We start from the raw sequence: 72,089 nt of genomic DNA, 5'->3' as shown, positions 1-72,089 counted from the left end.
AATAAATAAGTTTGATGTTTGCTGGAAATGCTTGGGAAGATGAATATGTAAGAAATCTGCAGTTTCTAAATCTTAATGTGACCCGATTAAAGCATTAAAGCGTTAAAAGCATTAAAGCATTAAAGCATTAAAGCAGTTTCTAATCTAAAGTATTAGATCTTAAGCGTTGAATTGGTATATGATGGACGTACCAGCTTAGAGTTAAATAATATATAAAGGATTGGGTCCTCTCTCTCCCACACACAAGAGTTGCATTCTTCTCCATCAAGAAGCACATAAAGGAAATGAGGGCAAGAGGAGAGAAACCGAATTCTGAGAAGAAGACAGAAGACAGAAGACAGAAGATGGCAGCCATTACATCTTCCGCTGTTAGTCAAGGTATGTCATCTTAAACAACATATTAAGTTCTGAATGTGAAATATTTGGTATTGATAATCTTGGGCTGTTAATGGAAATTTTACATTTGGTATCAGAGCCACCAATCAATAACTGAATATTTCCTATGACTGTTCTGTGCTTTACTCATGATGTTAATCAAATCCAATCAAGATTCGTTTCGCCCATCGTGGCTTATTGGTACTGCATGTAGGAAATTGAGTTCTTGCTTAAGTCGAAGTCATTGGGATCTGTTCCGTCTCCCTTCTGTACTGTGTATTAATCAAGTGCCAGCCTGGATTTCTCTTTCTGTAAGCGGGAAATCATGAGCAAAGCATCATCGATTGAGTTGGCCGACGCATTTCTCTCGGCTTGAAGTTCAGAAGAAATATCCTCTAATGCCTGGTGCTGGGCACGCAGTGCTGTCGGCATGTTAACGTTGTGCTAGGGACTCTGTTGCGTTTTGATGTAACCTTGTTTCCAATGTCGTTACGAGGTTGTGCCATTAATCATGATCCCGCCTATTATTGCCCCATGTCCATGTTCCATTGCCTCATGTCTCGTTCTTATGTCTCACCTGCAAGCCTACTGGCCATGTCGCATTGGAGGCAGCTTTTTTAAAGGACAGCTGGAAGGTATCTCCAAATTACCAGAGTCGGGGATGGGATGGAAAAAATATCTCCGCTTACGAAAACGTACTAATCCCTTTAGCATGCATTGCAAAGATAATATGTCAATTACCGATTTTTTTTTTTTTTTTTCCATAGTTTTGAGATTGGGATTTGAGTTTTCGGAGGGGTCTGTTGCTTTTGAGTTCCAGTTGTAAAACAACTATTTCATTGCCCTCATTAACTGCACCCTGGATTTCTGTTAATTAAGATTCGTGATCCGACCGTCGGAAAACAACTATTTCATTACCCTCATTAACTGCACCCTGGATTTCTGTTAATTAAGATTCGTGATCCGACCGTCGGATACAGAGTCATCATGAATTCTCTTTTGTTTAAACGCTGTGGCGCTTGTATAGTTATGATTATGACATTGCTGCCTGCAATGTGTTATAGTAGCTGTGAATATCCAGCCGTTTTTAACTTTGGGGACTCCACCTCTGATACGGGCACAATACATTACATTTTCCCTTACAATATGCTCGCGGAGAATCCTCTTTATGGCCGAACTTTGTTTGGAAGACCTGTAATTTGGGTATTAGTTTCCAAGGGTCACATTTGCTAGTTGGAAATATGGACCCTAATTACTTATATTCAATATAATTTGGATTGAAGTTTAGAAGGGTCTTTTCGTGCATCATTTACTGTTTTGGCTTTGCACGATTAAAGTTTACTGGTACAAAATAATTGTTTGAAATTTGGGCATAAAAGTAATTGCTCTATGACTGATTGTTTTGCATAAGGTATGTGTTACAAATTATTTATGCACATGAGATTTATGATTTTGTTAATCACCAAAGTGGTCAAAATCAGAATAATCATTTAGTGCATAAGTGACATAATGATTATTGATAGAAATTGCCAGTTATAATAATACCAATTAAGAACTGGCGTCACTAATGATAGAACCTGAGAACTTACCCAAAGGAAAGTCTTGTTCTATAACTAGTTGACATGATGAGGTTTGATAGATATTTTGATTAAATAAATATTGATCATCCAAAGATGTCAGTTCTATTTAATTGAATATATTTATTACCTACTTATGTTTTGGTATTTAATTATGTTAAGTATAAGATAGTATCTACCCAAAGGAGTGCTATATTATACTATTATGTCTACATCTGAATCGCGTTAGTTATGAGCTTATAGTTATTTCATTTTGATTTGCAGGTTATCTATCTTTCGTATGTTTTGAATCAAATTTAGTTGAAGTTCCTATTAATACTTGGTGGCTTGATACTGGTGCTACAACTCATGTTTCCAACAATATGCAGGGATTTCTTACGATCCGAACCATAAATCCAAATGAAGATCGTTTTCTCTTTATGGGAAACGGAATGAAATCTTCAATTGAAGGCATTGGGACTTATCGTCTAATTCTAGAAAGTGAATATGTATTAGACTTATACAGTACCCTTTATGTACCTTCATTATCTAGAAACCTTATTTCCGCAAGTAAATTGGATATTTCTGGTTTTAGATGTGTGATTGGATCTGGTTGTTTTGATTTATATAAGAATACTGATAATGTTGGTTCTGGTATTCTAATTGATGGTTTATATAAATTGAAACTAAATGTGAATTCCTTGTTGAATGTAGTAAATAATGTTGGATGTAAACGTAGCAGGTTGAATGAAAATTCTGCTTTCTTGTGGCATAAACGACTAGGTCATATATCCAAAGAAAGAATGATGAGATTAGTAAGTAATGAAATTTTGTCAAATTTGGACTTTAGTGATCTAGAATTATGTGTGGATTGTATTAAAGGTAAACAAACCAAACATAATAAGAAAGGAGCCACCACTTTTATTGACGATTTTTCCTGTTATGGTTATGTCTATTTGCTTCATGAAAAATCTCAATCTGTGAATGTCCTTGAGACGTTTGTAAAGGAAGTTGAGAGGCAATTAGATAAAAAGGTGAAAATCATAAGGTCTGATAGAGGTGGTGAATATTATGGTAAATATAATGAGTCAGGTCAGTGTCCAGGTCCATTTGCAAAATTCCTCGAAAGTCATGGCATATGTGCGCAATACACAATGCCAGGTACACCACAGCAAAATGGTGTAGCAGAAAGGCGCAATAGGACGTTAATGGATATGATTAGGAGTATGATGTCAGATTCTACACTACCTAAGAATTTGTGGTCATATGCTCTCAAAACCGCTAATTATTTGTTGAATAGGGTTCCTAGTAAAGCTGTTCAAAAGACTCCTTTTGAGTTATGGACTAACAGGAAACCTAGCTTAAGACACCTGCATGTTTGGCGTTGTCCAGCGGAAGCGAGAATTTATAATCCACATGAAAAGAAATTAGATTCTCGAACGATCAGTGGGTATTTTTTAGGATACCCTGAGAAATCTAAAGGGTACGTGTTTTACTGTCCTAATCATAGTCCAAGAATTATAGAAACTGGTAATGCAAGATTCATTGAGAATGGTGAAGTCAGTGGGAGTACTAGAAGAGAAATAGTAGAAATAAAGGAAACAAGGGTAAATGTTACATTGCCTAGAATAGTTCCTCCATCTACTATTACTCCAAATGTTGTTCCAGCTGTTGTAGAACAGCATGATGATAATGAACAACATATAAATGAAGAAGTACTTCCTGAAGGAAATGACTTACATAATGCTGATATGCATGAACCACAACAAGTAGCATTAAGAAGACCTCAAAGAAATCGTAGGTCAGCTATTTCTAATGATTATGTGGTTTATATGCAAGAATCAGATTATGATATTGGAATTGTTGATTACAAGGAGTTTCTGAATGGAGATCTTGATGAGGATGTTTATATGGATCAACCTGAGGGTTTTTCTGTAGAAGGTAAAGAACAATTGGTGTGTAAACTTAAGAAGTCCATATATGGGCTTAAACAAGCATCCCGGCAATGGTATATTAAGTTCAATACCATTATTACATCTTTTGGTTTTAAGGAAAATACGGTTGATCATTGTATATACCAAAAGATCAGTGGGAGCAAGTTTATTTTTCTGGTCCTTTATGTTGATGACATCTTGCTTGCTGCAAATAATTTAAGTATATTGCATGAGACTAAGGAATTTCTCTCGACGAACTTTGAAATGAAAGATATGGGAAAGGCATCCTATGTGATTGGATATAGCGATTCAGATTTTGCTGGATGCATCGATACTAGAAAATCGACCTTTGGTTACCTGTTTATGTTTGCTCAAGGTGCCATATCATGGAAAAGTGCGAAACAGACTATCGTTGCTTCATCCACTATGAAGGCAGAATTTGTGGCATGTTATGAAGCCACAATTCATGCATTATGGTTGCGGAACTTTATTTCAGGACTTGCGGTTGTCGACACCATTAGCAAGCCGCTGAAAATTTATTGTGATAACTCTGCAGCAGTATTTTTCTCAAAGAACGACAAGTACTCTAAAGGTGCCAAACATATAGAACTGAAGTATCTTGTTGTGAAAGATGAGGTTCAGAAACAAAGAGTGTCAATCATGCACATCAGGACAGAACTTATGATTGCAGACCCTTTGACGAAAGGGTTACAACCAAGACAATTTAAGGAACATGTTCAAAGAATGGGTCTTGGTTGTATTAATAATAATTGATGTGTGACATTCTGAGCTCTTTTATGTGTTTCTGATATACAATTATGTGTCTCTTGTTTTAATGTAGTAGTACGTATTTCATGTAATTTTAAACAAGAAAGAGTCTTATAAAGATATTATGTTTAGTCATTATGATATAAGACATTATGTGGACCATTATGCTGTTTTATATAAATTATGATTATGAATTGATGGATTGCTGGTATTGTAGTATATGGAAGGGAATGCATTGACTTAATAGTGCACAACCGCCATAACTCTCAGCAATTTATCATAGTATGATGTTCAACACTTAATATTATGAATAATCGGGTCAAGTGGGAGAATGTAAGAAATCTGCAGTTTCTAAATCTTAATGTGACCCGATTAAAGCATTAAAGCGTTAAAAGCATTAAAGCATTAAAGCATTAACGCAGTTTCTAATCTAAAGTATTAGATCTTAAGCGTTGAATTGGTATATGATGGACGTACCATATTAGAGTTAAATAATATATAAAGGATTGGGTTCTCTCTCTCCCACACACAAGAGTTGCATTCTTCTCCATCAAGAAGCACATAAAGGAAATGAGGGCAAGAGGAGAGAAACCGAATTCTGAGAAGAAGACAGAAGACAGAAGATGGCAGCCATTAAATCTTCCGCTGTTAGTCAAGGTATGTCATCTTAAACAACATATTAAGTTCTGAATGTGAAATATTTGGTATTGATAATCTTGGGCTGTTAATGGAAATTTTACAGAATAGCCTCACATCCCGCGAAGCAATTGCAGCGATCCACCATGCGAAAGCACAATTGGGCTTCTGGGTGTCGATGCAAACTGTAAAAAGTATTTGTCCCAGCTGGTTGCCCTCTCATTCTGTGAAGAGATTTTAATTGTCCAATATGAGGTCAATTGTTTGACAAAATGTCCCAACCAGATTTTCGCAATGTCTAGCCTGTAAGAGGACTGACTTGAATATACTGACCCAGTTTTAAGTCTTGCTAGAATGTCAGGGCTTGGGTTATGCTGATATATCTATACACTTTGAAGCACATGTCTGCAACTGGCCTGCCTGGATAAATATAACCTGTAATGCGCGGGTGATGCAAGTTTTTTCCATTTTATTTTTTTTCTCTTGTTTTGTCAATGATTCACTGCGCATTTACACAGTCAGGGTTTCTATTAAGCTCTTATATGCAACGCCGTTAAGGTGATCTAACGTCAAAAACTTGGGAACTGCAGACAGGGATTGCTGCCTTTGCAGCCTCCCTTGCTCTCGTTGTGCCATATTATTATGTCCTTACTGGTGTCTTCTCCAGTGATAAAAGATTCAATATGTAAGATTCAAACTGAAAGGAGTATTTGTCCCAGCTGTAAGCTCTGAAGTTGCCCTCTCAGAGATTTAAATTGTCTAATATGAAGTCAATTGTTTGACAAAATAACTCAACCAGATTTTCGCATTGTCAGGACTAGATTGAATTGGCTTCTCAAGACAAGTGATTTTTAAGCTAAAGACGTGAAGAAAAAGACATTATGGTTGAATTGGTTTCTGAAGACATTATGGTTGAATTGGTTTCTGAAGACAAGTGATTTTTAAGCTAAAGACATGAAAATGACATTATGGATTCTCAGAGCAAGGGTATCTTTGGAGATCCCCTTCAGTGAATGCCTTCTAAACAAGAAGTGTCACTGACAACGTTAAATTTCTTTCACCTCAATGTTTCCCTAAATGGAAATGCAACATTGAAAAGAGAGAAAGAATGATTCAACAAATGATGATCTACTCTTCTTTTGAAGAATGATAATCGGAGATCTTGTACTTGTGTGTGAGTCGATTCCTGTATCTTGCTGCAGCAAAGAAATTTCCATCTACATACTTGATTTATAAGTAAAACAGTCGATTCCTGTGTCTTGCTGCAGCAAAGAAACTTCCATCTACATACTTGATTTATAAGCAAAACAGTCGATTCCTGTGTCTTGCTACAGCAAGGAAATTTCCACCCACATACTTGATTTATTAGTAAAACAACGCATACGCTTAGTAGAGATAGAGGGGAACTAGGGACCATAATTTTAGATATTGTACTTTTAAGCTTTCTTGTTTTCCCATTTCATTCTTATTATGTTGCGGTGATTAGATATATGATTTTTTTGTATTGCTCTTATTAGTTTACCATCCATTGCACTACTAAATTATAATTGAAAACCATTGAATTTCACGCAACAATATGTGGTTTTGAAAATAGACAAATTATAAGTTCGTTATTTGTAGATATGATCCTGAATATATAGTTGACTCTAAGATTTGCTTCTATGTCTGGATGCATAAACAGCTAATAAATTTTCAGGTTTGAGAAGTTGGAGATGAAGAAACAAATGTCCTGAATTAATGGTTGTAGCGTTTTTGTCTTGGCATGTGAAGTTGGTATCATTCTGATGATGTATGCCAGAATTTGAGAATTTTTTTTAAGATGACCATGTTCTTTTTGATGGCCATGATGATTTATTATGTTAAGGAAAAAATAATATATATGATTTATTACCAGACTGGAATTTGCAAAAAATAATATATATGATTTATTACCAGACTGGAATTTGCAATTCTTTGGCATGAATGCCTCACTGTGAGTGGGTCAATGCATTTACTAAACGTTAACCTATAAAGAAGCCTATGAACTTTCCTCAATGCATTATCGGCTTTACTCTTATGTTATAGTACATCACATCTCAACTCTGTTATTATGTCAAGGAAGAAATAACATTTATTATTATTTATTTAGACAATTCAAGTGGGATTTCTCATTAGACTAGAATTTGCAATTCTTTGGCATGAAGGTCTTTCACTATAAAGTTAATGTATGAAGTAGCCCATTCTTTTTCTATATTGGAGTTTCATAAATGCATTATTGGCTTCACCCTTATGTTACAATATATCTTAATTATGTTAACATTTTTTTTTCATAGTTTAAGCATTCAAAGAACAAAAAGCATTGAATTTGAGGCTCTTTGTAAGATTAGGATTATGGATTTATTGTTTATTGAAACAAATTTTAAAATAACTTAAAATGTTAAAACAAATTTTAAAATAGTTGAGACAAAAATGATATGAAGAATTAAGTCTCTCTTTCCATCAAAAGAAGATAGATTTATCGCTGGTTAGAACAAACTTTAAAATAGCTAAGGCAAAAATGATATAAAGAATAAGTAACACTGAAATTTTTGTTTCACATTTCATCTTTTTAAAGTTTGAAAAAGAAAATATGTATTGCTCATTAGAACAAAACTTTAAAATCGCTTAAGGCAAAAATGTTATAAAGAATAAGTCACATTGAAATTTTTGCTTCACATTTCATCTCTTTAAAGTTTAAAAGATGGATCTATATTATGGAATTTTTTTATTTTATTGTAATTTGTACTTGAAGATTTTGAGTTCCTTGTAATTTAAATTTTGAAGATAATTTGTACCAAGTTTATTTAACTACAATTTTGTTGATTTGAGTAGAAAAAAAGTGTTTTGCTTGCCTAGGTGCTAAGGCTAGTAAATAAACCCATGAGACAACCACTTTCACTGCCCCTATCCAATTCTCATGTAACACTACCCTCTGTGTTGCTAGGTATTCCTGCAAAAACTAGATTGTCTACCACTACCTTTCTATCTCATGTTACATTGCAAAGAAGTTCCATTGCAAAGAATCGCTCCGCCACTACCCATCTAATTCCCGAGCTCTTGCCTTTTTTCATTGAATACAACATCAAGTCTTTCAACTACCGCCTCCACAAATACTTAAATAAGAGTTTTAACAACATATTCAGTTTGTTAAGGTATTCCCAGTCAACCAAAGCGAGATATAGGCTTCATCTGTGAGACATGGTAGATTTTCATTATCATATAGTTGAGATGGGAATTGAATCTTAGTCATCGGAGGTCAAAACAGAGATGGAAATTAATGAGTAACTGGGACTAAATGATTCTTGGTCCAAATATGATCTTGGAATTGGATATGAATGGTCAATCTACACAAGAGGTGTAGGACTTGGATGAAATTTCGAATGCGTTAGAAGAAACTAAATTACATAACAATTGTGGCAACAAGGTGATTTTGACATTCCAATGCAAAACATACAATAAGGAAAGGTGGTAAAACTATAGAGTGCAACAAAGAAGGATAACAATTTTTTTTTCGAAAAAGCACCAAATGTTGCAGAAATAACTCATTGTCATGGCAGCCTCTCTATATTATTTGCTAGTCAAACTAAATTTCTTATTTTGTTTCTTACTACTTTTCTTCTAGTCAAATACCTACTTATAGACTAAAATTGTTTCTTTTGTTGCCTCTACTTATCTTTTGGTCACATGTCTACTTATATGTTAAAATTCTTTCTTTTGTTTCCTTCACCTTTAAGGTTTGTACATAGATTTTGTTTATGGGGTGAAAGGTCTACATGTAGAATTTTGCTTCTATGGTTTTGTCACAGTCTCCCCTACTAAATATTAAGGTATACACCATACAGTCCTAATGTCGGTGACTTGACAATGTCCAATTAATTTTAAAAGGCTTCTATGTTAAATGTTGAGTCATTGCAAATTTGAAAAGAATCCAAGAACGCTAGTGCAAAATAGGAGGTTATTATAAGGTAAGAAGTTCAAAGTAGTATTTTGGTCAAGTTCAAACATTTTTGTAGGGGGGCTAGTCCTCCAAAGAAGCTACAAGTTGTTAAGTACTAAATCACTAATGACATCTAACTAATATAGTTGGCAAGTGGTGCCTCAATAATGATCTGACTAGCCATCAAATGGATGCCACATGAAGCCACTGCAACCACACATTTTGGCCACCTGCTGGTTTCCACGTTGTTTCTAGTGGGCTAATTGATTTGGTCATCAGATGGTTGAAATGTAGCACCCTATATAGCAATTGCTCTACCCATTTGATGGCTAACACATGTCACAATGAATAGTCGGATTTGGTTGTCCTGTGGCTACTAGGTGGCACTTCCACAACCACCCTATCTAGATGTTGAACATATGACACATAGCACCATTGCAACCACTGGACCTATTTTTCATATGGTTATCATGTGGCTCCCTACAAACCAATTGGTCTAGCCATGACATGGCAAGCATATGGTGTTTCAATAATTGTTGAATGTAGCCATCCAATGAACGTCATGTAGTGTCTCAACATTTGCCGGATCTACCCATTGGATGGCTACCACATGGTGATTTAATTCCTTTTGATAGGAAAGGAAAGGAATGGAAGTTGGGGAAGGCACTATTAAAATATAAGCCACAAGAAATATGAACCATATGAAGTAAAAAACAAGGGGGATTGAGATTTCTATGTGCAGACAAGGAGTAGAAATATGAAACATAACTATAAAAGAAGGGGTTGTAAGAGTTTGCGTCCTTAGGCAACAATTAAAACCATAAATGGTGTGACATAGTATTATGCAAAACTTAAGAGATAGCGAGAACATATCAAAAGAGTAGTTGTTCGATGTCCAAGAAGATTTGGATCTTTTTGACATGGCTACATAAATCTTTAATCAAATCATCAGCCTCCCATCCCTAATATGAATAAGTTTCTCGAAAAAAAAAAAAAAAAAACAAAACAAAAACAAAAACAAAAACAAAAACAAAAACAAAAAAAAACAAAAACAAAAAACAAAAACAAAAACAAAAACAAAAACAAAAAACAAAAACAAAAAAAAAAAAAAAACAAAAAAAAACAAAAAAACAAAAACAAAAAAACAAAAACAAAAACAAAAACACAAAAAAAAAAACAAAAAACAAACAAACAAAACAAAAAAAAAAAAAACAAACAAACAAAAAAAACGAAAACAAAAAAACAAAATACAAAAAAAAAAACAAAACAAAACAAAAAAACAAAACAAAAAAAAAAAACAAAACCAAAAAATAAAAACAAAACAAAACAAATTGTGAATGCCTATGAAGTATAACTATGAAAAAAGGGATTGTAAGAGTTTGCATACTTATGTAGTAGTCGAAGTCACAAATGGAGTAAAATAATTTGATAATATTAAACAAAACTTGAGACGCAATGAGAACATATTGGAAGAGTAGTTGCTCAATGTTTGAGAAGCATTAGATCTTTCTAGCATAGCTAGATAAATGTATAATCAAATCACCAACCTCACATCTCTAATTTAAATAGGCTTCTCTACACCAAGGTGAAAAGTTCATAAATTTTTAACACCCTTGCTATATATATATTGAAAAAGTAAATTGAAATCATATAAATAAACCATGCTTTGAGGTATGTTATCTATATATATTATTATTAAATTTAATTCATTTTAATAAATTAATTTTACTTTCATTTTAAGTGATCAAAAAATCGAAGATAACAATTTCTTTTAAATCCTAATCAATAAACCATGCTTTGAGGTATGTTATCTATATGTATTATTATTAAATTTAATTCATTTTAATAAATTAATTTTACTTGCATTTTAAGCGATAAAAAAATCAAAGATAACAACTTCATTTAAATTCTAATTGATTAGCATAATAATTTCAAGGAATAAAATGCATTGAATTCTACCAACAAGGGATGGATATAATGCATTGAATTCATACCAAGAAGGGATGGATATATTGTTTTTGTATGTCTTGTTTTATCGAACAATGCTTTCTCCTAATAAATTAATTTTACTTGCATTTTAAGTGATTAAAAAATCAAAGATAACAATTTCATTTAAATCTTAATCCATTAGGATAATAATTTTAGGGAATAAAATGCATTGATTTTGTACCAAGAAGGGATGGATATAATGCATTGAATTTGTACCAAGAAGGGATAGATATATTGCTTTTGTATGTCTTGCTTTATCGAACAATGCTTTCTCCTAATTGTCCTTTTGATAGTTTTTGTATGTCTTGCTTTATCGAACAATGCTTTCTCCTAATTGTCCTTTCGATAAACCTATAAACAAATGAATGTTTGTCCATGTGTTTGGACTGAATGAAAGATGGTTGTAAGAGTAATGTCCAAGTAGTGAACAAGGAAATCACTAGTTCAAAGAGTCCAAAGATGGACAAATTATATCGATCAAGCAATTCAACAAGAGGAATACACTAGCAATTGCAATAACCAAAGGTGGTAAAACTATGAGTGCAACAAAGGACAACATTTTTTTTAAAGCACCAAATGTTGCATAAATGTCAACTGTCAAATGTCAACATATATGCTAAATTTCTTATTTTGTTTCCTACAACTTATCTTCTAGTCTAATATCTACTTATAGGTTAAAATTGTTTCTTTTGTTGTCTCTACTTATCTTTTGGTCACATGTCTACTTACATGCTATTTCTCTTGTTTCCTACACCTTTTTGTTGTCTCTACTTATCTTCTGGTCACATGTCTACTTACATGCTATTTCTCTTGTTTCCTACACCTTTAAGTTTTCTACATAGATTTATGTCTACTTACATGTTATTTCTCTTGTTTCCTACACCTTTAAGTTTTCTACATAGATTTGGTTTATGGGGGTATAAAACGTCTACATATCTAAAAAAAATCTATGGTTTTGCCATAGTCCCCCCTACACCATACATCAAATTAAATCAGCCAGAAACCCATGGACTGTTAAGCACGCATAAGGATTTGCATTTATAACTCTGTACATGCAACTGTGCATTTGGGGTCAAACATTTTATAAAAGCCATTCACTGCAATGGCAAAATGTGTTTGCATAACACCAAAGCAAACAATGATGATTTTATTGTTTTATTGTGTTATATTCATTATTTGCACTCGCGTATTTGCAATCCCTTCCTTACATGGAACTATCTTTAAATCAAGTTTTCCAATTCCTATAAGCATCTATTTTGTCTATCTTCACAACTTTTTTGCTTGATAAAATTACTAATAGCAATAGCACAACTCAACTTGCATGGATATTTTGTTTTCATGAAAAAAAAAGAAGTCCCTTTGCTTTTCCAGTCCTGAAAAATTATGAATAATATACCCATGAAATGGAAATAAATGTTAGTTAAATATGAATTGAAAGTATTGATTCATGATCATGCAAATTTAACTTTTCTCTTCCATATATTCAGAAGAATTGCATGAGCAATAAAAAAACTTATTTAACCCTATCAATAAGTAATCTACAAATTTGGCTTTTCTCTTTCATATATTCAGAAAAAATTCATGAGCAGTAAAAAAATCTTATTTAACCCTATTAATAAGTAATCAAAAATCTTATTTAACCCTATCAATAAGTAACCAACATTTCATCAGTTGATAGAAAATCTGGCCCTCTAGCATCCACTAAAAGGGGACTGAGCAATCAAAATGTCCAATAACGTGTAGATCGTATCAAAGCTTCCAGTTGAATGCTTTTAAAACTTCACTAATTTTACTGCTAAGCATATTCTAACAACAATGACCTTATCCAAAGCTTCCAGTTGAATACTTTTAAAATTTCACTAATTTCACTTCTAAGCATATTCTAACAACAATGACACCTCACAATGACCTTATCCAAAGCTTCCAAATGAATACTTTTAAAATTTCACTAATTTTACTGCTAAGCATATTCTAACAATGACACCTCACAATGACCTTATCCAAAGCTTCCAGTTGAATACTTACAAAATTTCACTAATTTGACTGCTAAGCATATGCTTCCAGTTGAATACTTCTAAAATTTCACTAATTTAACTGCTAAGCATATACTAACAACAATAACCTCATATTCTAACAACAATGACCTTATCCAAACTTTCCAATTGAATGCTTTGAAATTTTTCCAATGGAATGCTTTTAAAATTTCAAAAATTTGACTTCTAAGCATATTCTAATAACAATGACCTCATAAGCAGGACTAACTAGGATGACCTTATCCAATTGCTTCCCAGCAAAACAATAACGAAAATCTGCCAATTTACAATGGACATCCAGTCACGATTTCTCTCACAAATAGTTACAAGCGCTATAATAGTTACAAGCGCTATAAGCATGGAGTCTGGTAAATAGCATATCCAATTGCTTCCTAGCAAAACACAATAACGAAAATCTGCCAATTTACAATAAGATGTCCACTCATGAATTCTCTCGCAAATAGTTACAAGTGCTATAAGCATGCGAGTCTGCGAGTCTGGTAAATAGCATAAAACCTCTGGCAACTACCAAACGATTAAATGCAACCTCTTATTAAGATGAGATCCAAAATGCGTGACCTTGAAAATCTGCCAATCTATACTAAGATGTCTACTCCACTCGTGAATTCTCTCGCGGATAGTTGCACAAGCGCTATGGTAAATAGCATAAAACCTCTAGCAACTAGCAAACGATTAAATGCAGCCTCATACTAAGATGACATTCAAAATGCATGACCTTACCACTTTCAAAGGAAGGATCTCTTCACTCAGGCAAGTCCATCGAAAACAAAATAAAAATTCTTTACAGATCCTCAAGTCCATCGAAAACAAAATAAAAATTCTTTACAGATCCTTATAAAAATTCTTTACAGATCCTCAAGTCCATCGAAAACAAAATAACAATTCTTTATAGATCCTTTCTTTACATAAATATCTGTAACAATATGTTCAAACAATCATCAGGCAATAAAGCTCGTTTTGTCAATTGCAAAAACTCATGCATAATTAATGTTTTCTAAATTGAATTACTTCAATTTGAGCTCCAGTTAATGCCAACTCAAAAATGCTGATTCAGAACATAATATTCAACTTTAGGCAAGTCCATCGAAAACAAAATAAAAATTCTTTACAGATCCTTTCTTTACATAAATATCTGTAACAATATGTTCAAACAATGGCCATCACACAAGAAAGCTCGTTTTGTCAAAATTGCAAAAGCTCATGCATAATCAATGTTTTCTAAATTGAATTACTTCAATTTGAGCTCCAGTTAATGTCAACCCAAAAATGCTGATTCAATTTTCCCCCGAGTCTGAAAAAGCTTCGGCATAAACTAGGCTTGTCTGAATGCACATGAACATAAGAAACTCATGTGGTACAAAGAAGGGCTTAAAAATACATTTATAAACCCTCGGAAAGAACATTCATGAAATATGCTCCAATGACAGATTTTCAATTTTTACACGACCTAGAAAGAAAAAAAATATAGTCACCAAGACTGCACCTATATTGCTTAACCTCCATCTACAGTGCTGAACAATATTTGATGAAAATTACAATCTTTATAGAATGCCTCAAAAACTGAAACACAAGTGAGGCATTTCACTGCCAAGACGCGCTACCACTATTCACGGTATTCTTGTAAATAAAGAGTCGGTAGACACAAAGTAGTACAGTGTACTTCAAATTGTTCTTATGTTCCCATTGAACTACCTTGAGGATGGTTCCGAAACTTGGTTACTTAATGTTGGAATTGATCCAATAGTCCCATTATCTAGGGGAGGTCCAACACCCCATTTCCCTTCAGACTCTGAAGGCTCAATAACATGAACTCCTCCATCTGTCATTACTAGGTTCGGATGGATGTGATGCAACCACTAAAGGATAGGTGTTACTACTGCATAAATAACAAAACAACAATTTAAACCATAATATGCCTTGTCAAAAGCCAAATCTAAAAGATGTATCAACCTTGATAGAATGAAAAAGCCCATTTACTTGTTCATTTCCGATGGTAAATATGCAGAAGGTGCAATGCGGCGGTGAGGCCTCAAGCTTTCTGCATCAAACACTGTAACTGCACCATCACAGAAGTTAGCATAAACTAGGATGCTGTCACATGAGTATATGGCACTTGAAATAGGAGTAGATAGGGAATCATGAGGAGACCACTGCAATGCAAGATCGCTTACAAGTACTTACATAGCGCAAGTGCTCCAACTCGGAAGCATCATATATAGCAAGCTGGCTCTCATGTACAACCAACAAGTGAATTTGATCATTAAACTGTACTCTTGTATCCCCGACTGTTGGGCATGATCTTCCTGGTTGTACCGGTACAACCCCTGATTGGTGGGCATGATCTACCTGGTTGTACCGGTACAACTCCCGACTGGTGGCGATGATCTTCTTGGCTGTATTGGTACAACTCTTGGCTTTCGCTTGTCCCATCCATCTATACTCTAGACACATAACTGCCGAAAGAAGTGGTTGTACTACCAGTACAACTCCCGACTGGTGGCGATCTTCCTGGCTGTACCGGTACAACTCTTGGCTTTCGCTTGTCCCACCCATCTATACCCCAGAGACATAACTGCCGAAAGAAGTGGTCGTGAGTGAGTTCAGGAACATTTCTACTCGCTAACTTTGTGTAAGCTTTAAAGTGAACATCACGGAGTCGTACTATATATAATAATAAAAGACACAATATACCTGGGCATCAGCTCCAGAAGATACCAAAAGCCAGGCCTGTGATTTTCTTTTGGTGACCCTTGAGCTTTGTTTTCACCTGTAAATACAGGTCATATTTTTGGTAAAAGGGCACAATGAAGAAAAATGATAAGAATTTTAAATTCAAAGATATATTCACAGGCAACACCTCATCAACTCAAACATTGTGTATTGTGTATTTGAATTGATGAATCCTCCATGCCAATTGCAATGATGTTATTGTCTTGAGGGTGGAAAGCCAAAAAAGTGGATGCACGAGGAGGTGGCATGAATCACACTAATTAGCATGCCATGAAGCCAGTGATTCGGATAATTTGGGAGCCTTCGTAATCTTAGGATATAGTGAGGAGGAACATTACACAAGAACCTTCTGTAGTGACCCTGACCTATAGCCTGACCTATAACTAGGTAAGAAAACTTTGGAAAAGACCAACTCTAACACTACATCATTCGAAAGTAGGTTGATCAATCTTAGGATATAGTGAAGAGGAACATTACACAAGAACCTTCTAGAGTGACCCTGACCTATAGGCTGACCTCTAACTAGGTCAGAAAGCTTTGGAAAAGACCAACTCTAAGACTACATAATTTGAAAGTAGGTTGATCTTGAATTATAGCTAGAACTATAACTAGCTCCTTGGAAAAGTGATTCGGATATATTGGGAGCCTTTGAAATCTTAGGATATAGTGAGGAGGAACATTACACAAGAACCTTCTGTAGTGACCCTGACCTATAGCCTGACCTATAACTAGGTAAGAAAGCTTTGGAAAAGACCAACTCTAACACTACATAATTTGAAAGTATAATTTGAAAGTAAGTTGATCAATCTTGGGATATAGTGAAGAGGAACATTACACAAGAACCTTCTAGAGTGACCCTGACCTATAGCCTGACCTATAACTAGGTCAGAAAGCTTTGGAAAAGACCAACTCTAACACTACATAATTTGAAAGTAGGTTGATCAATCTTAGGATATAGTGAAGAGGAACATTACACAAGAACCTCCTTTTAGAGTGACCCTGACCTATAACTAGGTCAGAAAGCTTCGGAAAAGACCAACTCTAAAGCTACATAATTTGAAAGTAGGTTGATCCTGAATTATAGCTAGAACTATAACTAGCTCTTTGGAAAAGGCAGTTTTGGAAAAGACTAACTCTAATACCACTCTAACGTCACATAATTTGAAAGTTGAAATTTCAAAAGCACAACATTTATATTTACGAGTGCGACATTAGAGAATAAACCCCTAAACAGACCAATGTACCAAAACATGAAACATAATTTGAAATTTGAAATTTCAAAAGCACGACATTTATATTTACAAGTGCGACATTAGAGAATAAACCCTAAGCAGACCAATGTACCAAAATAGCAATTATACATATCATCGGAATCATTTAAATGAGAATGTTCTTTAGGTAGAAGGCTCTCTTACCTTAAATGTCATCATCATATTGAATAAGGAGACCTTGCCACCGGAAGCAGACATCACATAGGAATCATTCTTGGACAAAGCTATACAAGCAGCGGCTTCTTCTGGATCATTATTGATAACAATCCCGCTAGCTGGCTGCCACATCTGTGGTGGAATACTCACTGTAGACAGTGGAATAAAATAGTAACTCTTAGTTCCTTGTCAATCATTACTACATAAAATACAGCTGCAAATTATATATCCAAAAGTATAACAAACAAATAAATAAAACAAGCTAAAATAAAAGGAAAGCAAACAACAACTACCACAGAACCCCACCTTTCCAGATGGATTCCGGTCACTCCGTTGCCATTTCCATAGCTTATAGACAGCATTGGATATTAGTGCTAAAAGAGCAACACCATAGCTTATGGACAGCATTGGATGCCAGTGCTAAAAGAGCAACACCGAAATTGGTGTATATCAGTCTTACTACCTACAAGAAATAACACGTTACTTGTTTGGATCAATATCGACAGAATTTGTAGAACAAAAAATTGTAATGTATGTCAACCTATAGTGTTTTCTATAATAGAAGGATGATTGCACACCTTGCTTGCATGCATTGTGTCAGGCAACCTGAGAGACCTACACTGACCCGAAGCAGTGATCTCAGTCAATTTCCAGTTCTTGCTCTTGTCTGTAACATCATTTAGAAGCCTTGGTCTAATATCTGGGGTCTCAGTCAATTTCCGGTTCTTGCTCTTGTCTGTAACATCATTTAGAAGCCTTGGTCCAATATTGGGGTCTGACTGCTGCTTATACTACTCTGCACACATGTTGTCTCGAGTGTCAGATAATTGTAAGAATACACTGATCATATCATCCTATTCCTATAAAAAATATGCCAAAATAGTGGCCAATAGAGCATTTGAAAGGGAAAAACAAAATCCTATGCTATATGGAAACTTGAAAACAACAATATCTGTACTCTGGAGTGAAAGTTTAGACACTGATAAGATATATGTGACAAACTAAACTGAATATGGTTGGACAAATATTCTAGACTATAAAGAAAATAATTCTAGGAGAAAGCTCTTACAAAATTTATTGGTCATTGACACTACAGGTGGAAGTCTCTGAACGTTCTAGCACAAGGAAGGGAACCAGGAGCAGCGACTACAGGACATGGCATTCACAATTGAAGTCTGCATAATAAAAATGATCTAGTTAGAGTTTAAACTTTACCATTAATTAGCAGTGCATGTACATAGTAAATGTTCATGGAAGCAATTTACCTTTGTTGCCAAGCGAACCATCTTTAATGATAATAAAAATGATCTAGTTATAGTTTAAACTTTACCATTAATTAGCAGTGCATGTACATACTAAATGTTTATGAGCAATTTAACTTTGTTGCCAAGCGAAGGCGAGGACTAGAATGGAACTTTTTGGAAAATAACACAAGGATTATACATTGATATGTGATCAAGAAAACTATTTTTTCTCAAAATCATTATCTCTCCCTAATCTTCAAAAAGAACTTACCGAACTACCCTCAACATCAATTGATGTCAGGATATTGGTGTTATCCTTGTCGCAGAAATTTATTTGAAATTCATCGCCAGCTGCCAAGAACCTATTCCTAGTTTTATCAAATTGCACAACACTTAAGGAATGCTTCCTAAAACCAGAATATGTCCGCTTGATTCTTCTATCACTTTCATTCCACTCAACCAGGTACAAATCACCATCTTACTTGTTCCACAGGAGAGGAGCCTAATAAAAAATACAAATAATTATATACTTTAGAAAGGGCATTGTCTTGACATAGAACGTATAAAAATTGAAGAAAGTAAAACTCAGATCCACGTGAAGGCACTTAACAAACTAAACACCATTCCAAGTTTAACATTTTACCTTGTTCCATCAGCACTGTAAGCCATTGTGGTGCACCATAGGCCTGAAGCATTATAGTCCATCCTAGATCCCGCAAGATCATACAACCAGGCTTTGATGTAACCCATAGTAGTGCACCATAGGCCTGGAGCATTATGTCCATCCTAGATCCCGCAAGATCATACAACCAGGCTTTGATCTTTCCATCAATAGCTGTAGCAAAAATAAACTGCATACAAACAAAGAGTCATAATCCATCCATCTTTAGTGCAATAAAGTATTTCTCATATGGCAAAAAAATTCACAGGAAGTCAAACATCAAAGACAAATAGAACATGCAAATGTAACTTCGCACAATGTAAACCGCCTGCCACAGTATAAGAATATATGTGAACTATATGCTTGGAAAACGCAAATCTTATAACACAAATGCAGGGCTGCATAGAGGTAATAGCACACCATTGTATTGGTGCACAACCAACCAAAAGGAGACCAGAGACATTGTAGACGGCATTATTACAATCACTCACATTGTTGTATAAAGAAGGAAATGATACCAAAACATCTTATTAAAGAATACAGAGTATAGATAAAGTTACCAAGGACTGCCCATCTGAGCTCCAAATACAATGGTTCATTGATACAGCTAGATCTTTCACAAGAGCATCCTATGAAAACATAAAAAAAAACACCTATGAGAGTTTACCTAAGGCCTGTGCTAATGATCAACTCCAGTAAAGAACTCAGCCTATGAAAACATTAAAAAACAGCGATGAGAGGGAGGCTACCTAAGGCCTGTGCTAATGATCAACTCCAGTAAAGAACTCTAGAATCTTTTTAAAGAACTCAAATATTTTCAAGATCAATTCATAGATGTGCAATTTTCCCAATTTAAATTTACAGAACTAATTTATGAAAAAATCATCTCCCTGCATTCGAATCAAACAGGCCGAAATTTCCCAAACCTTAAAGGTCTGGGAAGCTAATCTTTCTCGAGATGCCACTTCCCAAATTGCTTTGTCACCAACATTTGTTCCAACAATCCAAATTTGAACCACTAGCCAGTGTGAACATACATGTTAAGATAAAAGTTACATCTTCCAAATTGACTTTAGGAATTTATTTGAATGAAGAATTGTCTTGAATGGAATTTGAAATCACCAGCAGAATTGTTCGCTGCAGAGGATGGAAATCCATACTCATAACATTTGAACCTTGATTGAAAGTTCTTGCCAGAGTCTTTAGTAGGTCATCTCATGAGTACATGTTAAGAGGATGAGTTGGGCTTGGGTAGGTCACCTACAATTAGAACGTAAGCATTCTTAGTTTGTAGAAAAGCAATTCCCTGTAGAATAACTAACAAATCCTACTCAAAATCGAACACATACAACTGTCAATGGACCTGGTAGAAATGCCAAGAAATTTGAAACAAACAAAAAGTAAAAGAGAATTTAGCATTAAGCTGTGACTCAATTAAGGGTAATGAACAAATGGACTGCAGACAGACAATTTAAACCTGTCATATAATCAAATATTGATCTTAATTAACGCTCTGTATGTACTTCCTCGGACTGACTACCCCGGATGTGCTTCATGAGGTGTTCAAAATCAGCAGATTGATAGCCTACAGCAGGACCATTTGATGGTGGAGTCCTAGGTCGTTTTTAAGAAAGCAGTGTAATCTTAGGTCGTTTTAAGGGTCACAGAATGAAAAATACTCGTGTTATAGAAAAAAAGAAAAATATTTCTGACATATATGAACAGAAAGGGCCTACTAAATCATCCCACTTCAACTATTATCCCTTATTCCACTGTTCCTACTCAATAATATTCAAGCATGCCATACAATTTTTCCAAGAGATAACATGGTGTTAGCCTACCAAAGAGCATTTTACAAAATATAGTAAATTAAACTCACCTGAATTTGGGGGTGGTGCAAGAGACACTGATCTAGCAGTGTGTGGAGCAGCAGGATTAGAAGTTGCTATCCATCCCGATAGACTGCCGGAAGAAGCACCAGCAGGCTGGAAAGGCTGAAATAGAAGATGCAATATGCAATTGTTAGATAGAAGATGCTAACAAAACATTCTAAAATGGCTCAATAAAGGATTGCCAAGAATTGTCAACTTATCAACCTTCTAATCATCAAATGATATAGGCCATATGTAGCTGATCTTTCTGATTGTATGTTAAAACAGAGTAGATCAAGTTGTGGCATCTTTCATGTTGGTATGCCTATAGAATCCATACTATAGTGTGCAATGTGAAGCCAAGTCTTTTTGTTAGGATGCAGCTGTTGTGAAGGCAATATTGCTGCATGTCAACAATTTAGATAGGTTGAGTTAAACAATGTAGTCTTGGAATAAATAGCATATATTGCGAAGGGAACAATTTCACTATCGCATTTACTGTTCATTAGTTAGCACTACAAATACTCAGCGACATTTCCATGGCAACTTCTCTGTACCTATCCCAGCGTCTATTGGTGATTTGAAATGTCTATCATAACATATTGTGTCAATACGCCAGAGAGAAATATGCACCAGTCAAACTAAATACCAAGGTGGAGGTTAACACAATCGTTGTGATTGTTATAGAGAGGCTTCAAAGATCTCAATGGAGGGAAGGTCGGGCACTTAAGATGTCTCTGCAGGAAATACCCCACAAACTGATGCTTTTCTCCTTTCTGGCAATAGTGTTTATGATTACAAAAATATGGATCTTCCATCTTTGAAGATACTTCAGACTCAAGAAAAGTTGAAAATGGTAATTTGGAGGTCATTTTGTTGAGTGTGGATGGTCATGTAATGACAACACCTATCTTATCATTTAAGCATGTAGAGAGTGGCAATTTATGTGAAACTCAAGTAAATATTGTTGATGGTCAGGATTCTTGTAAAGAATCTAGAGAGAATCAAACATGTAGGCTAGGTGGTGTATATCAACAGCAAGTTCATTGGGCACAAAGATCAGTTCAGTGGTATACAAATAACCGTAAATATATAGAGTGACTTATGCATATATTTGAAACAGATCCATGTTAGTTTACACACACTGTTTTGACTAGTGGGTACCTTGTCAACCATTTAAGGTTCAAATTTAAGGATGGAACTTATACAACAGATATAATGCTTGTTGCTACCTGTGCTTCAAAAAATGGCACGTACACACTATAGCTTTAGTCCATGCTAATTTACACACACATTGTTTTGACTAGTGGGTACCTTGTCAACCATTTAAGGTTCAAATTTAAGGATGAAACTTATACAAAAGATATAATGCTTGTTGCTAACTGTGCTTCAAAAAATGGCACGGACACACTATAGTTTTAGCTTTCAGGATGTTTTAACAGTATCTTCTATCTAGCATATTGCATATGACATGAGTTTGTTTAGTTCTAAAATGGTTCAATAAAGGATTGCCAAGATTTGTTAACTTATCAACCTTCTTTCTAATCATCAAATGATATAGGCCATATGTAGCCTCTTTCAACAAAGTCATGTAGCTGATCTTTCTGATTGTAAGTTGCAACAGAGTAGATCAAGTTGTGGCATCTTTCATGTTGGTATGTCTATACTATACTGTGCAATATGAAGCCAAGTCCTTTTGTTAGGATGCAGCTCTTCTGAAGGAAATACACTAAACTCATTGCATGTGATCAAAGGCTAAATTTTCAACTTCTCTTAGTAGTGGTGGCTGAGAAATCCACTGGTAGGGATGGAGTTGACAAAACAGAGGTTGATAAAATTTGGCTATCATGGAATATTCATTCTTTGGATAGCATTTCACATGTTAGTCAAAGCAATGGTGAAGTTTTCATTTCTTTTTTTGAGCATAGTTTGAGATTTTCACATAAGAAAATGGGGAACAAGTTGCTAAGTAGCAACTCAAAAGTTTCTCCTACTTGTCAAGATAATGATGCAAAAATAAAGCTTGAGATGGGATCTTATAACATAGTGGATTCATCTTTTTTTCCGCCAGAAAATGCCAGGAACCAACAAGACTCCTTGTATTATTCCTTTTGTAGTAAAATTAGCAAATGGAAGTGGTATACAAAACGCTTGTATTTGCTTAAGAGTCTTCAGCAATGGAGACTATTTCCAGTGCTATTGCAACACTAGATTCAACCAGTCAAACTAAATACCAATGGTTGTGATTATTATAGAGAGGATTCATTGTTTTCAATGGAGGGAAGCTCAGGCACTTAAGATGTCTCTCCACCATCCTTGACTTAGAGAGAGATTGGAAAGGAAATAGTCATTAAACTAAATACCAATGGTTGTGATTATTATAGAGAGGATTCATTGTTTTCAATGGAGGGAAGCTCAGGCACTTAAGATGTCTCTCCACCATCCTTGACTCAGAGAGAGATTGGAAAGGAAATAGTCATTTTACTGACATTTCTCCTGAAGTAACAATTCAGGGTCACCATAAGAATGATGCCGGCTCATTTTGGTGACAATTTGGTGAACATTACTGATAATAATACTCCATAGATCAATATGCAACATCCTTGACTTGGAGAGAGATTGGAAAGGAAATAGTCATTTTACTGACACTTCTTGTGAAATAAAAATTCAGGGCCACCATGAGAATGATGCGCGAGATTCCAATGACAGAACCTATTTCATGAACCTAAACTGAATATTGTAATTGATCAATATTCTTGTAAAGAATATGGAGAGAGAATAGACTTTGTAGGCCAGGTGGTGAATGGGTCCACTAAATATGAAATATATAACCATGATCTGGAATGGAGAGAAATCTCTAGTCAACAAAATGCAGATCAGAATACAGGGCTGATTCATTCCAGGGGCAATGTAGTGAATGTTACTGCTAAAAATACTCCAAAGAGGACTATGCAAAGTCGGTATGGAATTAGTATTTCTAGATTTGTCCCTCACTAGAGAGATGCAAAGGAAATAGATAATTTATTGACATGTCTCGTGAAATAACAATCCACAGTCATGGTAACAACGATGCCAAAGAATACAATGAATGTTGCCTTCAGACAGATGTGAATGCTTGTGACATGTCAAGAACTAAGAGTGAACTTGAGTTTGCATTTAATGATGAAGTCGATCCCCCCTCCTACATTGAACTTATAGAGAGTTTTGGGAAGGAGACTAGCTCTCTAAGATCATATTTTTTTTTGCTAGCTTATGGTGCAAAAAAGAATCTTGACAGTGGAGAATATCTGAAAGACGGGTAATCAAGTGCCCAGCAAATGTACTCTATGTCAATCAGAGGAATAAATTTCCCCACACCTATTTTTAGTTTGTATCTTCACCGAACATGTTTAGAACATCATTAAGGATCTCAGCATTCAAGTGGGCAAAGGATTGGAGGCCTTTCATGGAAAAATATCCTATGGCCAAAAAACTAAACAACAAACCAATGATGGTGAAAGCATGGAAGGACATCCCAAAATACATCTCATGGAAAATATGTATGGTCGAGAATCATGCTCTCTTTCAAAATAAAGCCCCCTGACCCAAGATAGTGGTAGGAAAGAGCTCTTCTAAATGAGAAAATACTCTGGTACTTGCTTGTGGACAAAGTTACAAACAAAAAATGCCTAGCATTTAGAAGTTATAAGTCACAAGTGAGAAGATAAATGATTGGTTTATGCTCTCTTTCAAAATAAATCCCCCAGACCCAAGATAGTGGCAGGAAAGAGCTCTTCTGAATGAGAAAATACTCTGGTACTTGCTTGTGGACAAAGTTACAAACAAAAAATGCCTAGCATTTAGAAATCATAAGTCACAAGTGAGAAGATAAATGATTGGTTTTGCAAAGTGTTTTGAAAATAAGGCTATTTAAGAAACTGTCTTTATCACATTTAAGTCTACAACTGCAAAGGAAAACGATCATTAACAGAAAATTTTGTTCAAAGCAGCAAATGCTTATGCCAGTAATCTTTAGTCTTAATCTGTATAGACATTTGGATAAAGAGTTAGCTCTATAAAGAAGAATTTGTAAGAGATGATGGACTTCACTCTACAGCTGTTTGCATTCTGGATAACTTGAGGTAGCTATGTGCTTAAAGATTGATAGTGCTATGTTGTCTCATGGAATGCAATTAATGCAGGATATGCACAAAATGTAGACGGAGAAAATGCCCTGAAACTATTTTCGCCAAATGCTGCTAGCTAGCATGAAATCAAGCAAATTCATTTTTCCCACTGTTGTTAGTGGATGTGCCAGCTTAGGAGCCTTAAAAGAAGGCAAGAAGGTTCATGGCCATGTCATGGGAACGAGATTCTGCTCAGATATATCTATATGGAATGCCTTCATTACTTTGTATGCAAACTGTGGGATGATAAGTAATGCTCTGCAATTGTTTGACATCATGCCTAAAAGGGATGAATCCTCATGGAATGCAATAATTGGGGGATGCTCCCATAATGGGCTTGGCAATGATCGAATTGAGCAAACTAATATACCTTCAAAGTATTTTGACTGTTGCGCTAAAACTATAGTCCCCGGCAAGAGGGAGGGACTGAAAATGTCACCATACATTTATGAAACATCATAAACTGATATTTTCCAAATTTTACAGGGAGAACCTAATTGGCCTTATTAAATATTAAATTTACTTATAACCAGCTTCATTATGAATAATTGATTTATTTGCTTGAAATATGTCACAAGTGCAAGAAGGCAAATAAATGTGGTCACTCCACGTCAAACCTTCACAATCACGCAAGGAAGGACCATGTGAGGGTTATGGATCTTAACCGGAAAGAGAAGGATCAAAATAGGTTCTTCCCCCTCTACTAATATTAATGGCTAGAAATCACATTACTATGTGGAGTGGCATAATAGAAGCATCATAGCAAGTGCATGTGGATAAGGTCTGAGAATGGAGATAAAGCAATGGCTTCAATATTGTTATGCATTTGTTGAATACTTATTTCTCCTGCTTGTCTAGTAAAAGACCATGTTCTATTTTAGTAGTTGTATTCCTAGGTTGTTCCATTTTAGTTGTTGTATTCCTAGGTTATTCTAAGGGTATTGCTTATATATACAATGTTAATGTTAACGCCTAGGGTAACGATAACATTATAAAGTAGCAAAGCTAGGAAGTATAGTCACACCTATCATGAGTACAGGAGTGCAAAAATGTGTGGGATCTCCACCTCAAACCAGCATGACATAGTAATGTGAAGAACCATGCAGCTTCATGATATGACAATGATGGATCTTAACCTAAAGAGATGGAATAGAAAATTGTTGACCCTCCGCAAGAATTAGCCACTAGAAGTCACATTATTGTGTGAAGTGGCAATATGGAAGAATAATAGGAAGTGCCAAGTAAATACGGTTTATTGTGTGAAGTGGCAATATGGAAGAATAATAGGAAGTGCCAAGTAAATACGGTGTTGAGACTAAAGAGAATGCCATGGTTTCAATCTTATAATTCGTTTGCTTCTTTTGAGGCTCACATTCATCTCCTATTTGTCTAGTTAGAGTTAGAGACCCTCTTTGGTTTTAGCTAGCCTATGTTCCTAGGCTATTGTGTGGTCTGAAGACAGGTTAGTCAAGTTAGTGTGTGGTTTCAATCTTGAGACTAAAGAGAATGCCATGGTTTCAATCTTATAATTCATTTGCTTCTTTTGAGGCTCACCTTCATCTCCTATTTGTCTAGTTAGAGTTAGAGACCCTCTTTGGTTTTAGCTAGCCTATGTTCCTAGGTTATTGTGTGGTCTGAAGACAGGTTAGTCAAGTTAGTGTGTGGACTTAAGGCCCATTGAAAGTTGATTGAAGAATGGCGAAAACATGTATGTAGGATGAGGTATGAGGCTTCATCTCAAGATAGGAGATAGGTTAGTTTGCAAATTAAGGCTCAACTAAAGTTGATTGAATAAATGGCAGAAAATCAAACCCCCTCCATAAAATCTACCAAAGTTGCTTACACTTTTTTATGTTCATTATATTGCTTGGTAAGTTCTTGTCAAACGTGCATTCCTCTATGATAGAGAGATGGAAGAATTACATGAAGCTTATGTTCATTATATTGCTTGACTGTGGTAAGTTCTTGTCAAACGTGCATTCCTCTAAGATACAAAGATGGAAGAAGTACATGATGCTTGTGGCACCTTCCAAAAAACATGAATGAGCATATAAGAAAGTTGTAGATATTATCGGAGCTGAAAAGACAAATGTGTCATGTTTTACTAAAAATGTTGAGATTGAAATACACACATAAAAAACCCACACCTTCCAATGGCACAAATTGCTTAGTACCCCTTCCCAACTTCAATGCTTAGTACCCCTTCCAATTATAGATGAAAACTAGTATGGTCATAACTTCAATTGGAACTTTAATGCTTAGTACCCCTCCCAATTATAGATGAAAACTAGTATGGTCATAACTTTGATTGAAACTTCTGTTTTGTTTCATCCATATCTACAAATACACACATAAGAAACCCACACCCTCCAATGGCACAAAGTTCTTAGTACCCCTCCCAATTATAGATGGATGAAAACTAGTATGGTCATAATGCTTAGTACCCCTCCCAATTATAGATGAAAACTATTATGGTCATAACTTCGTTTGAAACTTTTGTTTATGAAAACTATTATGGTCATAACTTCGTTTGAAACTTTTGTTTTGTTTCATCCATATTGACAAACTCTACTCAATTAGAAGCAGGTAATAAGTAGAAAAAGAGTTCAATTAAAACAAACTGGAACCACTAAATTATGTAGCAACAAATTAGTGAATTCCCTCGTACATATCTCCATCTTTGCCCCTCCCAATTATAGATGAAAACTAGTATGGTCATAACTTCGATTGAAACTTTTGTTTTGTTTCATCCATATTTACAAACTCTACTTAATTAGAAGCAAGTAACAAGTAGCAAAAGAGTTCAAATTGGAACCACTAAATTATGTAGCAAAAAACGAGTGAATTCCCTCATACATACCTCCTTCATCTTTGCCCATTACATTTGTTGAATCTTCATCGACTTTGTTAATGCTTGTCTTAATTTCCTCACTTTTAGAACTGAAGACAAAAACCATGAACAAAGGTGGGAAAAAATAAAACAAAACAAAACAAAGGAAAGCAAACATGAAAAACAAAATATCAAACTACAATTTAGCATGGCCATGCTCAAAAATGTAAAAAAAATAACAGCAATAGTTGTAAAAAAAACAAGTAACAAACAAAAAGCAATAGTAAAAGATACAAATAGCAATAAAAAAAACAAAACAAACAAAAAGAAATAGTAGACACAGACTCTTCTCTGTAATCCCAAAAATTGCCCATGGCCGATCAAGGACATCCTGCACATCAAAAAAATAGAAGAGTATTAAATAGAGACCATAAAATATTATTATAATAAATATTAAATACACACCAAATATCTTATGATAAATATAAAACAAAGACAACATGATGATTCCAAAAATTTCCCATGGTCGATCAAGGACATCAAGGAAAATTTCCCATGGCCGATCAAGGACATCAAGGAAAATTTCCCATGGCTGATCAAGGACATCCTGCACATCAAAAAAATAGAAAAGTATTAAATAGAGACCATAAAATATTATTATAAGAAATATTAAATACGCACCAAATATCTTATGATAAATATAAAACAAAGACAATATGATGATTCCAAAAATTGCCCATGGCCGATCAAGGACATCCTGCACATCAAAAAAATAGAAGATTATTAAATAGAGACCATAAAATATTCTTATAAGAAATATTAAATACACACCAAATATCTTATGATAAATATAAAACAAAGACAACATGATACAACAGATAGCATAGACTTTGCACCAAAAGAGAACCCACCTCTACCACTACCTCTTCATTGCACTATAATATAGTGTTTCTCACATAGATATTTCAATAGTTTCATCAATTATCTTCCATGTTACTTTCCCTACATAGCATTGCACTCAAAATTTAAATAAACAAGAAATAAATTAAAATGCCTCTAATTTAAAAGAACACAAATAAACCCAAAATTTGTATTGACAAAATGCTCTTGTACATCCATGTTACTAGTTTTACATGAAATTACCACGTTACTCGTTTTACCTGAAATTACCACTGATGTTAGCTTACTCTTAGTAGCTGAATTCTTCATTGTTTCAGATTTTCTTTTTTTAATCAGTTTGTAACAGACTTTGGAATTGTCGAACCTTGATTTACATGCCCAAGCAGCCTTGTCATTACATGGATTTATACTTGGTGTTTACCTGCAATATCGGCAAACTCAAGCTACTGTGAAGGAAATAGTTCTAACAAATAAATGATGGGTGTTTACTGCAATAATTGCTTTTGATATCGTCTTTTCACTCAACTAAATCTGTATAATATTACTATATGAAGACTTTAATTTATTATCCACACCTTAAGGAGAGTTGATGTCATTTGAAGTGGATGTTGACTTGGTTTGTTCATATAGATCCAACATTTGATTGCTAACTTCTGCATATAAATTAACAATTGTAGCGGGTAGATTCCTACATGTCACAAATTGACAAGTCACTTCTAATAATCAGTCCCCTACTTCCTAATATATCTTGCCTAACAACAATTCATGTGTATGAGCAATCAAAAAACATATTTGGATATATCTCGCCTAACAACAATTCATGTGTATGAGCAATCAAAAAACATATTTAGATATGATGACATTCTGTAAAATTTGAAAAATTATTATAAACCTGAACACACTCTGCAAAAACACCAAATTATATCAAAGCAAATAAGTTTTAGCTAACCCAAATTACGTGAAAATATTCCCACCAAGGCCTCTCTGCATCTAATGGCAGTTTAATCTTCAAATACTTAGCAGGAAGAAAGATAGCTCCAACATCGATATGTTAAGGCTTGCATTGGACGCAGAGGGTTGTAATCCCTGTAACACATAAAACAATTTTCTAATGTTGTTGAAAATCCAGAGATGCATGCAATCCAAAAAGCATAAAATATTGAAGAATAAGGATAAGAGACTGGAACACTCACCCACTATTCACAAAAAATCTTGATTTGCGAAAACAATGTTTGTATGGATGATGCATGATAAAAGCAAAGGCCAGTGTGGAAAGAACCTACTTAGCCATGAATGCCACCTATTCCTGTTATTCATAGCACTCTTGAAAACCAAATCAAGTTGCATATATACAAACGAAGAATGCTACACAAACATTGAATCCATAAAAAACATCCAAAATGTTAGCTCTTTAAAATTCATTAGCAAAAAATGACATAAAACATGTTACAACATGATTTCTACACCGTTCTAAACCATACCTTTTTTCCAATACCTTCAGCAGCAGTAAGGTTCCTCTTTCGTTGAATGTCCTAAACCAGCATTGTAGCATCTGAAGGAAGCACAAAAGTTTCTTCTACGTTACCACAACATAAAGGAACATGCATGGAATTGTATTTACAACATTTGGACTAATCACAATATGCATCCCCAACAATATACTAAATTGAACCAAAAAAAACTTTAAAATGTGAGCCTACAAACCAAAAATAAATTATATAGATATTAGCTAATATCTTCTTGAATGCTTTCTAATGTCATCCACTCCATCCCCTCCTAAAAATGTTGATATCAATGTGGTGAAAATAACTTGTGAATTGAAAATAAATAACAACTGAAAAAATTATACATGTGTCAACTATTTCTATTTGTTTCAAACCTGACTATTTAAAAATAATTAAATAAACCTTGAAAAGAAGTCCAACCTTACGTGTCTTGCCTTAAGGTCAAGGAATTTGATAGAATGCTCAATATTAATGTATTCACAAGAAAGAAAATTGTTTTCCCGTCAAAAATATAGTTCTACCATGTCCCAATTAAAAAATCATGCAGAAAAACATAGTTTACAAAGTTGCAAAAAGCCCAAAAATTTTGGAAAACAATTTGTGCGACAAGAACAAGAAAAAAGAACTAAACAGTTTGTCCTACTTGAAAATTTGGATAAGTGAATATATTTAGGAAAAACTGACATCTAGATGTATGCAATACGATAAACATTTCTAGGTAGAAAGGGGTATTGGTTCAGATCTTTAAATCAGATATTTAGAAATCCACGATATTCTTGAAACTTGACACTTCTTTTATGCACTGAAAAAATTAGTGGTACGTTGGATTCTTGGGCATAACAATTGATGTTCCGTAGTGTTATCCAGCTCATATCACTTATTTTAACCACCCACTAAATTCTTAGATTCAAAGGTAGATGTGCTATGGGAAATTTTAAACAGTTTGTCCTACTTGAAAAATTGGATAAGTGAGAATATAAATTGGAAAAGCTGACATCTAGATGTAGGGAATACAAGAAATATTTCTAGTTAGAAAGGGGTGTTAGGGGTGTTAGTTCATATGTTTAAATTAGATTTTTAGACATCCACGATATTGTTCAAACTTGAGACACTTTTAAGTTTTTATAAGCATTGAAATTCAGGGGTATATTGGATTCTTGGGCATGAAGTCATCCATCAATTAGAAAGAAGTAGGGCTCACCTACTACTAGAAACATGTTCTCCCTCAACCTAAAACATGCCTAACCATATTGAAAAGAGAATTCAACATATTGTTTACTTTGTTACAATGGCCAGTAACTATAATACTCATTAACTCTGTCATAAAACAATTGACTGATATTATCTGATAATAATAGAGGCAATAGAGGCATTTTCAAGGATGATGAATTGTTGAGTTGAAAGAACTTGAAAGTAAAAGGAAGGTTAAATCGTTAAGGCAAAAGGATATGGATTGAAGGATAAAAATAAAAGCCACCTAGGTTGATTTGGGGGTGGTAAAAGAACACCAAGTATTTCTATCACTTTGATAGAAAAAGAATCAATTATATTTGGAGCATAAAAAATGCAAATGGCCTTGACATAGAGGGGTTCCATGACTTGGTTGAGCTAGCCTGTGTTAGAGACTTTGGAAAACAATATTCAAGAGCTACAACAAATACCTAGATATTGTTGAAAGCATTGTCTATGTTGGGATCCTCGTGATCAATATCACCCTCTAAGCATTAAAATAATTAAGGAGTTCAACAATCAATGCCACTAACATTAAGGTACATAGAGGGGCTTGGTGCTCTTGATTAAATGCTAGTTACATACCCTTAGGGATTCTCATCCGTGCTTAGTGCTAAAATTCATGATTTAATGCCCTTGCCTCAACCACCTAATTCATGCTCTTGGGCTACTTGGTATCATCTTCAGATTCCCTTCTAAGTCTTTTCCTGGGAGCATTTCCAGGTTCGATATCGCAAGGGTCGTTTTCTTCTTGGTAAATGTCCCCAAAGGTGTCTTCGTAGGTAGAACGAGATAGAGGGGTGCTCTTGATTAAATGCTAGTTACATACCCTTGTATATGACAAAATCTTATGGAAACGTTGCAATCCCTCAATTCTAAAATTCTAAAAGTTGTTAAGTTTGCTGAATTTGGGGTGGGATCTAAAATTCTATTTTTTCCATATTAAATCCAATGAGGTTGGAACCTCTCAAACATCCTGAGTCTATTAATAGTAATGTTAACAATTTAATTAAAAGGGCTTTTACTTTAAGAATTTAAATACCCTTGTATATGACAAAATTTTATGGAAACGTTGCAATCCCTCAATTCTAAAATTCTAAAAGTTGTTAAGTCTACTGAATTTGGGGTGGGATCTAAAATTGTATTTTTTCCATATTAAATCCAATGAGGTTGGAACCTCTCAAACATCCTGAGTCCATTAATAGTAATGTTAACAATTTAATTAAAAGGGCTTTTACTTTAAGAATTTAAAGTTGCCATTGATTACATAGCATACATCTAACATTGTCATTAATTGCATAATATAAGTAGGACCCTACTATTGAATACTAGGCTACACACTCATAGATTATTGTCTTTATAAAAATAATTTGCATTCAGCCCACACATGCCACACAAACATGTCGTACTGCCCCGCATGTTTTGTATGGATGTTGAAATGCAATGTACAGACGCTGAAACGTGGGGTTTGGTGCCTAAAATGTATTTTAGCCACATTTTGTGGTTTCCATACCGAAATGCGGTTGGTACAAGAGGGGGGTTCCACATTTCCTGCAACTTAGGGTGAGAGGAATGAGCGCTTTTGGAATCCCTTCCAGATGATGCATTGGATGTAATGTGGGTTGGGAGTTTGTGCACCCATATTTGAGGGAGACTTGAGGGAGAATAAAGGAATTTGGTGGCAGGTTGAAGATTTTTTCCACCATTGAAGGACCTCTGAAGACCGGATGTTGTGTTGTGCTGAAGACCAGAAGGGGGCTTGTGTGCCTTTGCTTTGTATGTGTGGCGTGAATCCCCCTCAAATTATGTACTTTATATTAGTTAATTAAAGAAGAGGGCATTTTGCCTCACCCTCCATAGGAGGGAGTAGGAGCTTTTAGCCTAGAAAATTAATATTTTAATGCAAGGGAAGTTGAGCACCTCCTCTATAAGAAATCTTTTAGCAAAGTCTAAAATTTCTAAAATTTCCTCTTGTTTCATAATTTTGTCTATGGATGGATGACTTGAACGAATTCATGAGAAGTTGCACTTATGTGAATAGTTCATTATGGATAGATATTGGTAGAGGATATTGGTAGATCCTAATGAGAAAGGCCTTGTTGATGGGGATAGACATTTTTCATGAATGGTTATTGGTGAATTTTGATAGATTTTTCTTTACCATAATTTTGTTGGTATTTTTATCTCATTATCTTCCTTCAACAATATTTTCATAAAATTCTTTTGAGGTGACCTAAGTGAAACTCCCTCTCTTATTTATCCTTAAAAATTGTGGGTAGTCCCTGGCCTCTAGGGTATACAAGTTAGTCCTCTAGGGCCCTTGAACGTAAATTCGCTCCAAGCATCTTTGGACCTCTCATCAAGCTCTTTTGAGATTACTTAAGCTTAGCTCTCCCTTATCCCATCTTTAAATATTGAAGAACACTAAGTGAAAACTCTAGGGCACAAAAGTTAGTTTGCTTTGGTCTTTGAATCTAAATCTACTCCATTTCTCTCAAATTGTGTTGCTCCTTGATCCCGTATGCCCCCAAAATATACTGGCAAGTTAAGGCGTTAATCGTCTATCCTCCATCACCCCTTGTCCTCATAAATCATTTGAACTATTTGTTGGGCTTTTACTATGTGATTCCTTGCTTTTGTTTAATTGGGGACCTTTTCCCTTGAACTCAAACCTAGAAAATACCCAAAAGAACTCTAGCAATCCTATCCACCTTAAAACCTAATGGTTCAATCCTTTGATTGGTGATATTTGAAGGAACTATTGACATGGTTGGACCATGACATTAAATCTATGATATCTAGTAGGGAGAACCTTAGTTGATCTAGAGGGAGTCGGCCAGAAGTGAGAAAGTTGGCGAAGTGACATTGGCATCCTCTTGAGTACACAAGATCCCACACTTGAGCTTTTGGAATTTATCTCGATAAATGCACAATTTTGTTGGAATAGGACCTACTTTAACTTCCCTACTCACTAAACTAAGCCCAAAAAAAACAAACCAAAAAAAAATTAAATAGAGACCAAAATATCTTATGAAAAATCTCACAATGGAAACAAAATTTGCATTATAAATATTAAACAAATATTGAATGTAGTGTGAAAAATCACAAATTTATAAGTGATTTTATGTAAAAAATCATATTATGAAGACCAGAAATTGTATACCCTAAATAAGTGAGGAGGGAGGAGAACCATCATATTTGAAAAAAAGGAAACTCATAACAAAACTAAAAGAGGACTTACCCCTTGTCTCATGCCTTTGCGCTTTTCTAAATTGTCCCATGCCTCTCCCACACAAAGATATTTCAATAGGTTCAGCAATGTGTCTCCACATCCTTTTATCTACATTGCAATGCACTCAATAGACAATAGTTTCATTAATGCTTCGACACCTTCCCTTATCTGCAATGCAATGCATTCAATAAATGAATAAATCACAAAAAATATAAGATGCTTCTAATTTAAATAAGCACACATGGAATCATATATACCTCATAATTCTTAGCTTTCACCTTCACCTAATGACCTATGGAATCTACATTCCATCAACACTAGGACCCACCTTTATTTCACAAACTACCCAACCAAACCAAAAAATATTAAACATAAATCATAAAAATTTAAGAGAAACAACAAAAGTCTTTTGAAAAATATTAAATAATAGTATGAGAAATCTTACCATAGAGTTGATGAGTAATGGTGAACATTAAAGAAGTGAAAAAGGAGGCAAACCAATGTTCTTAAAGAGAGGACTTGATAGCAAAACAAATTAGCATGTGATGCTCACAAATGCAAAAAAATAAGAAATATCAATGGAAAAACTAAATAAAAGAACTCACCATTTATGTTAGAAGATAACTCACCCTCAAAGCCATTTTACCTTTGCTATATTGCCCCACATCTCTCACACGAAGATATTCAATGATTTCATCAATGCTCCTCCACCTTTTTTAATTTGCATTTCCTTTATATTTAAAGGAAAACATATGATATAAAATAAGAAATATCAATGGAAAAACTAAATAAAGGAACTTACCATTTATGTTAGAAGATAACTCACCCTCAAAGGCATTTTACTTTTGCTATATTGCCCCACATCTCTCACACGAAGATATTCATCGTTGCTCCTCCACCTTCTTTAATTTGCATTTCCTTTAAATTTAAAGGAAAACATATGATATAATTATGAAGCAACAAATGATTTAAATTAAAACAAGCATGGAACCTTATAATTATGTAGTAGCAAACAAGTAAATTAATCAATTACTCAATACATACGTCCATTGCTTTTGCCCACTACACTCGAAACCCATAGAATGGGTTGTAAGGACCTCTTTAATATCCTCACCCACCTAAGAAAAAAGAATGAAAAAATAAATAAAAAATGAGAGCTCATAAGAAAAACAAAATATCAAACCACAAGTTAGCATGGCCATGCTCATAAATGCAAAAAAATAAAATCCATAAAACTGGAAAAATACAACAATAGAAATGATGCAACTAACAATTGCACAAAAAACCAAAATTAACAAACAAACAAACAAAAACAAGTTGAGAGAAACAATAAATTAAGACTTCGATCTGCAACCCCCAAAATGTGTCAAGGCCAACCAAGGACACCCTGTACACCAAAAACATATGAAAAATATTAGATACGCATACAGTGTTGTGCGAAATATGACAAATATCAAAAATATTTTATGAGAAATCTTAAATAAAGCCACCAATATAATGATTAATCTTATGCATTAGAAAGTACATCTTATGTAAACACAAAAAATCACCAACCCTGAATATAGGTAAGAAGGCGATAATTGTCGTATTTCATAAAAGAATTTCATAACAAATCAAACACGAATTTAGCACCCAAAAAAAACTCTTATCTACACTTTACCTCTCTCTTAAAGATATTTCAATGGTTTCATTGATGATCCTCCATATTCCACTATCTGCGTTGTATTGCACTGAATTAAATAACATGCAAAAAGATGAAATACACATAAAACGTTGTAAAATATATTAAATATAAAATGTTGTAAGATATATGAATTAAATAACATGCAAAAATATGAAATACGCATAAAACGTTGTAAGATATATGAAATATAAAATGTTGTAAGATATATGAAATAAAGATTGAAAAATATTAAGAGTAATATCAAAGAATGACCAAAAATAATATGAGCAGTCTTATATACTAGAAAGTACATCTTATGTAAAGACTAAAAAAATAAACCCTAAATAGTTAAGGAAGAAGGATCATATATAAGTAATAGCAGATCACATATGGACATTTGCACCAAAAGAGAACTCACCTATACCTTTGCATACTATTGCGATCTCTCCCTCACAAGGACATTTTAGTTGTTTAATTAGTAATATTTTATGTTGCACTACCTACATCGCATTATGTCAATAATGAGATAAATGACAAATAATGCAAGATGCCTAAATTTCAAATTAACATAGATGGTACTATACATAAACAAAAAATCATAAATCCTAAATAAGTAAGGAGGAAGGATCATATATAGGTAAATAGGTAATAGATGACAAATAATGTAAGATGCCTAAATTCAAATTAACATAGATGGTACTATACATAAACAAAAAATCATAAATCCTAAATAAGTAAGGAGGAAGGATCATATATAGGCAAATAGGTAATAGCAAATCATATATGGACATTTGCACCAAAAAGAACTCACCTCTACCTTCGCACACCATTGCAATCTCTCCCTCACAAGGACATTTCAGTACTTTATTTAGTAACCTTTTATGTTACAACCTTTTATGTTACATTACCTGCATTACATTATGTCAATAACAAGATAAATGGCAATTGCAATCTCGACCTCACAAGGACATTTTAGTAGTTTATTTAGTAACCTTTTATGTTACATTACCTACATTACATTATGTGAATAACAAGATAAATGACAAATAACGTAAGATGCGTAAAATTTAAATAAAAATTGATGGAACTATGCATAAACAAAAATTCATAATTCCTCAATAACAAAGGAGTAAAATTTAAATAAACATAGATGGAACTATGCATAAACAAAAATTCATAATTCCTCAATAACAAAGGAGGAGGTAGAATCATTGTATTGAAACAAGAAAATATCCATGTTGGAATTAAAAAGAGAACTAACCTTGTACTTTTGCACTCTCCTACACTTCTCCAACTCTCCTGCACACAAAACTAAATTTTTCCTCCACCCTCCTTTACCTAGATTCAATTGCACTCACTATATAAATAAATCCCAAATATAGAATGCATATAATTTAAATGCAGACACACATGATACCATAGAAACATATGATACCATACCCACCTCCTCTTGCTTAGTCTTCCCCTTCACCTAATGCACTTATGCAATCTGCACCATCACTAGCACCTGCCTCTATATCTCCACGTACTAAATCCAGCAAAAGTCGAAACATAAAATATTAAATGAAGACCAAAAATTTTTAAGACAAACAACAAAAAAATTATAAGAAATATTAAAGTTTAACTAGACATTCAAAGGTATTATGAGAAATCTTAATCATAAGCCAAGACAAAAATTTATCAATAATATTATGCAAAAGTACATTTTATTGAATATTCCATCACCAAAAATCATAAACCCTCAATAAGGAAGGAGAGTAGAACAATAGTATTGAAGAGGAGAAGATATGCATACTAGAACCAAAAGAGAACTCACACTCTACCTTTGAACTCTCCTACATCGTCTCCCTTACATGAAAATATTTCAAAAGTTTCCATTGGAGAAAGATTTCAAAAGTTTCAACATTGCTTCTCCACCTTTACTCATCCATCTTTCTTTACCTGCATTTGCACTGTACACTTAATAGCTAAGAGAATGCCAAATAATATAAGATGCATCTAATTTTAATAGAAGTACATCTTATGCTACCAAAAATTATAAACCCCAAATTGGTAAGGAGGCTGGGAAACATTATATCTAAACTAAGAGGATTTTATAGTAGAACATAAATGAGTGTTGCACCAAAAGATAATTGATCCTCTACCTTTGCTTCTACTTCTGCTATAGTGCTCCACATCTTCCTGATAAAAGGATAGTCAATAGTTTCATCAGTGTTCATAATAAATAAGAGAATGCCAAATAATATAAGATGCATCTAATTTTAATAGAAGTACATCTTATGCTACCAAAAATTATAAACCCCAAATTGGTAAGGAGGCTGAGAAACATTATATCTAAACTAAGAGGATTTTATAGTAGAACATAAATGAGTCTTGCACCAAAAGATAATTGATCCGCTACCTTTGCTTCTACTTCTGCTATAGTGCTCCACATCTTCCTGATAAAAGGATAGTCAATAGTTTCATCAGTGTTCATTCACCTTTCTAGCTCTATATTGCACCTAAATTTAGAATGGGCGTGAATAGACGCAAATGATATAATGACGAAGCAAAAAATGAGTTAAATTAAAATGGGCATGAAACCATATAATTATGTAGTAAAAAACAAGTAAATTCCCCTTATACATACCTCTTTTGCCTTTTCCCATAAACAAATTATGGACCTCTTCGCCTTTGCCCACTACAATATGGACTCCACATCATCCCTAAACCCACACTATGGGTTGCTAAGGTCTTCATTGATTTCTCCACCCAAATTGGTAAAGAGGCTGGGAAACATTACATCTAAACTAAGGATTTTATAGTAGAACATAAATGAATCTTGCACCAAAAGATAACTCATCCTCTACATTTGCTTCTACTTTTGTTATAGTGCTCCAAATCTTCCTGATAAAAAGATATTCAATAGTTTCATCAGTGTTCATTCACCTTTCTAGCTCTATATTGCATCTAAATTTAAAATGGGCATGAATAGACGCATATGATATAATGATGGACCAACAAATGAAACACCCAAATTGGTAAGGAGGCTGGGAAACATTACATCTAAACTAAGGATTTTATAGTAGAACATAAATGAGTCTTGCACCAAAAGATAACTCATCTTCTACCTTTGCTTCTACTTCTGCTATATTGCTCCACATCTTCCTGATAAAAAGATATTCAATAGTTTCATCAGTGTTCATTCACCTTTCTAGCTCTATATTGCATCTAAATTTAATATTGGCATGAATAGACACATATGATATACTGATGAACCAACAAATGAGTTAAATTAAATGGGCATGAAACCATATAGTTATGTAGTAACAAACAAATAAATTCCACTTATACATACCTCTTTTGCCTTTGCCCATAAACAAGTAAATTCCCCAATTACATACCTCTTCGCCTTTGCCCGCTACAATATGGACTCCACATCATCCCTAAACCCACACTATGGGTTGTTAAGGTCTTCCTTGATTTCTCCACCCATTGAATAAAAAAAGAAAAATAAATCAAAACACAAGAAAATAAAATACTAAACCACAAATTAGCATGGCCATGCTCATAAAGTCAAAGATAGAGCCACAACAGTAGAAACAAAAACAAAAAAAACAACAACAACAGCAGCAAAAAACAATTGAAAGAAAAAACATAACAAGGTAAACAAGAGTGCAGCAAAAAATAGGACCAACAATTGAAAGAAAAGACATAACAAGATAAACAAGAGTATGCCTTACAACCGCAAACGATGATAGCAAAAAATAGGACAATTAAAACCAAAAAACAAGAAAAAAACATAACAAGACAAACAAGAGTATGCTTTACAACCCCAAAAGTGTCCATCACCAACCATGGGAACCCTGCACATCAAAAAATAGAGAGGTATTAAATAGAGACTAGAAAATATTACGAAAAGTATTAAATACACACAAAATATTGTGAAAAATATGAAACAGAGATCAAAATATCTGAAATCCGAAGCAAAGACTAAAATGTCTTATGAATAACCTTATGCACCAAAAGATACATCTTATTCAAACACCAAAAATCATAAACTTAAATAGGTGAGGGAAAAGAACTTAAGTGTTTTCAACAAGAAGATTCTATAGCAGATTATGAATGGATTTTGCACCAAAAGAAAACTCACCTTCACCTTTGTCCCTACACTACACTATAGTGTCTCTCTTATGAAGATATTTCAGTAGTTTCATTAATGATCCTCTATGTTCTTTTTACCTACATTGCATTGTATTTATAATGACCAATAGTGTAAGATGCCTTTAATATAAAGAAAGGCATGTATGGGACGATAGATACATCGCAACATTTGCAACATACACCTTTACCCAATACATTTGTGGAATCTTGGACCATTAAGACCTACATTTATCTCCCACCCACTAAACCAAACAAAAATTAAACCATAAAATAATAAATAAATATCAAAATATCTTATGAGAAATCTTAAAAGGACACCAAAAACCTCATGAAAGATTTGATGAATTTTGTTGCTAGGGTTATGTCTCTTGTTTGGTTTTCTTTATGATCCTACTACTTTATTTTTTTTACTATTGAAGATTTTCTATGTATAGTTGCAATGTAACACAAGTAATTTTGTGTCTCTTGTTTGGTTTTCTCTTTATGATCCTACTGCTTTATTTTTTTTACTGTTGAAGATTTTCTATGTATAATTGCTTAATGATGAATGTAACACAAGTTAAATTAATGAAATCATTGCAAGTACTTATCAATCTAGAAAGTCATGAAAAATCAACATGGTTTCAGAGGTATGGTGTCAGAGAAGCCACCAAAGAGACTTGAAGAAGGCCAAGAAACCAAACATTGAAGAAAAACTACCAAGTATTTTTGTCCTATGAAGGCCAAGCTCTTCCCTAGCCTAAAATCCAATTGAAAGAAGGATGATCACCTACTAATATTTTTATTCTTGTGTCTACGAGAGGATCGAAGTCCTCAAGATGCCTTAGTTTACAAACAAAAAGAAACATATATTCTGGGCAGCTGAGGTAAGGAAAAGATTTAGGCCATAGACCTGGAAAGCTTTAGTCAAAGTTGTTGAGGGTCGAAAGGCCTCAAGGTTGATAGTAACAAAGGCTGAGAAACCTCATAAGGTGACCAAAAAGAATATGAAGTTGCCTCAGACCTTGGAAAAGCCAACGAGTTTATGAATAAGGCAGTTAAATCAGTATAAGAGTTATTTCTTGAAGATTGGTTGTTAGGAAGACTGAATGTATAGACTTCAGAGGACTTGATTAGGCTTGCCTTGAAAGGAAGTATGTGAACCTTTTGATGTGCACTTGAAGAAAGTCTATCAAACACGAACATGCCTCTTTCAATCAATTTAAGCACAAACCTATTATTGATATGGAGTCAAAACTCTTGAGACAGTTTACAGTTTAAATAATTCAAGCATAGCATATGATGTGATTCAAAGTACCACCACATATCTACATTTGACAAGGCAATGGCATTTTTTTGTGTTTTCAATATCTGTAAAAGGGACCAAAAGGATATCTTAATGGCAGCAAAACACACTGAGAAGAGTCAATGTAATACCATGGTGGGTTGAAGGATTTGGATGTGTGAAGGCATCCTTCGCAGTGAAGATGACTTTGGTTTGGATGTTCGTGGTGTTCTTGTTGATGATTGCAGTGAACGTGGGAATTGAAGGGTCGGTGTACGAATACAAGGACACTTCCTTCAAGGATAGTGGAATCGCTTACCTTCTTTATGAAGAAAATGAAGGCATGACAGCCTCGATCAACTCCAATCAAAAGTCTAGATCCAGCCCTAACAATGGAAAATCTTACATCAAGTTTGAAGATATTCCTTTGCAAATAACAAGGGAAGTTACTACTCAGCATTCAATAATGGAACACAACGCGATTTGCCTCTAGAGTCCCTTAATGACATATGGATGGAGGTCAGATTAGATCTCTATATTCCCTGCACCTGTACACTGCTATACCAGAAGGGAGGAGGTCAGATTAGATCTTTGGACTCCATTCACCTGTACATTATTATGTTAAAAAGGTGGAGGTCGGATTAGATCTTTGGACTCCTTGCACTTGTACATTGCTACCCTAGAAGGGTGGAGGTCGGATTAAATCTCTGAACTCCCTGCACCTGTACACTGTTATGCTAAAAGGGTGGAGGTCGGATTAGATCTTTGGACTCCTTGCACTTGTACACTGTTATGCCAGAAGGGTGGAGGTCGGATTAGACCTCTGGACTCCATGCACCTGTACACTATTATGCTAAAATGGTGGAGGTCAGGTTAGATCTCTGGACTCCCTACACTTGTACACTGTTATGCTAAAAGGGTGGAGGTCAGATTAGATCTCTGGAATTCTTGCACCTATACATTGTTATGGTAAAAGCGTGGAGTTAGTATTAGATCTCTAGATTCCATGCACGTGTACATTGTTATGCTAAAAGTTTGGAGGGCGGATTATATCTCTGGACTCCATGCACCTGTACATTGCTATGCCAGAAGGGTGAAGGTCAGATTAGATATTTGGACTCCTTGCACCTATACATTGTTATGCTAAAAGGGTGGAGGTCGGATTCGATCTCTAGACTCCCTTCACCTATACATTGTTATGCTAAAAGCATGGAGGTCGGATTAGATCTCTGGACTCCTTGCACCTGTACATTGTTATGCCAAAAGGGAGGAGGTCAGATTAGATCTCTGGACTCCCTGCACCTGTAACATTGTTATGCTAAAATGGTGGAGGTTGGATTAGAACTCTGGACTCCCTGCACCTATACATTGTTATGCTAAAAGGGTGGAGGTCGGATTAGATCTCTGGAATCCCTCACTTATACATTGTTATGGTAAAAGCGTGGAGTTCATATTAGATCTCTAGAGTCTAGACTCCCTGCACCTGTACATTGTTATGCTAAAAGGGTGGAGGTCGGATTATATCTCTGGACTCTCTGCACCTGTAAACTGCTATGCCGGAAGGGTGGAGGTCGCATTAGATATTTGGACTACTTGCACCTGTACATTGTTATGCTAAAAGGGTGGAGGTCGGATTAGACCTGTGGACTCCTTGCACCTGTACATTGTTATGTACAAAACACGAAGGCTGGATTAGATCTTTGGACTCCTTGCACCTATACATTGTTATGCCAAAAGGGAGGAGGCCGGATTAGATCTCTTGACTCCCTGCACCTGTACATTGTTATGCTAAAAGGGTGGACGTTGGATTAGATCTCTAGACTCCTTGCACTTATACATTGTTATGCCAGAAGGGTGGAGGTCGAATTAGATCTTTGGACTCCTTGCACCTATACACTATTATGCTAAAAGGGTGGAGATCAGATTAGATCTTTGGACTCCCTGCACCTATACACTGTTACGCTGAAAGAGTGGAGGTCGGATTAGATCTCTGGACTCCCTGCACCTGTACATTGTTATGTTGAAAGCATGGAGGCCAGATTAAATCTCTAGACTCCCTGCACCTGTGCATTGTTATGCCAAAAGGGTGGAGGTCAAATTGGATCTCTAGAATCCCTGTACAACTGTTATGCTAAAAGGGTGGAGATCAAATTAGATCTCTGGAATCTTGGAATGTTTGGTCATTGGGACAATCTTCATGAGCCAAGGGGTCACAACTGCAATAACAATCTATCTATGGTTGGGAGGAGAATCGTCGACTATGTCCCAGTTCCCATCCTAAATTCCACAATACCAAGTGACATATTGACAATAATAATCAAACATGCCTGGACTGTTTGTATAAGTTCTAATTTTGAGCATGCATGGTAGGTTGATATGGACTAATAGCACAATGAGTGGTTAAATATCTGTTTGTATAAGTTCTAATTTTGAGCATGCGTGGTAGGTCGATATGGACTAATAGCACAATGAGTGGACTGTTTGTGTAAGTTCTAATTTTGAGCATGCATGGTAGGTTGATATGGACTAATACCACAATGAGTTGTTAAATATGAGTGGTTAAATATTTGTTTGTATAAGTTCTAATTTTGAGCATGCATGGTAGGTTGATATGGACTAATAGCACAATGAGTGGTTAAATATTGCCTATCATTTCAAAAGACAATACACTCTCACCAAATGAGTAAACCATATATGCTATGGCTAAATAGCACACAAACCTCGTGTTGTACTAATATGCATTTGGGATTAATCCTACACTTGCAGCTGGTCTCAAGCTTCTAGGCGTTATAATACTGAGTTGGTGTCCTACATGACATTCAAAATATATGAATACTAGCTGCTGTATCAAATCAGTCATTTGTACAGTAGGATAGCTGACTTATGGATGAGTGTTGTGTTTATTGAGAATGTTTTAATTAGTGCATCTTTTACATTTTTTTTTTCCATTGTAGTCTGCCTTATTAAGCCTATTAAGCTTAGGGTTAACTCCCTCCCATGCTCTCGATTGAGCTTATTGCTCTCAATTAAGTAAATTGTAAAATATATAAGTGACAGCGAGATGCAGAAACGCCAATTACTCTGAAATTCTACTTGGGGCAAGGTTCACCTCAGTTAGTTCTTGGGAGAAAGAACAAAAGACTATCTTTAAGAAGGAATCATTTCCATGCCCAGGAGATGCACAAACGCCAATTACTCTGAAATTCTACTTGGGGCAAGGTTCACCTCAGTTAGTTCTTGGGAGAAAGAACAAAAGACTATCTTTAAGAAGGAATCATTTCCATGCCCAGGTACTACAGTCCCTACTCTTGGAGGTAATTTTCCATGTCTGGAACCTTCCCTGTATCCCCAGATCAGGGTGCAATTCGTTCCTTCAGTTTGTCCCATAATGAAGCATGTCTATTCATGAGTCGATGACAAAAATTACAAGAGGCAGTAATGCAGTCATGCAAGCCATTATACCACCCCTTGATGATTCAACCATTGCAATGACTGCTGAAATGGGATTCTCAAAGGGGAAAGGTAGAAGAAACCCTAAGGAATGTACATGCCAATCGGGTTGAGTCAGCAATGGAATGGCTAATTACTCGTGCAAAAAGAGTCCTCGTAGGAAGATGATGAACCTTCTAGGGCACGGACTTCGTCATTGGAAATACCAAACCTTTAGCTAAGGAAGAGATGGTGACAAGCGAAAAAGGATATTGACCAAGAAGAGAAGCGGGTACAAGCTTCTTCTACTGCTGAGAAGTCCTCCACTTGCATTAAGTTGCTCCACGTGCCTTGAAGGATTTGCTTGCTAGCTAGGAAAGAGCTAAATTATATCATTTCTTGTAGAGCATTTGAGACAGTGTTCCTTGGACCCTAGTTAGGATAAAAGAATCTCACGCTTTGGCTTTAATTTTACCGGAAGCCTGCAAAGTTGCTTCTGACAATAGTCTTGTTAGTGCTTCACTTCAGACAAAAAGAAAAAAAAAATGCTCACCCCTTTCTTGTAACCAAAACATGAGATTCTTGTGATCTGGTAATGAGATTCAGGTGATTGGGGATTGGGGTGTGTTACAAGTGGTATGAGAGCCAAGGGGTTCCCACATTGGACCTCAGGGCGAAAAATGAACAAACTTTTCCAAAGGTGAATTCCTTCACGCTACCACTCTAAATCTAGATAAGGAAAACATGCTAGAATCAATTGATGCAATGTCCCATCGCAGTGTGAGTTAAAGAATAACAAAAGAGAAAAATGAGTTGTCCTGATTTGAAATATTAAGTTATCAGAAGTGGTATTCCACCGAGAAATATCTTTCTACCATTCTGAATGACCCTCAATACAGGATTGTTTGTTTGGGAATTCTCAAATATTTGATCCTAGGGGATCCTATTTGTCTCTCAGGAAATTACTCCTCATCAATAATTGTGCATCATTTCATCTTTGATCCCTGCGAAATAGAGAGGACCTGTTCAATTTCAGGTATGTTATTGTTTTTGTTTACATACTTGTTTAATAAAAGTCACATAAATCTATTAAATATCTGTAATAGCAACAGATATTAAAAACAAAAAAATCAAGACATAAATCTTGTCTATAGATGAATTTATAATAGTTTATTACTAAACCTGTTCAATTTCAGGTATGTTATTGTTTTTGTTTACATACTTGTTTAATAAAAGTAACATAAATCTATTAAATATCTGTAATATCAACAGATATTAAAAACAAAAAAAATCAAGACATAAATCATGTCTATAGATGAATTTATAATAGTTTATTACTAAACAGTGACCAATTAGTAGCAGCATGAAGATACAACATACCAAGGGTCAATAAACATTACAAGTGAATGTAATACTGTATAAAAGTTTTGCTAAGTTTCTTGGTATCTTAGGTTGGTTTGCCCTCTTTCTTATCCCAAGGAAATCCCCTTTGTACAGATTCATCAACTTAGATCTCCAAAACTTTTACTAAGGTAACGTATTCGTTATTTCTATTACGTTGAAAGTTCAAGGAAAACTCCATGGCCACACTATTATTATAACCCTGTAGTTTGTTGAAATATTTGAGCCAGTTTGATTGCTGAAATATCTCCACTACCTCATGGTTGCTATATAATCTAAGTTTTTGTGGGTTCTTTCTTGTTGAACCTACCCCACATATTGCAAGATTTTGTGTTAGATTATTCATTATCGTCGTATTATTTCGATTGAGAACCCTAGCCAAATCATAAATTTGACAGTGGAAACAACTTCAACACAAAATCTCAACTCCAAATTTCTAACAAAAATGGTAATAGAAAGCGTAAACTTGATAGTGGCATTAACTTCAACACAAAACCTCAACTTTAACACTTCAAATTTTTGAGAAAATGGTAATGGAAACAACCTTATGTTACAATACTTCACTTCTGAGAAAAGGGTTTTAAAATGGCAATGGAAAAATTTTAGGTTTCAACAGTCAACTTCTGAGAACAAACCTCTTAAAAATGGTAACAAAAAAAATCAGGTTTCCACGCTTTACTTCTAAGATAGGTTTTGAAAATGACAATGGAAAATCTTCATGTTACAACACTTCACTTGTGAGAATGGGATTTTTCAAAATGGTAATGAAAATAAAAAATTTCAGGGTTCAGTACTTCTACTTCTAAGAATTGGCCTCTTTACAATAATAAACCTTGCAACTGGGTAACCTTACAAATGGTGGATCTTTCAACTATCTCACCTTATTTTACAATTATGTAACCCTACAATGGTGGACTTTTATTTTGCTTTAGTTCTCTTATCACACTCTTTTATGCATGCACTTTTGCTTGGTTTTCTTTTGATCTAGAGCTTATACCCTTTGTCATTGTCAGGCACCTTCTCTTGATGATTTAAATGGTTGGCATCAATTAAAACATGATTGTTTGTCTTGAATTGACATTGATGGCTAGCACAAAATACTTACTTGGCATTGATTACCTCGCCAAAACTTGATATTCCCCCCCCCCCCCAACAAACTTAAGATTCGAGGCCCACCTTGATTTGTAATTTGGAGTCGACAATTATAATGATATGAATTTTGGGTTATGGCTATGACTATTGATGATTAACTAAAGTATGGAGTATGGTCACATACCTTTGCTTTGACTTTTGATATGATATACATATTTGTTGTCAAGGTATGCATTTAATAGGGTTGTTTGTTGTAGCGTGCCTTCAGAGATTTATTTCTTTGCAAAGTTGATGGAGATTTGTGTGCATGTAATTTGTAGGTTCTGAGTTGAGAGAAGAGGATCATGCTACATCTTGTAGGTTGCAACCCTTAAAACAGGGTACTCGGATACATCTTGAGCAATATTGTTAGGGATATATAATGACCCCTTTGTGATGTAAAAGGTTGTAGGATGTTGCATGTAGATTGCCTTTGTGATGTAAAAGGTTGTAGGATGTTGCATGTAGATTGCATGTGTAATTTGATGAGTGAGGTGTATTCAGGCTTGTGTACTTTTAAGTTGAAATTAAAACAACACTAAAAATAATATCAAGAATCATTGCAAACGTTACCTCAACAAATAAACACTTTTGAAAAACAATTGTCCTCTACAGAAAACAGGGTACTCGGCTACATCTTGAGCAATCAAGAGGCACAGTATTAATCATTGCGCTCATTGTACAGGACATGATATCCCACAAGAATCAAAGTGTGCAGTTGAAACAAAATTTCTTTTTTCATGAAGGTTGTTTGCAGATTGCAGATGGCATACTAAAGAGACAGAGAGCTAACTTGGTCTTAATGATTGCAGGAGGGTGTTGATGTTTTTGGCAGGTAGAAAAAAAAAAGAACAAATCCAATGATATCAGCGTTGAATGCAAGATTTTAGGAAAAAAGTTTCAAGGTAGGATATCAAATTAATAGCACCGAACACAGAGATATGTCCCAGAGATCCATTCTAAGCAATACCTAGCAGCACGAGTAACACAATAAAGATTCCAATGGATAAGTTTTAAGCACACTTCCTATCAATAGTGAAATGTTGGCAGGAAAATAAAATTTTGGGGTTGAAGTGATGGCAAAATAAAAGGTATTGCCCCTTAAAAAATAGGTCTTCAAATAGCAGATCTCCCAGCAAAGGGGACTCCAACTCTTACAGCAAACCAAAAAAATCATTTGCCAAAATAGGAGATATCAAATTATGTTCCTACAGCTCTGCTCCAGCCCATATTTGTTCATATTTTCTTAAACAAATCATTTCTGAGCCCCTGGTTTAGTAATATCACCACTTAAATCTCTATATACAGTTTAAATCACATCATTCAATAGGATATGAATCAAATATTGGCTTTAATGGCTGTTGTGGTCCCATCCATTTTATTTTTTTGTTTGTGCTTTTCCCTGGGGGATTTGAACCTGATTGAACAATTGTGGAAAAATGCAGGGAACATAGAGGAACTCAAATACAGGTTGAAATTTCTAGCCAAACTTCAAGAATCAACATTATTTTCCAGTATTGTCCAATGTTGCTTTTCTCATCTTGGGAGAGTATGCTCTGGCTGCATGTCCTTGTATCTTCTTATCTGGACCATTGGAGATTTGTATATAAATTTCAGTTTTACAACCATTTAAGCCAACACATTTTTACTTTTGCAGCCCACAGAGAGAGTGGTAGCAAAATAGGATATTCTTTAAAAAAAATGGCTGGAAATCACTGATCTGCAACATGTCGGGGAAGCGTGAGGATAAGGCTCTTCGCATTATAACTAGTTTTGGTGGTATGATTGAACAGTTGTCATTGTTTTTGATCCAAAATCAGTGCCAGTTTGGAGACATTTGCAGTTAACTTGTGAAGCTCTAAGTAAAAATATATGCTATATGCACTGGTATATCATTTATTAGATTCAACTTTTGGTAATTGATACAGTACATGTTACCTGCCAATTTTATTTCTGTTACTTTAAGGGAGAAATTGACCTTCCAATCAAGCTTTAGTGCTCCAAGTATCCCGCTGCAAGAACCTTAATTAAGGTAGAATCAAGTTTCAAAATGTATTTATCTTGTTAAATTGCTATCTCACTTCAGAATCTCCATGCTGGTTTGATTTGTTTGTTGCTGGCTTGAAAACCAGTTTGTTTTCAAAATTAATACTAATAAACCATTGTGGATCATTTTCCTATATCTCAGTATTGCTTCTCCTGTCTCCTGATCTTAAGCAAGAGGTTTTTGGCCAATATGTTATGCTTGTGATGTCAAACTTCTAATTTTCGAGTTATTCATGTTGTGAGAGTATGTTACAACAAACTGAGCAACAAACATTACAAGGCATATATGGTATATCTCACCCACTACTCCACAGTTACCTCCACTTTTGAAACCTGTCTTGCATATTGTTTTAGATGATTGTAGGTCCACCTACCACATGCTAGGCACTCAATGGGCAAGTGCAACAATTACTCTGCTAAAAGAGAAGCAAGTGTACATGGCTAGTCAGGTCATATAATGCCTGTTAGTCATCACACTCCTATCATATGCGCACCTAGTAACCATGATGCCCATCTGTGTGGAAAGTTGAAGGAGGCAATTTTGCGATGGGAATCACTAGCAGTAATGAATTTATGTTCCCATAAAAGGCTGCCAGTACCTTCTTCAATAAAAATTAAAGATAGCCCCGGGGAGGTTGGAGCAGGAGGGGTAATTGTAAACCTCGAAGAAAAAAGCAGAAATAAAGTTCGCTTGTGGACTTGGCATCGCGACAAATAATCAAGCAGAAGCCCTTTTATCTTTGGCAGGGTCTGAATATCAATTTGGCTAATGGTATCAAAATATTGTCTATAGTTGGCGACTCCATGATGATTATACAAAAATGTATGAAGCTCCTCGAGAACGTCAACCTTCTCGAAGATGAAACCTCCTCAATCATGGTCAGGATTATTTACTTATTAAAAAAATTTGAAAAGGTAGATTTGTTCCATGTGTTGCGGGCCAATAACCACTTGGCAGATGGTCAGGCCTGGGGGTGGTGCTAGAACAAGGTAGTTTAAGTATCAATCAAGATGTAATCACATGTCATATCCCTTGGACTATAGCACCAGTTCGGCATTGTACAGCTGGGGTACAGGTCTTCCGAGAATTAAGTCGGCAGTTAAGAAGGTTAGCTCCTCGATGATCCTCTAGAGTGCTTTGGAAGCTGGGATGGTAGGTATCGAGTTAAGGCACAAGTGTGGTAGCCCCTAACTACCAACGAGACCCTAACTAATCAAGAAAATGAGAATGCAATGTGGACGGAAAAAAAGGGAGTAAGGAACAATGGAGGAGGACTCAATGGGATGGGTCGCAAGAGGTAGGGGAAAGCGTCCAAGTTTCAATGGCATCACAAAGGCAACAAGATGAACCTAAGGGAGCTAGAGGGTCGCTGCATTGGAGGCTGGAGGCTCAGTTCAAAATTGAAGCCATTGTCATTGCTGGAGAAGAACGAGTTCCTTTCCTATTTTCGTTGGTCTTATCTTCCAAAATAATGACCAAGTCCTCAAGGATGGAACAAGAAAGAATTCTGGGGTTTAGCAGCACAAGTTTCATTGTTAACAAGCCAAGGGTCATTAATAAAAGTAGTTTGATTTCCGTTGTGGAAGAAGCAGTTTGAATCCCTTGTCAAGGTCACATATTCCACTGTTGAACGAAGTCTCCACCTTCTAGGTTGCGTATTGGATGCTAGACCAAGTAGATGCATTGACAGAGCCCAACCACACTTAGAATGGAGTCGTATTGTTGTTTGTTAAACATGCCAACCATTTCTGGCATTTCCTATGCATTAATGTCATCCAAAACACCTTTTGTGTAATGTGGGAAAGTGTTTTGGCCTAGCGAGACTAGACTTATCTTTGTTGGACATACTAGAGGTCTTTTTCATCTGCATTAGGGTATTTGAAGCAAAAGTACTCATGGTATTACTCATATATGAATCAATACAAGTGATATCTCTTTATTTTCTCATTGGACGTACCTAGAATACATACTGGAAGCACACTATATATATATATATATATATATATATATATATATATATATATATATATATCAACTCAGCTGGAGAGTATTCTTTTTATTGGTGTTTCCAATTGCACTTGAGGTTGCAACCTATGGCCAAGTACCAACTCTCTTATATGTTCCTTATGCAGACAGGTTTTTAAATGAGAAATGACTAGCCTATGAGCAACATTTCTCAAATATCAATTTTATGTAATTTCTGGGTTTGAAATATGAGGCATAGCATCATCTTAAGACATGTGAGTGCACGTTGAGGCATTAGGAATGTCATTTAAAAATTTAAAACCCTTGGAAACTTATTTTGATGCACCTGATTCACTGTGCTTATTTAATGAAGTCAGACCTGTGGAAAATAAAATAAAAATAAAAAGTACCTACAGCACCATACAGTCAAGTTGCTTGACAAAATCCGCCACGGGAAAATTTAGCAATAAAACTAAGAAAAAAAATCCCAAAGACCAAAGAATCTCTAGGGAGGGATTTTACAATTTAGACATAATCAACTCAACAGGTTATTAGTTGGGGCAATGCATGTTATTGCAATAACATTGTTCCCTATTGGAGGCATCATTGAAACACAAAACCGTAGGGTCAGACAATTGCATAGCCTCTTCTCTGCAGTAGCTGGGATATTAGGCTATTACTATGTATTTTGATTTCAACGAGACAACTTGCCTGACTTCCATTATTGTATCTATGGAAGTGAGTGTTCGGGTGCTGCTCGCTGAGCTAGGGTTGGTTAGCTTATGATCAATGGATAAGTAGATCTGGGACTGATTGAGGGTGGAGGCCTTACCTATTGGGTTAGCCTTCCTCAATGAGGACTTCAGTAGACTCTAGATTCCCTATGCACAATGGAGTTATTGTTGCAATAAACCTAAGGGTGGAGATTTTTGCCTCTAGAGTCCCTTAATCATAGATGGGTGGAGGTCGGATTATATCTTTGGATTCCCCGTGCCTGTACATTGTTATACCAGAAGGGTGGAGGTCGGATTAGATCTCTGGACTCCTTGCATCTGTACACTATTATGCTAGAAGGGTGGAGGTCGGATTAGATCTCTGGACTCCCTGCACTTGTACATTGTTGTGTCAGAAGGGTGGAGCTCGAATTGGATCTCTGGACTCCCTGCACCTATACATTGTTATGCCAGAATGGTGTAGGTCTGACTAGATCTCCGGAATCCCTGCACCTGTACACTATTATGCCAAAAGGGTGGAGGTCATATTAGATCTCTAGACTCCCTGCACCTGTACATTTTTATGCTAAAAGGGGGAGGCCGATTAGATCTCTAGACTCCCTGCACATGTACATTGTTATGCCAAAAGGGTGGAGGCCGAATTAGATCTCTGGACTCCCTGCACCTGTACAATGTTATGCCGGAAGGGTGGAGGTCTGATTAGATCTTTGGACTCCCTACACCTATACATTGTTATGCTAAAAGGGTAGAGGTTGGATTAGATCTTTGGACTCCCTGCACCTGTACATTGTTATGCTAAAACACTGGAGGTCAAATTAGATCTTTGGACTCCCTGCATCTTGACATTGTTATGCCATAAGGGTCGAGGTCGGATTAGATCTCTAGAATCCCTATACCTAAACGTTGTTATGATAAAAGGGTGAAGGTCGAATTAGATCTCTGGAATCCCAGAATGTTTGGTCATTGGGACAGTCTTCGTGAGCTAGGGGGTGACTATTGCAATAGCAGTATGTCTATGGTTGGGAGAAGAATCATCGACTATATCCAAGTGCCCATCCCAAATTCCACAATACCAAGTGACATGTTGACAATGATAATCAAACATGCCTGGATTGTTTGTATAAGTTCTAATTCTGAGTATGCATGGTAGGTTGATATGGACTAATAGCACAATGAGTGGTTAAATACCACCTATCATTTCAAAAGAAAATACACTCTCACCAAATGAGTAAACCATACATGTTATGGCTAGATAACACACAAACCTCCTGTGTTGTACTGATATGTTGTACACTTGAAGTTGGTCTCAGGTTGGGCATCTAGATGTTATAATACTGAACTGGAGTCCTGCATGAAATTTGAAATATAGGAATATAGTGGAGTTCAGATACTAGATACTGTATCAAATCAGCCATTTGTACAATAGGATAGCTTACTTATGGATGAGTGTTATGTTTATTAAGAATGTTTTAATTAGTGCCTCTGTTACATTCTTTGTCCATTGTAGTATACCTTATTGACCGTATTAAGCTTGGGGTTAACTGCGTCCCATGCTCTCTATTGAGTTTATTACTCTCAATTAAGTAAATTGTAAAATATATAAGTGACAGTGAGATGCACAAACACCAATTACTCTGAAATTCTACTTGGGGCAAGGTTCACCTCAGTTAGTTCTTGGGAGAAATAACGAAAGACTATTTTCAAGAAGAAATCATTTCTATGGCCAGGTACTACGGTCCCTACTCTTGGAGGTAGTTTTCCATGTCTGGAACCTTCCCTATATCCCAAAAGCAGGGTGAAATTCATTATTTCAGTTTGTCCCATAATGAAGCATGTCTCATGAGTCAATGAAAAAATTACAGGAGGCAGTAATGCAGCGATGTAAGCTATTATACCACCCCTTGATGATTCAACCATTGCAATGATTATTGAAATTGGATTCTCAAAGGGGAAAGGTAGACGACCGAACCTAGCGTTAGTTTGTGAGTGTGAGCGTGTGAGTGAAGGTCCCGGAGGGGCTTGCGCTTCCTAGTGCAAGGAAGGCAACTTATTGAATATCAAGGTTAGGCCAGGTGTGGGAAAGAGTAGGAACGATAGAAACGATATGTTCAAGGAATGTACACTCTAATCGGGTTGAGTGGACAATGAAATGGCTAATTACTCATGTAGAAGAGTCCTTGTAGGAAGATGATGAACCTTCTGGGGCACAGGCTTTGTCATTGGAAATACTGAATCTTTAGCTAAGGAAGAGATGGTGACAAGCCAAAAAGGATATTGACCAAGAAGAGAAGCTAGTACAAGCTTCTTCTATTGTTGAAAAGTCCTCCACTTGCGTTAAATTGCTACATGTGCCTTCAAGGATTTGCTTGCTAGCTAGGAAAGAGCTAAGGTTATATCATTTCCTGTAGAGCATTTGAAACATTGTTCCTTAGACCCTAGACAAGATAATACCATCTCACGCTTTGGCTTTAATTTTACCGGAAGACAATACAACCTGCAAAGTTGCTTTTGACAATAGTCTTGTTAGTGCTTCACTACAGACAAGATGAAAAAATGCTAACCCCATTCTTGTAACCAAATCACGAGATTCATGAGATTCGGATGATCTGGTAACCACCTTTCTTGGATTAGATTGGGGATTAGGGTCTGTTGCAGTACCTAGGGCATCAATTTTAGGCCTCCTTAGAGATGATTTAGCTCATCTTGAACTTCATAAGACCCCATATGCCCAAAGGACAACGTACTAATCCAAGTCCTTGGACAATGATCTAGGGCTTAGAGCGAATTGCATATGAGGAGGTTTGGTGGGACTCCACAAGCCTAAACATCAAGCCTAGGGTCTTGAATCTTGACTACTTTACCTCAAAGTTTCGTGGGCATCCACTTGGATTCCATCCATAAAATCTCTTACCCTAGGCATTGCCCTAAGAGAGAAACCCTAGCTAGCTTTTCCTCAACTTGGGCACTTCTTTGAGGGTTGCATGAGCTTAGTACTTGGTGAAGTATATCATAGGAAACCCTTTCTCCTCGTTGCATTGATCTTGGAAATACCTTCATCCACACTAATTCATGAAACTTGAGGTCTTCTACAATCCATTACTAGGTCTCTCATATGGAGTGAAGCACCTTGTGAAGCATTATATCATAACCTTGAGCATTCATTTGGAGGTCCTAATCCATCACCTTGCACCTTAAACTCTAGAAAATCTATTAAAGGTGATTATTATCTTACCGGGACTCCTCCCATTGATGAAAGTCCATAAAGAGCAACGGACCTTGGTTGTGGTGACAGTGGGTCATTGTCCCATTGTTAGCACTTAGTCTAGCTTTTGTCTTTTAGGGTTTCCCTCTCCAAGGCCGCTTCAATAAGTTGAGATTTTGAGCTGCTCATTAGAATACTTGTTGCTTCACCAAAAAAAAAATAATTTGGTGTAGATATTGTTAGCACTCCTTAGTGTCCCAAGGTTGAGAAAGGAGACCGACAGAGGTAACCTCAAACCAATCTTTAGATTTGATAGCTAGCCCTACCAAATCAGAGAGGGCTCTCTCAAGGATCTCACAACCAATGAAGTGACTGGAGAGGAAATCAGATGTTAGGCTAGATATTAAGCTCAATGGTGTTTGATTTTTAGGGTTTGCTGGATGAAGCTCATAGATCTAGGAACTAGGCTAGGGTTTCAAATGATCAATTGCAGAGATATAATGGGGCAAGGTAGGTATGATCAGTGATAGAAGTAGGTTGTCATGGTGGTGCAGGGATGAAAAGGTAGAGGATCAGAATGAGCATGTAACCATGAATTCATTCATCAGAAGAACATAACACTAACATGAAAATCTCATCAGAATAGAGCATATAACTTATGAATTATGTTAAACACCTATGAGATGATCACAAGAAAGCATATAGATGGTAGGAAAGAGAAATATATATTCAATTTAATGATAAACAGAGAAAAAACCTGTCATAGAAGCATACCATAAGAATCCAAAGATAATAGCATTGTATTACTGCAAAAAAGTGTACACTAGCTCCAAGAAATGATTCTCAAACATCCAACCCTTGATTTTCTAGCTACATATAGATCAAAAACAACATTTCCCCCTCTAAGGGGTTGAATCCATCATCATAGGAATTGTTTACAAGAATATCTCCAACCATACCTAAGACTAGGGAGGTTAGAAACCAACTCCCTGTTTAGACTAAAACCAACTTAATTGACTTTTACAAGCATTAATGAGCAGGAATCTACACTAATTTGACATTTACAAGATTAATTACAATCATTTACATCATGTCAACTCAAAACAAGACAAATTACATCATGAGAGATGGACTTTGACTGAAGAAACTCGAAAATTTGACTTGCTGACAGAAGCGTAACGAATAGTTTGAGGGCACTTTTGAGTGAATTTTCTTCATCCATTTGTTGAAATAAAGATAGATATGGAAATATTTGGATGTATACTTATCCTTAGAACCTTCAAGCATGCAAAATGACCTCTCCAAGGCTGAGAAAAATGAGTTTTTCCAAGACTGCTCTAGAAGCGCAGCGAGGGGGTCAAAACAGTGGCAGAAACATGATTTTTAGCATGTATTTTGACTTTTTCTCTGAAACTGCAAGCTGACATGGCAACCCAAGTATATATTTGATATGTACAGGTCATAAGCTATCCAACCATATAATATTTTCCTCATTTAGTGCCCCTAGGAAAAAGCGCAGCGAGAGCTCGTTGCGCTTCTGGCAGTATGAAATTGCCAGAATTTGCAAAAATGCACAAAAACTCAAAAAATTGCAAAAATTATTCAAAATTGCCTCTAACTTTCTCCTTTAAGTTAGTGAATTATATATTAGGCTATCAATGAGGCATCAAAAATAAAATCAAGGTTGTCCCTCTTTTTAAGTTTCTTTAGGGTTTTCTTTAGCTTCCTCCTCATGCTCCTAACCCTAATTTTGCAAATATGATTTCTAGTGAAGTAATGCTTTGCCATGTTTCTATGAAGTTTTATGTACATATTTTCCTTCTTTAGGAGCTTCTCCAAATTCTCATTAACCCTGCCAAGCCACAACTCCTTGTCTTTCTCAATCTCAGCTGCAATGGTGTCTTCAAAGTCTTGCTGACCTAGTGGAGGAGATGGCTCACTCCCTAGTGCTTCCTTTCTTTTCAGTCCTCTAGTATTTGGCCTCCTTGGCTTGATCTGAGGCTCCTTATCTTCAATTTTCTCAACATCTATCACACTCTTACCTTTATCATCATCTGCCACCAAATCAACCCTAGGTTTAGAAAGCAAAAAATAATTTACCTTAAGTTGCCTGTTCTCCTGCTGTAAGAATGCAATCATGAATTTTTCTTTTTCCAAGTCATCCTTAAGCTCTTTGATTTCTGCCTCTTTCTCTTGGATGATTTTCTCAGGTGACTTTTCTTTCTCATGCCCTTCTAGGTCTGCCATGTGAGTATCAAAATGTACTTGTTCTTCTTCATGCAAAGGTGCATCATGATGATGTCTTAATGCTTCTTGTCCAACAGTAGGAGGTTGCACTCTTTCTACATTGTTAGGAGCTAACACAAGCCTCTTACCTCTGCTATATGTTTCTCTCACTGGTTTTCGTGTAGAGCCAACTTCTTGAGGTCTTGGTGACTTTTCCAATGGTAAACTTTGACTGCTAGGTTGACTGATACCAGGAAAAAGAGAAGTTGACCACATGAATTCCTCCCAAGATAAGTTGACCTATGACAACTGATGCAAAATAATAATTTTGACCAAGCCATGATGAAATAGGTTTGCTTGGTGATCTTTCCCTTTGCTCTATACCTTCTCTGTCATCTTGACCAGGCTTTTGTATAGGTAATGAGATAGGTTAAGAGGTTTGATGGTTGTGAAATGCATGAGTAGTCTTATGTGATACTGGTATAGCCTTGAAAACCTACCCTCACAGGTAAAGTACTTCATGATCATCTTCATCAATGGAGCATACCTGTCAAGCAATTGTCTGAAGGGAAAAATGTGTTTGGGAGCATTCTTGTAGGGTGGCTTTAAGAATGTTGTGTAGTTCTCAATATCTAGATCCATCCCTTTGAACCAGATTTCTCCATGGTTAGGGATTCCAGTGGCTATGGAAATGGAATCTGCTGAAATGGTGAAGTTAACCCCTACTATGCTAGCCTTATCCCTCCTGAAGTTGGTGGCAAAGAGGCTTGTCAATTTGGCATTGGAACCTACTTCTTAGATCTTCTCACAAAAACCTAGGCAACCCACATCTTGGAAAGATTTATTAATGAAGGGTGAGATCATGATTTCTTGGACCTTAGTGGGCTCATAACTAGAAATTTCCCTCCTTTTGTACTTTTTCTTCTCGGTGCATGTGGTCTCTCCCTCCATGGTAAAACCCTAGCTCACTAGGAGGAAAAATTAGGGTTTTCTTTTGGGAAAACATGGGATTTGGGACTGTCTTGTAGAGGGAGGGGAATGAAGGGGTTAGGGGTTGTCTAAATTCTTGGGGAAATTTTGGGGGGTAGGGATAGGTGTTAGGGAGTGTAGGGAGGTGGAAATTTGGGAAATGAGTGAGGGGAAGGGGTAAAAAACTTGAAAACACAGTCCTAGCCTAGGAAAGTGTAGTATATGCTAGGGTTTGTGGGGAAGTGAAGGAAATGAGGGGAATGGGCATGGGAAAAGGTTAGGGGAGGAAAATGGAGTATGAGTGAGGGTATTTGAGCATAAAATGTAGAGGTTTTACCATAGAAAAGAATAAAACTGACAAAGAAATGAAAAGCGTAGCGAAACCCTAAGAGAGGGTAATTCACTGACTTTTTGTGAGCAAATGGATGAAATGAAGGATGACATAGGAGTAAATGAAGTCCACTTACTTGCCAAGGATGTGTTTGAACTTGTTTTTGTTGAAGAACACCTGTGCAATGGCTGCCTGGGCTCCCTTTCCAAAAGCGCAACACTTTTGGCAGAAGCGTAGCGAGGAGGTGAAGTGGGTGACTTGAAGGCAAATTTTCAATGATTTGATGGTTGGAGTTCACTTTGATGGTGGAGAGATGCTTTATGAGAGTGAAATGAACAAATGGTGTGCTTTTTTTTGTCTTTTTATAGGCTGGAAGTCGATTTTTCCCTTGGGTGATGATGTGAGATCACTTTGTATTTTTGCAAAATGAATTGATAGGCTAGTGTATTACAACTTCATAAAGAATTAAATGTATTTTAGAAATAATTTTAGGGCACTTTTCCTAATTACTACTCCCATAATGATGACCTAGGTGATGACATGACCTTTTTTATGACTTGACCCAATAATGACACCTAATGGGTTTATGAACTGATGAATTGGACCTTTGAAATTTGCAGTATGACTAAGCATGATATGTTGATTGAGATGGTGATCAAGACACTTTACTAATGACTCATCACAATGAGTGATGGCATTACCAAGATGGCATTTTATGACCTTGAATATGATGGGAGCAACAATATACCTAGACATACTAACCAATGATCAAATTTTTATTTGAAAACTCATTTAAAACTATAAAGAAATGACCTAGGACCCTATCAACAACTTTGAAAGAGTGCATTTGATCATTGGTGACTCACAGACACTAACAGGTACTTGATGTAAAACAACATTTAAAGTTCAATAAATGAGAAGCTATTTTTAAAGGATCAACTAAACCTTTGATTATGATGGATTTACGTTATATTTTGAAATCTTGGTTTTTTTGTTGAATTTACATTATAATTTTATAAAGGAATACTAAAAATTGGTTGTATATTGTTGATTTAAAGTTGTGAGTGAATGTGAGATAAAGAAGTTTCAAAGTAGTATTGTAAATTTGTATTTTACTTCCTATTAAATAACTAAATAAATTATATATATGATAGTTAATTTAAACTTGTGAGTGAATGCAAAGAGTTCGAGAAATGAGAAACTATTTACTTAACCTTTGATTATGATGGACTTATGTTATATTTTGGTATCATGTTTTGTTATTCAATTTACATTATAATTTTATAAAGGAATAATAACAATTGGTTATATATTGTTGATTTAAATTTGTGGGCAAATGTAAGATAGAGAAGTTCTCAAAGTGGCATTGTAAATTTGTATTTTACTTAATAACTATAAATAAATAATGTATATGATTATTAATTTAAATTTGTGATTGAATGCAAGTGAAATAGAGTAGAGTATTGAAAGTTGCATTGTAGATTTAAATATTCACTTTTTCATTTAATAACTACAAATTATAGAGCCCCAAGAATTAGCTCAGCTGGTCAAACCAATGCCTTGCCATCGGGAGGTCACAGGGTCCATTCTCCTCGAAGCCCTTGGGGTTAGGCCTTGCTAGTGGGCCACGGGGCTAGATTCCCTTCAGGGTTGATCAGCCCAGACTTTTCCATGGACGTAACAGACACCTAAAAAAAAACACTACAAATTATAGTATGTATGGTTTTTGTCAAATCTATTCATATTTTGTTTAAAAATGATTAACAAAGTTGAATCCAAATTATGAAAATAAATCTACTTGTCGATTATTGTTCATATTTGAAATGGATTGTGGGATTGCTACAAAACCTAGACATGTTATATTACATGCACAAGTTTTATTGTGTCAAAACAAATAGTAATTATGTTTTTTTTAATTTTTTTCTATTTTATTGATTCGCCAACCAAAAAAAAGGATGTCATCTTAGACTTTCACGATGAAATAGATTCTTATAGATGTTTTTTAGATGAACAATATGTGAGAATAGTTTAGGTTGATATTTCATATCTATGATATGTTATCCATCTATAAAGATAGAGAGAGAGAGAGAGAAAGAGAGATTGGAAACACAAAAACAAGAGATGCCACTAATTTCAATCAGTGGCATCTCTCACTTTTGTGTCTATGATATATATATATATATATATATATATATCATCTTGAAGATGGACCACATATTGTGGGGTTGAAATCCAACTTAAACTATTCTCACACAATGAATACAAAAACCATATATAATAGAAAATTATCATGGTTTCCTATTCCAGTGGTTGACTGAGGAGGTATTGTGCAATCAAAGACTTGGTGAAGATGAGAAACCATAGATTTAACAATTGAAATCCTATAGAATCAATAGTTGGAGTCCACGTAGGCTATATCGCATTCTTATAAATGATTCCAACATTCAAACAAATGCAGGAAATACGAACAAATAACCCAAGAATGAAGGTCCCATATGCCAATAAGTTAATCCCAGATGAATCCAAACTACCATCACACTCAAATTGAAATCTTAGATTCATCACAATCCCACAATGGTGACAAATTTCATCCAGAAACCTTCAACACCTCAAGAAGATATTAATGTTCCATGTTAAGGGTACTTGGAGATATCCACAGGAATGGAATGATGCACTAGTTTTTTATGCATGTGATAATGAAGGCTTGTTAATTGAAGTATTGATCCAAATCAAACCATTAAGGGATCAAATGATTATGGAATCCCCTCCCCCATTTGTCATATACACCCCAATGCTTAGTTATGTGGCCTTGTTAGTACATTGATCCACTACATAGTTTAGGCTTGTTTTCAATGGGAGAATGAAATTTCAATGGAGAAACTTACATATTTTTTTAATTATAGTTGTGATTTATAGTTTGTTATGCATCAAAGTTATTCTGTCTAACATAAATTTGATTACCATCCCCGATGACCTTTAAAGCCCTAACTTTTTCTTATGCGGCTAAGAGGATGTCACATAATAAAGCATATCCATCGAGTTACTTATTTATGGCTTAGCCACGACCTCACACATAAGTAGCTACTATATTTCCTAAAGGACCATAAATAACCCCCCACACTTGTTGCTCTTAAATTTGGAATTCACTTACCATGACTATGCAATAATAATTTTGTAAATATGATATAAATTATTATAAGTTTTATTAAACTTTAATGAAATTTTCAATGAGATTTGTTTTCTTTTCGAAAATGTTTATGAAATAGAATTTCATTACTTTAAACATTTTGAATGAATGTTGATAGAATAATATCATTAAATTTGACTAGATTAATATATTTGGAGGCGGTAGTAATTTTGTAGAGTTTTATGTTTTCCTGTTTTCTTAATTTTTTTTTCAATAAAATTTGTTGGACTTTAAAGATGGGAGTGGTGCACTTTATAATGAGAAAACCTACAATATATCTCCCATACATTTCACTATTTTGAATATTAAAAGGAAAAAAAGTCATATTCTAAACAAAATTTGAGGGAAAGATTCCCCCCCCCCCCAAAAAAAAAAAAAAATATGATCTTAAATGCACTTCACATGAAAATTTGAACTAACATTTGATCATTCCTTTCAAATTTATAAACAAAAAATTATTACTTCATAAAATAAACAATTTCGGACAAAATTAAATCCATGTTTTATATCTTTCTTAAATATTTTGTTTTATTAAACATTATATTTTGAAGAAAAAAAATCCTCCTAAAATTATAAAACAATGGAACTTGAAATCAAGTCCAAATTTCATAGTTTTTTTTTTAACTGAAATGGTTATGGATTTTATTTATTTGAAAAGATCTTGGGTCTTTTCCGAAGCGACCCCTATTACATTGCAGAGTTCTAACTACTGCTGATTATGATCTTCTAGATTTTTGGGGCATTTGTACAAAGCTTTCATTGTTTACAATTAGCAGTCCTTTCATAAGAGAGTTGTCTTTGTTTGCCCTCTGATCAGCTTCACTATTTGACTTTCTGAGAATATGATAAAATTTGTACGTGTCAAAGTCAAGGAGAACTCTCTTCAATCTGTCCAGTATTTTGTTGAGGCTGGAATTGCTAAGCAGTTTTCCCAACTTAAGGTTTTTATTATTATCTCCGAATCTCCGAAAACTTGAAGGTCTTTGGCACCTTTGTCTCTTGTGATATGGAAAGCTTTGAGAAGCCCAAGAATCTCTGCTTGATTGTTAGATTTCTGGCCTAATCCCCAGCTGAAACAGTCTTTTGAAGCCCCATCCGGAGAGTAGATGACCCCCCCAGCACCAGAGGCGCCGGGATCACCTTTAGACGCTCCATCGAAGAAAATTGTGGATAAATTTTGAGACCGCCACCAAGATTGAAAATTATCATCTTCGTCTCTTATGTGCCATTCCTGATTTGCCTTTTGAGGAGAGAGGAGATACTTGCGCGGGCAAGGCTCTCGTGAGCCTAGCCATATTTTTTCTCCATGCAGTAACAAAGGGTCATCTTTGAAATACTGCTGTTGGGCTTCTTATAGGAGAAAGGATTTAGCTTTTGCAGCAACTTGCAATGGAGAGTGCCTCTTCTCTCTGAAAATCAGCTGATTTCGAGCCAGCCAAAGCTGCCAACAAACGTATTTAGGGAGAGCTGTCCAAATTTTGCTCTAGAATGATTTGGAAGGGATGCGCTGGGAATAGAGTAGGCTCCATGTGGCATAGAGATCTGCAACAGAGATTTGTGAAGGCAATATAATATGAAATTCATGTAAAATAATTCCCCATACCTCTTTTGCAAAATTGCACTCCAAGAAAAGATGCTGGGTTGTTTCGAAATTGTTGCTGCATAACACACATCTGTGCGGCCCTGCTATATTCCTTTTTTCCAGGTTATCACCAGTTAGGAGTTTATTATGGGCCAGAGTCCAGAAGAAGAAATTCACTTTTGGTAAGGCTAGGGGGTCCCAGACATTCTTCCAAAAGGCCAGGGTTTGTCTGTTGTTTCTTGAGGCCTGCAATGCTCTGTAACTTGCAGCTGTGGTGTAGACTCCAGACTGACCCCAACCCCAGTTATCTTTCATGGATCTGTTGATGGGGGCTGCTTCCTCCAGCAGATCTTCAAGCAGGGTTTGTTGATGGGATAACCGGGCTGGGACTCCATGGAAATCCCATCCTGCCCAATCTCCACGCTGATCCCAAATTGAAAGGTCATATATGGTGTTGACTCCTGCTTGCTTCAGCCAATCCCTGAGATCAGCTATGTCCTCCTTATTATTCAGAGGTTCTTTCCCCGTAATCCTGTCGAGCCACAGGTGGGTGCGTTTGCCGTTGCCAGGGATCCTGTAGACCTGTTTGTTGAAGAACTTGTTGCTTCTGCAGCATAATTTCCACACCTGCGTGTTGTTTACTGTATTTGCGTTCTGGAGGTTGTTGAGGGATTTGTTGGGTTCGTAATTTGTACGCAGCAAGACACTAGCCGGATGAGAGGGCTCATGGATCAGCTTCCACAAAATCTTTCCTCCCAGTGCTAGATTGACGAGAGTTGGGTCTCTAATTTGCAGCCCTCCTTCTGCCATTGTTTTTTTCACCACGTCCCAATTCACCAGATGTATTTTGTTTTCATTACCCTTACCTCCCTGCCACAAGAAGTCTCTGAGCAGTTTGGAGATTTGCTCCAAAACATTTCTTGGTGCTAGGAGAAACGCTGCCTGGAAGATTGGTAGCACTGACAACATGGCTTTTATTAAAATTACTTTGCCTCCCTTCATCAGCCAGTAGCCTCCCCATGCTGCAATTTTTGTTTTAATTTTCGAGATTATTTCGCTCCAAAGCGATCTTTTATTGGCTCCTGATATGATGGGAAGGCCCAGGTACTTGAATCTATCCCATGTTGCTTGACCTTTGAATTCGAGGAGAGTGGTTATGCTAGTGAGTTCCCTCTTATCTATATTCCAGCTGAAAACTTCGCTTTTGCTCTCATTGATTAATGCCCCAGAGGCTCTGCAATAACTTCTGAGTACTGTGTCAATGGCTTTGGCAATTCTGATGGAGGCTCCGCCAAGGAGAAGGGAATCGTCAGCAAATAGAGCATGGTTCAGGGCTTCAGCTCCGTGGGAAGGTTTGAGACCTAAAATGTTGTCGTTTAGTCTTTCAGCAGTGAGTTTACCACTGAGGGAATCTGCCATTATGATGTACAGGAATGGGGAGAGAGGGCATCCCTGCCTGATACCTCTCTGGGCTTGGAAGAAATTTGTGGGGCGGCCGTTGACTAAAGGGGCAATCCATGGTTTGTCGATGCAAGCTTTAATAAGATTAACGAATTGGGTCGAAAAGCCAAAGGAGAGAAGGACATTGCTGAGGAAAGAGCGATCCACTCTATCGAAGGCGTTTGCCATGTCTAATTTAATCAACATACCTTTTTCATTCCGCTGCTTGCTTGAGTGTATGGTCTCCTGAACTTGGATTACATTATCCAGAATATGCCTGCCTTCCACGAAACCACCTTGAGGAGAGGAGATCAGTCTTTTTAACAGGGGCTTGATCCGGTTTGCTAACAGTTTAGCCAGAATTTTATATGAAGCGTTACACAACGAAATGGGCCTGAATCTTGCGAATGTCTCCAGATTGGTGTCTTTGGGGATTAAAGCGAGGTAAGTGGAGTTGGTTCCTCCACCTATCTTGGCTTTTTTCATGAACCAACCTATCATTTTGTGGAGATCAGCTTTGATAAGATGCCAACAAGCTTTGTAGAAATGGATTGTAAATCCATCAAGCCCGGGAGCCTTGTCTGCGTCCATGGACCAGATAACGTTTATGATTTCCTCCTCGGTGATTGGCCTGCAAAGAGTTGCGTTTCTTCAGGGCTAATTAGAGAAGGATGTTAGCGATGAAGTCAGCGGCTTCCTCATTGTTGTTGTGAGTTCCTTCTCTGTAAATATTCCTAAAGTGGGTTTCGGCGGCAGCTTTGACTTGGTTAAAACCTTTGCAAACATTGCCCTCAGCTGTTTTGATTTTTGCTATGTGGTTCCTTGACAATCTCACTCTATATTGTCAGTGGAAGAAGGAGGTGTTTCGGTCTCCAGCCTTCAGCCACAAACTTCTAGATTTGAGTCTCCAGTATTCTTCTTCCTTTCTGAAAGATTGGTGTGTGGATCGTTGGGCTTTTATTTCTCTATCCAGCAACTCTGCTGTGATATCTTTGCTTTCCATCTCTATTTGCAGAGTCTGCAATGAATGGACTGATTCCTTTCTTTGCTCGGTAGGAGAGGGGGCTGGTCTCTTTATCCAGTTCTTCAGAGCATGTTTTGTGGCTTTCAATTTTTGCTCCCAGACATAGCTTGGGGATCCCATGAAAGTTTTGGCCCAAGCTGCCTTCACTGTCTCTATAAAACCTTCCCTCTCGATCCATAGAGGGCTGAACCGAAACGGAATAGGTCCCAGGTCTTCTTCATCTTCCAAGCAGAGCTAAATAGGCTTATGATCTGAAGCAAGTTTAGGCATAATTTTAGTGATGATTATCTTTTTGTTCATCATTATGGAGCTTTGTACCACGAATCGGTCTAAACGTGCTGAGATGTGATCTGTTCCCACTCTGTTATTGGACCAAGTGTAAATGTCGCGGATAGGATTGAAGTCCAAAAGATCCCAGCGCTGAAAGAGCTCCTCCACCTCGTCTAGCATGGGGTCTCTGTTGCTTGACCCCCCCCCCCCCCCCCCCCCCTTCTCTTTTGCTTTCATAATGATGTTGAGATCCCCTGCTATGATGATATTGCTGGGGGATGACTGCTCTAAATAGGTGGAGAGGGAGTTCCATCATTCTCACTTTTCATAGTAAGAAACTGGGACATAAAGATTGAAGAGGGAATAGATAACTTACTTGCTTTGTGCATCAATTCCGTAAAGATCCAGTGATGTGTTTCTTGATGATTCTTCAGATGAAAAAGGTCTTCATTCTAGAGAGTTGCCAACCCTCTAGAAGTTCCCCTTGAGGTGACAGCTTTGCCTGTTCTTTTATTCCACTTTGAACTGTTGATCTCTAGAAGGGCTTGGCCTTCTATTTTGGTCTCTTCGAGCATGAAGATATCTGAGGGTTTTGCTTTCATAAGATCCTTGACTCCTTCTATTTTGGAGGGGTTCCCCAGTCCTCTACAGTTCCAAGAGACGAGATTCATTATTTACTTGAGGGAGTATTGAGGCCTCCCTTGGAAGGCCTTGGTCTGATATTTCGCCCAATAGACATTTCTATTGTAGCTTGACTTCCTTGTATTTTGAGTCTTTCTGCCTCCTCCTCCCTCTTTTCTGTGCGGGATTTCCTTCCTGCTTTTTTCGTTTGTCGCTCGTAGGTTTCATCCTCTGAGGAACCAGAGTTTTCAACTAGTTTCATCCTTGCTATTTCTGCATATGAGGGATTGGAGGGACTGCCTTGGATGGCCTCGGTCTGAATTGCTTCCCCTTCCTCTTTGTTTGAGGGTGGAGTGTCCACCTGTTCTACATTCTCCGGGGCTAGGGTTACTTGATTGTTCTGAGCACTTTCTGTCCCTTTTGGAATTACTTCCATTTCCTGGTTGGCTTTGGCGCTGTTGGGGCCTCCGTCCATGTTGTCTTTACCTGTGCCTTTTTTTGAGGTTGCATTCTTCTGGACTAGAGTCCATTGTTCCCCGTTCTGTTTGTCTACTTGCTCCTCTGCTTTGTTTTTACAATTCTTTGCAAAGTGTCCATGACCGTGGCAATGTCTGCATTTAAAGGGTAGTTGTTCGTAGTCCAACTCTTGGACATGCATCCAGCCAGCTACAGTGAGTTTGATAGCTTCCGATAACCCCTCTTCTAGGTCCACTTCTATGCAGATACGGGTGCATGAATACTGGTCTTTTCTCGCAGCTTGATCTATGTATTTTCCCAATGCATTACCTATGATCAGAAGGGATTTTTGGTTCCAACAGTGAAGTGGCAAATGGGGGAGCCTAACCCAGACTGGGACACCAGAGGGGATGTCGTGGGTGGGATTGAAATCAGGAGACCATTTGTTCAGATAAAGACCTTGGGGTCCCATGAAATACGGTCCATTTCTAAAGATTAAGCCTCTGTCATCTGGGTTTTCGAAGACAAACACAAAGAAACCCTTACCTACAAAATAACTTTTGACTCCCTCTTTGATCAGGGGCTTCTAGTTCCTTTGGGTCCATTCATCAACCGACTTGGGAGATGGCTAGAGGTCCGTGAACTGACCTATGAGGCCTCTCTCCGCAAGGTTCAAAGCTGCTTTACAGGTTTCTTCTTCTGGTAGGGCTACCAATGGAATCGTGTCCAGTTTCTTAATGAATTTCTGTTGAGAAGCTGGGGGGGGCTTTGGCCCAGCGGCTACCGTTGATCTGAAAGCTAACACCTCCGGGGCGGCAAAGGAGGGGGATCAGGGTCCCCGCTGACCTCCATCGATTGAGGCTGGGCGGACAGAAGGGCGCGGAGGCTAGGGGCGCACTGGTGCAGTCGACAGTTGCAGAGTAGGAGCGCGTGCACAAAAATAAGGAAGAATGGAAAGGTGAGCGGGCTTGGCCCAGGAAACGAGTAACACCCGCGACTAGTCAACGCCCTTGCTCAGGTTTGAGCACAAGACCTGACCATCTTTACGAGTCCGACTTTACCAACCAGCCGCCTCCGCTGACCTTCCAAATTTCATAGATTTTGAAGTTCATTATTTAATTAAATATATTTAGCTTATTAAAGGCATATAATAACAAGGTTTGATGCCATTATAGTAATATATTCAATATGAACTTAACATGTCACTTGTGGTAAATGAATATGGGTGGGGAAGATAACAATCATTCTTCTCAATCACATAAGATAAACCCAATTGGAAACTAACAAATTTAACTACTAAAAAAAACTACCCTCATATGCTAAAAATAATAGAAAACCTAGAATACAATTTGAAATATAGATCACTATAATTTTTTATTAAAAAAATAGAATGACAGACAAATCAAGCACATGAATATTCTATCCCAAGGAGAACATGTAAGCAAAGAAACAAGATATTTTAAAAATAGGAATTATAGGTATCTAGTTGATAAATATCATGACTTAAGACCAGGGAATTAGAGAATAATTTTTCCATTTTCACTTTATTTCTCCTTCAATTATGAGAAATATATTTATATTCCATATGAATAATATACATGTTTCGGTCCTTGAGGGATTGCTTAGACAACAAGACTCGAAGCCATTACAATAAATACTCATTAGGAAATCAATATGTCACATCAAAAAATTGAACCCAAGTGGTACATCGACCCAAAATACAAAGAGTTGGGGGGGCGGTGATGCCCAACATTGCACCACTATGTACGAGACAGAGGGCTATTGGGGGGGTGGCGCAATTCCCAACATCACATCTCCACCCAGAGTTGGCCAGGCCAGCTTGCAGAGGTGTGATGTCGGGCATCGTCCCTCCACCCTTTTTTTAATTAACTAATTTATTTATCATTTTTTAAAATTTAAATCATATTTTTACTTTTAACTTTTGAAAACTAAATTTTATGGTCTAGGGTTCCACTCCCTAGGAGAAATATTTAGAGATTCTTATGAAAAGAATGAGAAAAGTGGTAGAAGCTATACCTTCAATAACATATTTTCATTTTCTTCATGACTTAAATAGAAGTTGATTATTTTGCTATCAAGGTTGCAAACTGGGGATGGAAGAGTTCAGAGTTAACGGCATATTCAAGCCTTCTATAATCCCCTAAAAAAGCTTTGACATAATTTCTCTTGCTAAATCAAGACTAGAACAAAAAACATTTCGTTACATATAGGGGGAGCCATGGGAAATGTGGCAACCTAAATCATTATTAAGCATGCAAACAAGCCAAGCACTTATATATCCCACTCACTATACAAATTGTGCACTACAAGATGACAATCATTTTATAGCATTGAAGTATAGATTTCCCTTCATTTCATATTTGACATTGGTGGGCCGATATCATTCTCCAGCAAGGGATAATTATAAAGAGTAACGTTGCTCAGTTGTCTCTTAGATGTGAGATTCGTGCGAAGGGTTGGCTCGAGATTATCTTGTCTCCAACCTTCACTGGATATCAAAAAATTTGCAACTAAGGCAATAGTATTGGGCATTCTTTCAGCCTTGGAAAGTTTCCCTGAGTATTAGTGAATTTTGGTTGAAGAGGGGACAATTTCCCTTCGACTAGGGCTCATGTTACTGCAACAGTAGGAAGACAAAAAGCTTTATTTCTCTACAGAATTGTTCTCTTCATGGTGCAAGTAATGCATATTTTAGTCATAAAATTGATCATTTAATTGTTCAATTGCATGCCAGTAGTGTGGATATAGTAATTTGGAATGAGGAAAACCTCAAAAATAGGGTGAAAAGAGTCTCTTGTGCATGTTTGGAATTATGGAACAGTTCTCTGTATTTAATTTGGGGTGTTCCTTGGTCAAATTGGGGAGATTCTGGTGGGTATATTTTTTTCATGAAAAATTATCGATCAGGGAATCCCACTACCAACCTCCTAATTGGTTTGTGGTGATATTGTGAAGAATTCAATTAAGTTCCATCATATTGCACATTGGTTTTGGTGAGAGGCCTCACAGGCTCTTGGATTTGGAATGTTCCTTGGTTGATTTGGGGATATTCAGGTAGAAAGATTACATTCTTGGAAAACTTTCAGTCAGGGGAGTCAACAATCAACCTATAAATTTGGTGGTTGAGGGATTGTTGCGAATGTAGGGTGTTTCCACTGATTTGCTTGTCGGGTTCAGTGAGAGGCCCTAGGGGGCTCTTGTCTGATAAAGTCTGAGAATATTTGAAATATGTAAATATCTATTATATGACAAGTAGTATATTTATATAGAAATGTACAAAATGTATGAGATGATGGAATTGTTACAAATGAGGGCCCCTTATATACCTAGGCAGGTGCCCCTTCATGAATGGTCATGTCCTTACAAACATGCCTCTTCTATACTAATCAATAATGAATCATTATTATGATTGTCATTATTATTTTTATTTACATTATATATATATATATATATATATATATATATAACATTGTCTTCTTGTTTATAAAGGTTTGTCCTCAAAGATTATTGTTGACAAGGTGTATTATCTATTTCTTTGTCTTGTAATTTATTCACATCTTTCAGAATTTATTCGATTTTTCATCTTCAATGATATAAGATGATAGGATCCTCCAAGTGATAAAAATAATTGTCGAATTGAGAAGGAATATAACCATCCTAAATTAATCCTCTGTGGAATCTTGCGGTTATTAGACACTTCGTGTGAATTTTTATCACAACACTGAATTGCACTGACATTGATAGTTTTTGGAACATAAGTTCGTTGTTTATGCTACGAGTGATACAAATATGCAGACTGATTGAGTTGTCTACTCTTGTGATTTGGACGTTGATAAGGAGTTGTTGTGTTTGATTTTCCCTTATCATGTGTGTGACAATTTCCTGATTTACTTCAAATACTGATGTTGTTTAGTTGGTTA

At 36.1% G+C, this 72,089-nt stretch overlaps 1 pseudogene; it reads right to left on the bottom strand.

Moving 5' to 3' along the window:
• Positions 1–14,558: 14,558 nt before the first annotated feature.
• Positions 14,559–58,289, bottom strand: LOC149145701 (protein TOPLESS-RELATED PROTEIN 2-like; annotated as a pseudogene).
• Between the last annotated feature and the right edge of the window lie 13,800 nt (positions 58,290–72,089).

Source organism: Pinus tabuliformis, chromosome X (genome assembly GCF_031772625.1).
Source record: "Pinus tabuliformis cultivar Carrire ecotype Pingquan chromosome X, CPIR1, whole genome shotgun sequence".
NCBI classification, from domain to species: Eukaryota; Viridiplantae; Streptophyta; class Pinopsida; order Pinales; family Pinaceae; genus Pinus; species Pinus tabuliformis.
This window is presented reverse-complemented; position numbering and strand designations above follow the sequence as displayed.